The 68,651-nt window shown below is 56.6% G+C and overlaps 1 protein-coding gene, 4 long non-coding RNA genes and 1 pseudogene across 22 annotated transcripts; 4 read left to right on the forward strand and 2 right to left on the reverse strand.

Moving 5' to 3' along the window:
* Window positions 1-14,421: 14,421 nt before the first annotated feature.
* On the reverse strand, window positions 14,422-28,641 carry LOC140601839 (uncharacterized). Its single transcript, XR_012004947.1, has 2 exons — window positions 28,352-28,641; window positions 14,422-16,315 (listed from the first exon to the last, which is right to left on the reverse strand). It is a non-coding gene; the product is annotated as an uncharacterized lncRNA (long non-coding RNA).
* A 253-nt stretch (window positions 28,642-28,894) lies between these two features.
* TMEM18 (transmembrane protein 18) lies at window positions 28,895-34,527 on the forward strand. 2 transcript variants are annotated; one of them, XM_072771299.1, is made up of 5 exons: window positions 28,895-29,060; window positions 30,320-30,440; window positions 31,811-31,865; window positions 34,071-34,164; window positions 34,249-34,527. In XM_072771299.1, exons 1-5 carry the CDS (start codon window positions 29,004-29,006, stop codon window positions 34,336-34,338), a joined length of 417 nt encoding a protein of 138 aa, XP_072627400.1. In that variant the 5' UTR covers window positions 28,895-29,003; the 3' UTR covers window positions 34,339-34,527. The 2 variants fall into 2 exon arrangements, with proteins under 2 accessions (XP_072627400.1, XP_072627399.1); XM_072771298.1 differs by lacking the exon at window positions 28,895-29,060 and adding an exon at window positions 29,369-29,632.
* A 2,367-nt stretch (window positions 34,528-36,894) lies between these two features.
* LOC140601840 (uncharacterized) lies at window positions 36,895-44,460 on the forward strand. 9 transcript variants are annotated; one of them, XR_012004954.1, is made up of 7 exons: window positions 36,895-37,616; window positions 38,928-39,039; window positions 39,233-39,575; window positions 39,875-39,979; window positions 40,153-40,322; window positions 41,971-42,152; window positions 43,134-44,459. It is a non-coding gene; the product is annotated as an uncharacterized lncRNA (long non-coding RNA). The 9 variants fall into 9 exon arrangements; XR_012004955.1 differs by having other exon boundaries at window positions 40,167-40,322; XR_012004951.1 differs by having other exon boundaries at window positions 39,233-39,979; window positions 43,134-44,460.
* Window positions 44,461-47,611: 3,151 nt separating this feature from the next.
* Window positions 47,612-52,575, reverse strand: LOC140601841 (uncharacterized). 5 transcript variants are annotated; one of them, XR_012004961.1, is made up of 6 exons: window positions 52,241-52,575; window positions 51,393-51,934; window positions 50,006-50,912; window positions 48,819-49,659; window positions 48,458-48,677; window positions 47,612-48,154 (listed from the first exon to the last, which is right to left on the reverse strand). It is a non-coding gene; the product is annotated as an uncharacterized lncRNA (long non-coding RNA). The 5 variants fall into 5 exon arrangements; XR_012004960.1 differs by having other exon boundaries at window positions 48,458-49,659; window positions 51,393-51,565; window positions 51,647-51,934; window positions 52,241-52,574; XR_012004959.1 differs by having other exon boundaries at window positions 48,458-49,659; window positions 51,469-51,934; window positions 52,241-52,574.
* LOC140601843 (uncharacterized) lies at window positions 52,546-66,579 on the forward strand. 5 transcript variants are annotated; one of them, XR_012004966.1, is made up of 9 exons: window positions 52,546-52,686; window positions 52,948-53,235; window positions 60,468-60,590; window positions 61,309-61,435; window positions 62,081-62,214; window positions 62,977-63,154; window positions 63,826-63,925; window positions 64,242-64,505; window positions 64,606-66,579. It is a non-coding gene; the product is annotated as an uncharacterized lncRNA (long non-coding RNA). The 5 variants fall into 5 exon arrangements; XR_012004963.1 differs by adding an exon at window positions 53,549-53,733 and having other exon boundaries at window positions 52,560-53,235; XR_012004965.1 differs by adding an exon at window positions 53,549-53,733 and having other exon boundaries at window positions 52,560-53,177.
* On the forward strand, window positions 57,645-58,513 carry LOC140600777 (cyanocobalamin reductase / alkylcobalamin dealkylase pseudogene; annotated as a pseudogene).
* Window positions 66,580-68,651: the final 2,072 nt, after the last annotated feature.

Below are 68,651 nucleotides of genomic sequence, written 5' to 3' on the forward strand. Positions count from 1 at the left end.
TAGGACGCATTTCAAAGCCCGGTTTCGCTCAGGAAGCTGGCGCCGGCTTGCCGAACCAAGTTCCTTCATAAACATCTGCAAATGTCCCTTTTGGATAAATGGTTTAAAACAGCTGCTCAAAAATAGAGCAAAGGGATCAGTAAATAAAATCTTTTCAAAGAGATGCATCAATGTGATCTCGTGGGATAAGTGAAGAAATCCTTAATTCTCCGTTTGCAAATTAAAATCTCATATTCCAGGGTCCAGGTGTTAAAACAATTCTAAAACTTCGTTTAAAAAAGGAAAAACTAGGGGATCCCTGGGTGGCTCAGCGGTTTAGCACCTGCCTTCAGCCCAGGGTCTGATCCTGGAGACCCAGGATTGGGTCCCGCGTCTGGCTCCTGCATGGACCCTGCTTCTCCCTCTGCCTGTGTCTCTGCGTCTCTCTCTCTTTCTCTTTACATCTTTCATGAATAAATAAATAAAATCTTAAAATAAAAAAAAAAAAGGAAAAACTAGAACAGGTGCCCAGACAAGAAACACCTGACGTGAGGGAGAACTCAGCACAGCAGGTGGGCGGGATCAATGTCGGCACAGCTGCGTATGTGCGTGTGCGCATATGTACCTATGCACGGACACACCTGTGCACAAACGCAGGTGTGGGCCTATGCCCTATACAGGTGTGCACGTACACACCACGTTCACAGGTGCGGGCTTGTGCACCTGTGCACCTGTACACATATGCACATATGCAGGTAAACACGCATGCACCCATGCGCCTATGCACGCACACACCTACGTATGCAGGTATGGAGGTGTGCACCTGGGCACGTACTCACGTATGCACATACTCAGCTGTGCACATATGCACACGTACACCTATGCATGTACGCAGGTGTGGACATATGCACTTTGGAGAGTGGAAGTGTTGGGGTCTGAAAATGTCTCAAATGGTAGATGATGAGCAAGAATTTGACAAAAATTCATCAAGTGGTTGGACAATGTCATCTTGACCTTATCATCTGCTCCATCTCGCCTCGGGGTAAAGCCTCCTGAGAAGGGTCCTTGGTCGCGTCCTGAGGGCCCTAAATGAGTGCGGATCTGGTTTGAGGGGTTTTACCGCTGGGGGAGAGGCCGCGGTGGCTCAGTCGCTGCCCCGCGGGGAGGGCGAGCGCGGGGAGGGCCGACCTCACACACCCTCCCCGCAGCTGCAATCACACGCTTCCTGCCACGGGCTCTAAGTTAGGACCACGGTCATGAAGATGGACACGGGACGCGGCTCCTCTGCCCGCCTGCCTCCCCCTCCCCGCGGCTGCTCTCTCACCGTCCCTCCCTCTGGCGGAAACCCTCCTGCGGTGAGTGTAGGCGCGTGCCGGCAATGCAGACACTCACGCGCGCGCACACGTGCGCACAGACGTGCACGCATGAATACACCCCCCGACGGCTCTCCTCCCCATCCCCGCGCGGCTCTGCCCTGAACCAGGAAACAGCTGCTGGCAGTGGGGGAGCCTGCGTGTCAGACCCTGAGCCCCGGCCGCTCCCATCTGGCCCGGAGTCCGACCACGAGGGGCCGCCAGGGCCAGGCTCCGTCGGAGGCTCTAGGGACGTCGTCCTATGTCCCAGCCTCTGATGGTGGCTGCAGCCCTGGGCTTCTGGCCTCTGCCTGGGTGGCCGGGCCGCCCGCCCACTGTGCAGGACCCCCGCGGGCGCTCGTGAGGGCGCGTGCGCTTGCATGGGCGGTGACAGGACGCGACTCCGGGGGCCCCGCGGTGGCGTAGAGGGAGTGAGGAGGAGGGCCTTTCTCCGGGAGTGGGGGATGCATCCCTGCACTCTGTGCCCCCGGCCGATCCTCACGCTCAACGCTGGGCCCGCGAGCTGCCCTCTGCGGGCAGCAAACCGTCTGGCCCTAAACGTGAGCCTTGCAGAGCCGCTCGGCCACCAGGCCGGGAGGGCTGTACCCCAGGTTTGTGCTCCTCACTTTACCTATTTCCTGTCCAGGGGGATGGTTATTAAGGTTTGATGTGACCTCTGCGTCCGTGTTGGAGGCCCTGCCTCTCAATCCCCTTGCTGGGCGAGATGAGGGTTACGAGCAGGACGCAATGCAGAGCAGCCACCCCGCTGGTTCTGCCTCCTTCCTCAGATAAGCCCTGTGTGCTCTCATCCTTTTGGGTCAACCGTGGAATTAATGAGGAAAGACACGGAAGCAGGAAAAATGGTTACAGTTGGTGATCGCCTGCTGGGCCACCTGTGTTGAGTCTAGATTACTCTGTGGAACAGGGTTCGTCGCTGCAGCCGGGATTCCAGATAGGACGGTGACCCCTTTCTACCTCTTCCGAGAGAGAGATAAGTAATAGGCCGATGGGAAAGCTACGTCTGTTGCATTTTGAGATGCAAATAAAGTCTCCTACATAAAAATCCAGCAACGATTGTTGCCTATTTCGTTATTGAACCGAGAGTGAGATATTACCAAGGCCACGTTGGATCATTGTGATGTGGGGCAAGGCGAATTTCTACATACTACCGGTGAACAATTTAAAAATAAAATTTAAAACTTTCCATTTTCAATGGCATTAAAAATAACAAAATACACGGGGATAGGTTAGAAAGAAGTGTGAGTTTTCGACACTGAAAACCCATAACACTGTTGAAATACTGTAAGGAGGATCTAAATAAATTGGAAGCTATCTCACATTAATGGATCAGAAGCCTTAATATTCTTACGATGGCAATATTCCAAGAATCGATCTGTAGGGTCAAAGCCGTCCCTATCAATCCTATCAATCCAATCAATTCCAAATCTAGCTCCATCGTGCCCTCATGGTGCTAATTATTTTCGTGATTTTTGCCTTTTTGCCTGGCAGTACGTAGCTGCCCGGTGACTCTACTTTCCAGATGCAGGGGGTGGACACGGGGGTGCACTTGCTCTGCACTTCCTGCCCAGCCCCACTCCTGACAGCGCTCCCTAAAATATGCATACATGACTGTTCTCCTGGGTACAAGCTCTTTGCTTTCTGCACATGGATGCAGGTAGCAGTAGAGCAGGATGGTTACGGCGCGGCCTCAGGAGCCCTGCCACTTGCACACACATCACCCCTTCCATGGGTGAGCACACGTACTCCGTAGTCTTTTACCCAGTCCATCATTTTGCAAGGATTTTCTATTCTGTGGATTGTCTCTTAACTTTGCAGACTGGCGTCATTGGCAGCACAGAGCTCTAATTCTGATAAAGTCCAGTTTACTTTCTGAGGATTTGTGCTTCTAATGTCGTATCTAAGAAACCATGACCTAACCCAAGGTCACCAAGATTTCCTCGTATGTGTTTGCCGGCCGTTTCATAGTTTCAGCTAGCTGGGATCTTGGTAAGGATTGACAGGGACTGCATTGACCCTACAGATCGATTCTAGGAATATTGCCATCGTAGCAATATTAAGGCTTCCGATCCATTAATGTGAGATAGCTTCCAATTTATTTAGGTCTTCCTTACAGTATTTCAACAGTGTTATGGGTTTTCAGTGTAGAAAACTCACACTTTTCTAATCTATCCCCATGTATTTTATTATTTTTAATGCCATTGAGAATGGAAAATTTTAAATTTTATTTTTAAATTGTTCACCGGTAGTATAAAAAACACTGGTCTTTGTATTGATTTTGTATCCTGCAGCCCTACTGCGCTCCTATTCCATAGATATTCAGAAGCCCCTTATCCTGCTGGGAAAGTTTTCTTCTCTCCCAAGTTTTCTGAGGTTTTATTTTTTCTTAGTTTTTTTAATCATGAAGAGGTATAAGATTTTGTCAAGTCATTTTTCTGCACCTATTGAGACAATTGTGGGGATTTTCCCTTATGCTTTTCAGGTGGTGTCACGTCCGTTGATTTTCAGATGTCAAATCAAGGTCACATTCCTGATGTAAAAACTACCTGTACTGACGTGTAATTTATTTATGTGTGTCTGTATTTTGTTTGCTAGTATTTTGCTGAGGAGTTGTACCTTTGTAAGAATATTGGTCTGTTCCTTTCTTTTTTCATGATATCTTTGTCCCAGTCTGGTATTAAGGAGATCTCAGGGAGTAAAGTGGGAAGTGTTCACTTTTTTTGGAAAGTTTTATGAACTTTGGTAATAATTTATTTAAATACCTGGTGGAACTTAAGCCATTGGAACATGTGGGGAGGCTTTTACCTACTAATCCAACCTTCTTGTTTGTGACAAGTCCATTCTGATTTCCATTTCTCGGTGAGTCAGTTTGTATGTTTCCAGGAATTTGTCCAGCCACACCTGGCTGACCTGACTTGGCATACGGCTGCCTTCAGTATCCGCTTTCTACCTTCTTATTTATGTTAGGTTGACAGGTACAGGTGTCGGCAAGGATGCGGGGAAGTCCGGGCCCCTGTGCAGCTGCTGTGGACGACTGTGCGGAGGTTCCTCAAGGAATTAAACACAGAATTACCATGTGGTCGATAGTCCCGCTTCCACGTGTATACCCGAAAGAATTGAGAGAGGGTCTCAAAGATATTCGCACCCCCGTGTTTATAGCAGCAATTTTCACAAGGGCTAAAGTGTGGAAGTAGCCCAAGTGTCCATCAACAGATGAATGGGAAAAGTGTGGGCTCTTCATACAACGGGATTTCATGTAGCCCTAAAAAAGGAATAAAATTTGTACGCACGCTACAACCTACATGAACTTTGAGACATTGTGCCAAGTGAAGTTAGCCAGTCACGACAGGACAAATGCTGTCTGATTCCAGGCACACGAGAGACACGGAACAGTCAAGGCCACGGAGACGGAAAGTGGTGCCAGGGGCCGCAGGAGGAGACTGGGAGCTGTTCAATGAGGACAGAGTTTCGATTTGCAAGATGAAAACTTCTGGACACGGATGTGGTGCCGGCTGCACAGCAATGCGGGTGTGCTTAATACCCCCCAACTGTACACTTAAAAAATGGTTAAGATGGTAGATTTTACATTATGTGTATTTTACTACAATAAAAATCTGGATGAATGGGTTAGAGTAATCCTTTACTCTGGGGTATTGAGAGTATCTATCCCAAATCAGGACAGATAACCCCGAAGTTTTCCCGAGCTGGATCCACATTTGCTGTCTTTCCGCCTCTCAGAGTTCTTGTAATTTACTTGACTTATGTTCTCCATATTTGTACAGCCAACTGTTCCGGGCCTGTCGCACGGATCGGGACCCCGCCTTCCACTACCGCCCCTGCTGCCTCGACCTGTGCCTGTGAGCCTCGCGCCCACCGCGGCCCCGAGCAGCCCCAGGAGGCGCGCGCGCGGGCAGGACTCTCAGGATCATGAGACAGTCCGCGCCACAGCAGCCCGCGGTGTGACCACCACCGTTCTGGACGGGGGAGAAGGAGACCAGGACTTGGCCATGATGGGGCGGCCGCGGAGGCACGGTTGTGTTCGCTGATAAGTACAAAGGGGCTGCCGTTTGAGCCTCCCTCAAGAGCACACAGACGCACACACACACGCTCAGTACTTTATTCTAAACCCTCACAGCTTGTGCAGCTTCCCTGGGACACGATCTCCCGTGAACGCAGAGAAATAGATGCACCGAAGTGTGGCAGCCCCGCCAGTGGCCCCTGTTGTCCGGGGACGACTGTCTTCGAAGACCTTCCTGCGCTGCAAGAGTTCCCCGGGTACACGGTGTTTCCTGAACGGGTCACGTGGAGCCCGAGTGGAGGCCAAGATACTTTTCCTATGAGGAAACAGCGACTGGGGGGTTGTTGGCTCAGCTCACACGGCTGCCGTCTGCTCCTGGGCCTCACTCTGCGCTCACCTCACCCAAACCTACGACTCCTCAGCTTCGCCGAACGTCCAGTGAACTCACCCCGTTCATAATGAATCACAAAGGAAAAATAAGACATACTTCTGTGTCAGCTGGAATTTTGTTCCGGCCTTTATTAACGTCTTTATTTTTTATTTATTTTTTTAAAGATTTTATTTATTTATTCATGAAAAACACAGAGACACAGGCAGAGGGAGAAGCAGGCTCCCTGAGCCACACAGGTGTCCTACTAACGTCCTAAAATGAATTAGAAGACGTTGGGGGGGGGGGCGGCGTGTGTTTGCGGCTGTTCTGTGGGCTCCTCGGGCCCTCCTCCCCCCGGGAAGAGCCACGGCAGGGGCTGCGGGAGGGACACTCACCGCGCCGCAATGCACAGATGCACGGTTAGCGGGGCAGGAGAGCAGCGACAAGCCCACCAGCGGCGCTCGGCGGATGCACGGGGACGCTCCCCGCACTGACGGGACCCCGAGGGACCCGTACCCCGCTAACCCCCATCCTGGACTCTGGGAATAACCCTCATCTTTCTGACTTTTAATGTCTTGATCTGTAAGGGGGGGTTACAGAGCCCGACCACTTGGGTCCTTGGGACGTAAGCCGACAGCGGGGGCCGGAAGCAGCCACCTCGGCGTCAGACTCCAAGACGGGGTTTTTCTCCCTCTTCCTTCTCACTTTAGGCAGAAATAGACGAAACACAAGGAAAATGCTGAGTTTTCTCTTTTAGCTGCAAGTAAGTGGCAAGTTTTTCAGAAAATACACTTTTTCATCTTTTTCCTTCGTCTGCCGCGCTTCACTTATGAATGAGGATTAATGCTCCGAGTCTCTGGAAGTCTTCCAACACCCAATTTTTAAGTATCTGTTATTTGCCCAAGTCATCTTGCTGAGGCAGGAATAGCTCCACCGAAATATTTCATGCCCCCGCTGACAACTAAGAACCCCACCCTCCTCCCTCTTTGTTCCCTTCAAACCACTTACTACAGTTTATATATTTTTTAAAATAAATGTACCTAATTATTTATCTTTCCCTCCTAGTATGAGGTCTATGAGGTCTGGAAGCATGACCAGGCAGAGTGTCTGGAACACATATTATTTGATTTTTAAATTTCTCATAGTTCATACAATAAAAGTTAACTGATTTTGAGTCTATTTTCCTTTATTGCAAAAAGGTAACAGATGGAATTAATTTAGTCATCTAATAAAGCACATGATTAGTTTTTCAGGATACTTCTCTTATGTGTTGGTAGCAGGTAGAAATTAATAGCTGCTGCTTAGTACTTTTGATTAAAAATGGTTTTTTTGTTAACAGTTAAAAATGCATGCTTTTAAATTGATTTTTGATTAAAAATGTTATTTTCTGGGGCACCAGAATGGCTCAGTGGTTGAGCATCTGCCTTCGGCTCAGGCCGTGATCCTGGAGCCCCAGGATCGAGTCCCACGTCGGGCTCCCGGCAGGGAGCCTGCTTCTCCCTCTGCCTCTCTCTGTGTCTCTCAAGAATAAATACATAAAATCTTTTTTTAAATGCTATTTTCTAACTCGAAACCAGTTTTAAAATCATGAGTTTCAGTTGATTTTTTACTTTATTGATTTTTTTTAAACTAGTAGATTTTATTTTTGGATCATCGGTAAACCGAACCCGAAGAGCTGAAGCAGGACCCTCAGACACAGCTCAGGCTCTTGAACATGCGTGATGTCGCGGTTTAGACAGGCCGTGAAAACCCGTAAAGATAGGAGAGCGGTTCCTTCCATCGGAGGATTGAGAGGGGCGATGTTTAAAGCGATTCTCTTAGGAGGAGGGAGAGGATGGAGGGACGGCCGTGGGTCCTAAGAGAATGCTTCCTGGAGAGCGCAGGGTGTGTCCTGACTTCACGAGCTCCTGGGGGGACCTGTGGGGACCAAGGGGCTGGAGCCCCTGCCCGCCGACCCGCACTCTGGACCTCGCACCCACCGACGCTGCATCCCCGACCCCACACCCACCGACCTCATACCCCCAACCCTCACTCCCCGACCTGGCACCGGCTGATCCCAGATCCCCAACCCCGCACCTCCTGACCCCGCACCCCCTGACCCTGCACTGCCCCCGCCGCCTCCACGTGCTTCCCGGGAGCCCGCCTGAGGTCGCTGCCCTGGGGCAGGCCCGCCTGCTCCCCAGGGCCAGGCCTCTGGGGTCTGCAGCCGGAGCAGGAGCATCGTTACCACCTCCACGTCCACAGCCCACCCGGCGCTGCGGTCCCTGAGGGGCTCGGGGAAGGGCCGCGGACCCGCAGGTGCCCATGCACAGTGAGGCTCCCGCCCTGCACCCCAGACCCCGCAGCACCGCAGGTGCCAACCGCGCAGCGCCGCTGCCCTTCCTGGTCTGCTTCCCTCGCAGCCTCCAGAGCTCAACTGCGGCTTCAATCCTGGAGGGGCTCTGGGCCCAGACATCACCCGCGTGTGCGGCACCTGCCCTCTGGGCTCTGGAGGGAGGCGCCCTGCGAGTCCAACCGCCCAGCGGCCGGACCGCACAGAGTCGGAGGGGTGGGGTAGGGGTGGGGGTCCCCTGGGGCGGGCCTCCCAGCGCCGCCGCACCCCCTCCCCTCCTCCTCCTCTCCCAGGTGCTGGAGGCAGGAGCACGCCCTTCTGGGACGCCCCCCCCAGGTTAGAAGTCCTCAAGGCCTAGAAACAGACCACCTGATGACGTCGCTCAGGTGCTGCCAAGCACTGCGCACCTGCCGGGAAAGGGCCGCGGGGTCCTCACCTGGCCTCCTGGCCCAGGTGTGCGTCACACCTGCGCACACAGCCGTCCATCTGTCTTCCCATTTCCCGGCTCCAGACAAAGCTGCAGGTCTCCCCGCAAACGTCTTCCTTCGAAAACCCTCCTCTCCACGCCTCGAAGCAGCCACTGCGCCTCCGGGCCAAGGAGCGCACCTGCTCCCCAGGGACCCCCACGCAGCGCACCTGCTCCCCAGAGGGTCGGGGGGGAAACCCACACAGTGCACCTGCTGGGGGAGAACCATGCAGCGCACCTGCTCCCCAGGGGACCCATGCAGGGCTCTCATTCCAGAACCCGTGAAGCACCCCCCCCCGCAGCGCGCCCCCTCCGCTCGGGGGCGCGCACCCAGCTCCCCTGAAGGCCTGTGTTCAGGGCTGGCCCTGGCCCGACTGTCTGTGATGCTGCAGCGCCGCCAGGCTGCGGACTGAGCGGGGTCCCCGGCGGCCGGGCTGCCCTTTGTCCAGACTCCCCAGGGACAATTGTGCCCCGGGAGGGGCTGGCCTGACCTGCAGACCGAGCGTGAGAGCCCGAAGGGAGAGTGCGCCCCTCCCCTACCTGGGAGGCAGTGGCCCCTGTGCTCCGCAGCGGGAGCGGCGCCCCTGACCCCAGACCCCCGACCCTGGACCCCAGGACCCCCAGCCGGGACTCCCCAGCCCAGGAGAGGCGCGAGGTTCCGCTGCCCACTTTGCCAGACACAGCTCGGAGCACTTGTCCGGTCCAGTAGTCCTGTTGATGGTTTCCGAAGCTGTTCGCTCTGCAGAATTTTGGGGTGGGCTGGGATGGCGGGTGCTTCCCGGGACAGGTGGCTGACCTGCTCTCACACCTCCGTGTGCCTCCATCATTTCGGTGCCTCCAGCAAATCCGTGTTTCCCCAGCTTGCTAACCATTTGCCAAATCTCCCAGGAGCTTGAAGAGGAAATGCCACAAAATGCCAGCGTGCCAACCAGCAACCGCTTCTCCTTTGGGAAAAGCCAGCAAACAAACGAGAACCAGAAGGTCCAGTCCCACACGACCTGGGGGTGGGAAGTGTCGCCTGGTCCCCGGGCCCGCGTGACGTCACACAGTCACGTTGCTGTTTCAGTCGGAGAATAGCTGCGCCTCCTCCAGCACTTCGTCCCGCAGATGCGGTGAGCACACTCTGTGAACGAGATATGGGGCATTTCCAACAGAATTTTGGGCACTTCTTGATCTCAGAATTCCCAGAACATGTTGGTTATTCAGAAAAAGATTTGGAACTTGTACAGTTCCGGATACGAAAGGCCGCGTGTGCGGCTCCGTCCCTATTGTCATGGTGCACACACCCGCCCGTATGCTGCGTAAGCGCCAAGGTTCCGTATACGTGTGTGCACGGTGTTATTTCCAGAAATTAGATCCAATAACTGTCCTTTGGAGAGTTTTGAATTCTTAACATGGAGACAACATGTCACTTTTCTTTGCCGTTTTGTCCACTTGGGCGTCCCCGCCGGGTTCACCTGCGGCAGGTGCGCGGGGGTGCGGTGCCCCCAGCCGACTGCAGCCCTGAGCAAGCCCCTCCCAGCGTTGGGCTGTTGGTCGCTTATAGCTTAGTGACGGATCCCCACATGCTGGTGACACCAAACACCAGACCCGCGTTTGCGCCCCTTCCTGGCTCCCGGGCCTCCCCGTCTACAGAGCTAGCGGCATCGGCCAAGGCCTCCCCACGTGCGGGATCTCTGGTTCTGCTCTTCCCCTCCTCTTGCGTGTCCGGGGAGCCCTGCACCTGGCTTGGGCCCCGGGAGGCCCAGCATGACCCTCTGTGCTGTGTGGCCGTGACATGGGCACGGGGTGATGAGGGGGACACCCCTGGAGCCAACACTCTGCATGTCCCTTCATCTTTGAGAGCCTTTTATGCCGTTGGAATAATAAATACTGAATAATATGAATCTTTACATGCGGATTCGACTGCGCCTCCATACTGCCCGCATCACTGGGCAGCAGAGGGGTGTCAGCGGAGGGCTTGGGGCTCATGGGAACGTGGGGTGTGCGTGGCCTCTGTCCGCGGGGAAGCCTGGCAGGCGCTCGCCCCCCCCCCCCCGGGTGCAAAGGCCCAGAAGCCCTGAGCCCACCGCTGTCCCCAAATGTCCGAGATGCATTTGAAGTGGAACACGACCGGGGACGCGGTGGAGCGGTGCACGCACGGAGCAGGTGCTCCTACACGTTTGACAACTTAGTTTAATTTTTAGGAAGAGTGGGCTTCCGCAGCCAGCGGATATTCCACCTGCCGCGGGCAGCAAAGGCCCTTGTTCACGTCCTCCAAACGGCCACGGCCACGCACCACCGACCGGGGCACCCGCACTTTGTCTCTCCTGCACGAGAGGGACGGGGCATCTGCAGAGGCAACAGAGAAAGGTGAGGTCGCCATCGCTCGAGCGCGGTTTCCCGCCGACTGTGTTAGTCCCACGTTGTGGAGTCACAGGTCGGAAGGGGCCGTGGGTCCCCCAAGAAGACGGCGGACTCCCGCGGGTGTGCATGGCCACGACGCCCAGGTCTGCGCCCACTGGCGTGTTCGCAGGACACCCCACGTCTGAAAACCTGATTTCGTCCCCTTCTTGTGGACACAATAAACCTCACACTGACCCTCCTCACTCCCTCACTTAGGACGGTTTTGCCCGTTAGCTCATCCCCTCGCAAGCGCCTGGTGCAAACCTGTCAGGTGTTCATTGACAGAAACCTGTGCTTCATCTCAGATTCGGACCAGAGCAGCTCTGGCCACAGCTGGCCCGCGTCCCCGGCTGCCCTTCCTTTACACCGCAGGCCGCGAGGTCAGCATGTCTGCAAATGTCAGCAGTCTTCAGTTTTCACTGTGATTTTTAGTTCGATTCATGAGTCCTCAGAAATTTTTAAGTAGAAATTTCAAAAAAAAAAAAAAAACCACCCATAATGCATGAAATTGGGAGGATGCTTGCATTTCTGCGCAAGAGAAGAAATGTCTCATTTACCTTGGCTTTTCCCTTTAAACTTCTGCCTCTGGCCTGCGGCTGACGGGGGGACACCCTGCCCGGGCACCAACCCGCCCCGAAGACCCGCGGGCTGAGACACACGGGGAGGGCGAGTGGCTGCGCAGACGGTCACTGGGCGCACCCAGAGGGGCATCCGCAGAGACGGGACCTGGTCCACCTCGGAGCCACCAGGGGTCTGCTACTGCGGCCCGCCACGTGCGAAATGCTAAGACATGGCAGCTTCGGGGGATGTTAACTCCACTTCGTAAAATCATTTTCTCAACATCTGTCATCAAACACGACCACGACCTCCGTGCACACTGCAGGGGAAACTGAGGCAGAGACGCTGAGTCATCAGAGGTCAACAAGGCCACTTGGTTGCTCAGCCAGTGTGGGAACCCAAGCCTGCGTGTGTGTGTGTGTGTGTGTGTGTGTGTGAGAGAGAGAGAGAGAGAGAGAGAGAGAGGGAAACCCAGAGATATTTCAGGGAAGAGTTTGTTTAAAAATACCACTAGCAGGATCATCATCTCTTTTCAGTTTTCAGAGGAACAGGAATGCCTTGAGAGGAGCAAGCCTGCCAAAGCACAACACATCCCGTGCTTAAACAAATTTAGATGTTTTCTTTCACATTTTGAAACAAATGTGGTAAAGACCCAGCAACATCTTCGCCACTAAGATAAGATGGTGACGAGCAGATACAGACTGTCCGGGGGGTTTGCGGCATCGCAGAGCCGGGGTGGAGCGGAACCAGGGTCTGACGTGACCGCTGGGTGGGCCCAGGCGGGCCTGAACCCTGGCTTCCCTGCCCTCCATCTGCAGGCTTCCAGCGAGGACGGGACAATGCCGACCTGTGACCGGCTCTAAAGCACAAAATAAGGACTTTTGTGTTCCTTAAAATCGACGTACAGCATTTTCATTCATAAGAAGGAGAGTCAATGTTTATCTGCAGTTGTACTGTGAGCAAATCACGCTGAGCATTTCTTTTTATATTTTAAAGATTTTATTTATTTATTCATGAGACACACACAGAGAGAGGCAGAGACACAGGCAGAGGGAGAAGCAGGCTCCCTGCAGGGAGCCCGATGCAGGACTCGATCCCAGGACCCTGGGGTCACGCCCTGAGCCCCAGGCAGATGCTGGACTGCTGAGCCACCAGGTGCCCCACGCTGAGCACGTGATGTCATCTACTCTTCCTGGCACCTCAGGAGATACATGCATTTTCATCCCCATTTTCTAAATGGAAAAACTGAGGTTCAGGATGATAAGGTTACTTATCCAAAGGAACATACTTGATAAGGCGGCAAGCCAGGTGAACGCATGAACCCGACACCCATGTCCTTGACACATTCTAAAAATGATAGTTCACAATAAAAAGCATAAAACTGAAGTTGGAAGATGCTGGCCTGACCCCACGGCCTACCACTTGTTCTATCTGGGCCTGATTCTTGAAAACCATACCTGGTCGCGTTTATTTGCATTATGGATTGCACGTGATGGTCACAGCCGTGCCCAGGCCATGGTGTCTATTAGGACCCGTGAGGTCAGCCTTGTGCCCTCACGTCTTTATTCCAGTGAAATTCCACAGTCGGTCTGGGCGTCTGTCCTCCATGTTTGCAGAGGCCGTTTTCCCAACTCCGAGACCTAAGCTGAAGCTCTCAGTGCCCTCCAGGCCGTCATCCCCCCCTTGGGGACAGGGGTAGGGGGGCAGGAGGGGGCCTAGGACAACTTCCATCCTCGTGCTCACTTGATAAAGGCGCACGTCCGTCCGCTCCGGCTTCATGGGCCCCCAGGTGGCTCTGGGAGGACGCAGGACGGGCTCAGGGTGAGGGGCTGTGGACACGCAGACCCAGTCCCTCCGAGGGAAGGTCTCAAACCAAAGCAAGTGAAACAGGAACAGAAAAGCGCGGGCCTAGACCGAGCAGGAGGCGGTGCCGCAGTCCCCAGGCCTGGCCTGGCCACCCTCGCCGCCGCAACCGAGCCTGGCGTCCTGGGGCGGGGAGTGGGTGGCCCACCCCAAGCAGTGCCTCCTGTGGCTGTGGACACGGTCAGGAGCCCGGGGCCTCCGTGGCTCGGGCCCCCACCATGCCCTCCGGGCCTGGACCGCGGCGCCGCTGGCACCCACTCTGACCGCGCACCTGCCACCGGGTCGCTGCCCGAGCGGTCCCCGCCCGGAGGCTCCGCTTGCCGACACCCGGGCGGGAGCGCAACGTAGCCTCCGAGTCCCTGTTTGTGCGACGAGCTTTCCCGGCTGAAGTGTGGAAAGCCACTTGCCAGGGATGTCGTGTCAGAACAGGCCCACCGAGCGACAGAGGAGGCGGCCCGCCTGGCGGGAAATACACGGAAACCGGAGCCACGGGGAGCAGCCCGTGACCCACGCACAGCGCCCAGCCTCAGCGGGGGCGGGGGGGCGGGTAACAGGAACCGAGACCGCGGGGTGGGTGTGCGCGTGCATGTGTGCAAGTTGTGCGTGTGCAGCGATGCCTGCGCGTCCCATAAATAGAAGAATGGCTTTGACTGCCGTTCGTCATCAGGGAATCGCACGGGACAAGCGCAGTGTTGTCGGGTCCGTTGCGGCAGGGGGGCCGGGCGACCTCGGATGGCATGTGTGAGGAGCACGTGGAGCTGGAGCTGCCACGCGCTGCCGGGGGCGTTTAAACTGGTGCAGCCTCTGCGGAAAAGTGGTCGTTATCTACAAAGGACACGAACACACACCCAGGCACAAAACACACGCACACGCGCACACGCATGCACACATACATGCACACACACCCCTCCCTCGTGAGCTGGTCCCACTGGTGGTGACCCCCAGGTGCCTGCCCGTGAAGGAGCGCACGGTGGCTTCTTGGGTGCAGTTTATAAGAAACAATTAAACTCTACACTTGAGATTTGCGGTCATCACTTGACGTGAATCAAGCTTCGATATAAAGTGAATAGTAAAACCAAAAAGGAAACGTACCTTTATTGTGTTGCCATAAAATGGAGATATAAAGTGGAGATATGTAGGGCAAGGGGAGCACAATACTTATGCTTCATTACATTTTTGTATTTCTCTACATCATAATATATAATTCCTTCGGAGCATTTCATCTCATGCATATGCCACAACTTATTTTAATAATTCTTAGATATTTAGGCGACTTCCAATATTTTGTTTCCATATTTTCTCTAGATAAACAGCTGATCGAGTATTAGCCATTGTTAAGAAGTTTTGGAATTTATGCTTATCCTTTTGGTGAAATTCCTGTTTATGTGAAATCTCCGGGTAAATGGTACGAAGCGTAATAAAGTTGTTCTAGTGCCTTTTAAATGTCCTCTCGTGAAACTTTGTGCTAATTTGTGCTCTGGCACAGAAGCCTTGCTCTCTTCTGCTCCTGGAGACACTGTTCATCTCTGCCTCTGCTTCCGTCCTGTGTCCCTAACTCTCAACTTCCTCTCTTTGGGTTTCAGGTGCCACTGTAACGTCACATATTCACTCTACCCAGGTTGATACCGGTGATGTTACCTACTTCTCCCAGTTGGCTATTAGTTGACACCCAACCACCTGAGGAGTTTCTCCAGGTGTCGCCCCACCTGTGGGTGTGACAGGCCACCCTCTCTCCTCCCCTTGCATCTCTGCATTGCCACCAGAAAGTACCAGCTGGTGACCTGCAGCCTTGGGAAGTAACCGGTGTGATTGCTCCCTCCATTCTACTTCACACTGAGAGATTCTTTTTATCTGGAGTCATTTTAATGAATAAACAGGGTGGGAAATATAATCTAATTTATGACCGACCAATCGGTATGCTTATTTTTCAAGCAAACATTTATAACTTTACTCAATGAGAAAAGCGGGTTTTTTTTTTTGGACAAAAATCTGACAACTGAGGGCTCCTGAGTGGCGTAGTCGCTTAAGCATCCAACCCTTGGTTTCAGCTCAGGTGGTGATCCTGGGGTCATGAGATCCAGCCCTGCACTGGGCTTTGTGCTCGGCGTGGAGTCTGCTTGGGATTCTCTCTCCCTCTCCCACTCCCTCCCTTGCTCTATCTCTCAATTGAATAAATAACTCTTTTTTTAAAAAAAGAAAAAAGTCCAGTAACCGTCACATTGTTATATTTTCTGGGGGAAACACTTCTCACCAGTGTACCCTTGAGTCCATCCTCAGTTAGGAATAAGCATCCTGGCAAGTCCACGAACTCCTAAACGATAGAACACGCTAAGATTTAATATGAAAAATAAGGGTTTTATCCTCAAGGGCCATGTCTAGTTAGTGGGTTCCTTGAAGTGACCAAAGCAGTGTTTTCAAAAACTATTTGGGTGCATCCTCAGGCAGAGCACCGCCACCGACCACCAATGCCTGCGGGGTGGAGTGAGGAGCAGCGAGGGGAAGTATTTGTTTGGTGACCTCTTCCCACGCTCCATCGGCCTGGCAGCTCCTCAGGAGACTCCACCCATCACCCTGACCAAACAACGATCTTCTCATGCTCACGTAAAAGAGCCAGTGAGAGGCACTGAGCATGTGCACACCAATGCATCAGGGTAAGCCAGAGCTTCTCCTGCCAGTTCCCCATATCCTGCTATGAGGGAAACGCAGAGCTAGACTTCCTCCTGAGAGGAGAATCTCTTAGTCCGCTGGAGAAATGGGACGCTTGAAAGGGAAATCGGTGGACACAAAGCACAGGTTTGTTATATACTTGGGTTGTTGCATATGCTGGAGATGAAAGCGCTGTACGTAATTAAGCAAAACAGAATATGTTAAAATTCATCCTCACCTTCATTTTGCCTTGGATAGTTTCGGGCACTCATCTTCAAAATAATTGATCTCAAGTATTGATATTAATCCACCTAGAATTCAACAGTGTCTGAGAAGAGTAAAGATAAAATACATTAGATTGAAATTTCTTCTAGACTTCGCAGTCTTCTGTAAACTATTCAGTCTTTACAGCAGATGTGCTTCATTTCTTTATCCTGAAAACAATGGCAATGATTTTTCTTTCCTTAGCATGTTTCACGCAAGGAGAGCCAGTGATGTGAAGCAGGCCCGTTGGTGGTGTTGGCACCTTCCCCTGTATGCAACTCAGATTCCTTTTGGGGCCGGGTCACTGCGGTGCGGGAGTCCCGTCAGACGAGGAGGACAACTTTGGTGGTGACAGCCCTGGTGGTTTGGAGGAGGAGGGTGGGGAGGACGCTGAGAGCCGCCCCTCTGGCCCCAACCACTGACTAACCAGAAGCAGATCCCCACACTGTATGCAACCAGGTACAAGTGAGCCCACGTGTCGGCTGCGTGGACTCCCCAGATGCCAATGAGTGTCCCTGTGATGGTGGGGCTGGCGGGTGAGACGGAAAGATCCACAGCATCGTCCACGGCTACAGCCAGCGGGAGCCCTGGGGACTGTGGGGCAGACAGCTTGTGGGGACGCACTGATCCTGGCTGTGCCTCATCCCGGTTTCTGTTTTCACATTCTTTATGCGTGTAAATAATAAACCATCCAACCTTTTAAAAAAAGATTTTATTATTCATGAGAGACACAGAGAGAGAGACAGAGGCAGAGACACAGGCAGAGGGAGAAGCAGGCTCCATGCAGGGAGCCCGATGCAGGACTCGATCCTGGGACCCCAGGGTGGGGTCGCGCCCTGGGCCGGAGGCAGACGCTCAACTGCTGAGCCCCCCGGGCGCCCCTACACCAGCCGACCTTTAAAGAAAGGGCACAATGAGACTGTCGGCCACTCTTCAGGGGGAAGCATTGCTGAGGAAGAAACAGCACTGATGGAGCCAAGTCAGTTTTGATCCGGATGAAGGTGAAGAACACAGGTTCACAGCTCGTATTCAGAACAATCCAGAGCTCTCCGGCACTGTCTACACTGCAGCACCTGCTGTGGGAACCCCCTGGGTGGGCCGCGCTCCTGGCCTCGGGGGGCCCCGTACAAACACAGGAGGGGAAAGGGAGGAAACTCGAATAATAAGAGGCGGATGGAGACATCAGTGGACTCAGCGAGGGCGCGGAAGGGGTGAGAGCCGCTGGGAAGTCAGACTGGTCACCCACAGGAATGCCAGCCGGCCTTCTGTGGAAAAGGCAGCTAAAAACCACCAGAGGGAGACTTTCCTGACCCTGCCCACGGAGTTAGTGTGTCGCTGCCCTCTGTGGAGCCTGGGGCCGGGTGAGTAGCCAGGACTCCTCACACGCACCTGAGAAAACTCAGCGGGAAGGAGCTTCAGCCAGGACGAGCCTCACAGGCACAGCCTGAGGGCCCCAGGGCTGAGTGGGGTCGGGGGCTCACCTTCACCCTCTGGGAGCCCCGAGGCACGCAGACACCCCGCCCCCCGCAGGTGCAGGAGGAGCACAGACCCCCCCCCCCCCCGTAGGTGCAGAAGGAGCAGACACCGCCCCCCCCGCAGGTGCAGGAGGAGCACAGACACCCACCCCCGCAGGTGCAGGAGGAGCACACAACTCATTCCGATGAAAACAATGCTTTGGAAGAAGACAGGCCAGAGCGATGTGTCCCCAAACCTGCGTGTGTGCAGTTATGTGGCTTAAACATCAGGCCCGGGGACGTGTTTTTCCAATACTTAACTCAGTAAAGACTGAGAATTGTGGCTTTAGGACTGTAATTCCAGATTTCCAACATGGTATTATGTGGCACTTAAATGATAAAGACGTGACTGTAGAACTTCTCTTCCCTTCATAGTCACACGGCGTCTTCACCGGGATCCTGTGAGAGGCATAATCGTGGCTAACAGCTTTGTTAAATTTAAAAGAGAAAAGACGAAGAGGAGGCCCTGGACGGCTGAGCCCCGGGCTGCCCTGTGCTGGGGGGGGGGGGAGGGCGGTGGGGGGAGGAAGCCCGTCCAGGCTGTTCCGGGTGCAGAGGGGCGCGGGCCGCCTTGGTGGCGCACTTGCCGTCGTTAAACGCTTTCTCCAGGTAAGGATGGATCCTGGCCCCGGACGGCGGTGGAGCTGCCTCGGAGAGCAATGTGACCTCGATCGAATGGCTCAGGGCTTAGGGGTGACTGGTCAAGTCCCCCGCCCGGGGTCTGGATCCCCTGGAGAAAGGGCGCAGCCGGCAGTGGACGTGGATGCGCAGATGCCCACGCGGTCACCCCTGCAGCTCCCGTGGGCCACGGCACCCACTGTGCTCGTGGGACGGGCACCTGGCGTGTTCCTGGCAGGCGGGACGCTGGAATAATAACCTGTTTGGGGGGATAATGGAGACACAGGAAGTTTCAAGGATTATTAAAAGGACAACAGAGGAATGTCGTGAATATTCATCGTTTAAGGATCGAGGAGGGAGAGACGCAGAACAGTGAGTCGCAGGGAGGACGGAGGGAAGAGGCCACCCGCCCCCTGGGGGCCGGGCCTGGGGCGGACACGGGCACAGGTGCTGCTTCTCGGGCTCCCGCTGATCTAAGGCACCCGGACAGCGGGTCTGCACACAGATTAAAGGGAAATAGTATGAATCGTGAATAATTACATCGTGCTCCTTTAGTTTGAGACGGTAAAAGGCCGCAGGAAATGCCGTGTGGCGAGAGCCTCACGGGGAGTGGGCGACTGTCGTGCGGCCAGTCCGCTCACAGGTGGCCGCCGAAGCCCGAGCAGGGGAGGGCGCTGGCCTCGGGTCTAGCGCGTGCACAGCCGCTCTTGTCGCCGACCGCAGCAACACGGTGTCTTCAGGACCCGGGACTTCCGAAGACCTCCGCGGTGGGGGCCACGCGGCACGAAGACGACGTGCCGTTGACAAGCCACTGAAACCCACAGATGCAGGAGGAGCTCTTCACCTGCCCCCGACCACCCAGGAGTGTCAGATGGGGGACGTGCTTCGGGAGGGGCGCCGGATGTGGCCTGGGCAGGTGCACAGGGACGAGCCCGGCAAGGCCTGTGGGTCTCCGTCCTCCATGTGTCCCGCGCTCCTGAGGGGCTGTGAGGACACATGCTCTGTTCCGTCGGCCCCCTGCCCCCTGCTTGGTCCCCGGGGACACGCACACCTCATCCCGCCGACGGCCTCGGAATCGCCGGGTCTGTGTCCCCTTCTAGCACGTGCTGCCACAAGGAATTGACTCTCCCATTTCCCAGGTGTGACCAGCTGAGGCCCCGAGTTCACAGAACCCATCCAGGGTCCAACAGAAGTGACAGGCCGAGTCTGCAGGAGCACGTCCGGTCACGTTACGGTGCATCTAGAGCTGAGGTTTGTCCCAAGTATTCCCCGTCCATCCCCCGCCGTTCCCTAGAATGACGTTCCCACGGTTAGGTCACGCCACTCTTGTCTTTACCCAGGTCCCTGTGCCCACGCCCCCTTCGGGCTGGACGGCCGCCACCGGCCTGCCTCCCACCCCACGGCCGCGCTGCTGCACCAGCCTCACTTCCCAGCAAATCTTCATGTTGGGCGGTGTCTCCCCTCAACCTCACTCTTCTTCGAGACGTTCTGCTGCCCCCGGTCCCCTCTGCTTCCGCGTGAACTTTAAGTCAGTGGGTATCCTGTCACCAAGCAACAAGCACCTGCTCTGGTTTAGGGAGAATTTCTCTCCTCCGTGCATCGCTTCCTGCAATCCAGGAAACAGCATGTCGTCCATGCAGCTTGGCCTCCACGATGTGTGAGTGGTGCTGCTGGCAGAGGCCTTATGCGTATCTGCTGTCTGCGCGTGATGACTTCCGATGTGAGGGCTATGGTAAATGGGATCATTTTCTTTTTTCCTTTTTTTTTTTTTTTTTTTTTAAGATTTATTTATTTGAGAGAAAGCAGGCAGGGGGCAGAGAGAGAGGGAGAAAGGATCTCCAGCAGACTCTGCCGAGCACGGAGTCAAGGCAGGCCTTGAACCCACGACCCTGAGGTCATGACCTGAGCCGAAATCAAGAGTTGGCCACTTGACCGACTGAGCCCCCCGGGCGCCCCAAATGCGTCCTCTCTATCACAGCTACGATAGGGAAATGCTTCTGGCTGCGTTGGGAACTCCATCTGGGATGAAGATGGTTGCTTCCTCCTTCCAGGATGGTCAGGATGAAGAACTGTCCCAGCGGAGCCGAGCCCCTTGGACCCCGCGGACACACAGCCCGGCTGTCAGCATGACCTACGTAATCTGTCTGCATTGGACGTCACGAGAACACACAGCTTTCCCCTGAGAATCACGTTGTGTGCAGGACCCCCAGGCTGGCCGGGGGCATCCTGTCCCGCCTGACCCACACCCCGTCCCCCGTCTGCCGTGGACCCGGGAGAGCCTCCCTTCATTCTGGCCTCCACTCAGGAGGCCCCACCAAGTTGAGGGCCCCCTCGCTCTGCATCACAGCCCCCGTGGAGGCGGCCTGCGCTCGCGTCGCAGACCCGCTGTCCTCCAGCAACGGCCGCCTGCCGGCCCGTCACCGAGAACGCAGTCCCCGCAACTTCAAATTGACCGGGGACGTTTCTGTGCAGCGGGGGCTGGAGCACAGGAAGACAGGAGGTCAGCGAGCGTGCAGGCCCGTCAGATGGCGCGGGGCCTCACTTCTGATGGGTGTGCAAAACGGCAAATGAGGAAGAACCTTTATGAAACTGGGATGAATACTTTCTGTGATACGCTTCCAAGTGGGAAGAACAGGAACTCAACTAGGAAACTGGTCCCGGCAGGAGAGAAGGCCTGAGTCTCGGCACCTCCCAGAATTCTAAATTAACTTGTTTTTTATGCCAGAAAGAATTCAAAATAGATATATAACCCCAATCCCATTTATATTCCCAATGAAAAAAAAAAAAAGAAAAAAGAAAAAAGAAAAAAAAAAGGAAAAAAAAAAGAAAAAAAAATATATTCCCAATGAAGAGCAAGTATAATGAGGTGAAATAAGAAATAGCAAATATTACTCTCACGTAAATAATTGGGATTCCATAAGAGCTAAGAGAAGATTATAGAGGGGAGAGATGCTTGGTCCTCCCTGAAAATAAGTAGAGGGAGTGGGTCGTGTCTCCCGAGACACAGAGGCCCGCGGCCGTGGCGGTGCACACGGGGCAGCCTGAGCAGGTGCACACAGGGAGGGGCCGTGGTTTTCGGCTGCTGCGGTCAGCGCATCCATAAAACAGTCCAGGGGCCTCTTCTGTAGTAAAAGCTCTTCCCAGGTGTGTGGGGGACATGTATTTGGATGGGCTGAACCTTAAAATGATGAAATTGAACTTAGTATAAATTTATGAAGGTTAAAGGAAATGAAAGCATGCTCTGGAAAGTGATATGGGACAGAGTAATTACTAAATCAAGAGAAAGACAAGTTCTTGACTTTCTCACGTCCCTGTCATTCAGCGTTAGTCTCTCTGGGTAAAGGTAATTATTAAAACACGCTTACGTTAGACGTCTGTGAGGAAAACGTCACATGCTAACCAATAAAGTAAAAACAGGCTCGGTCTCTCCAGCAGAAATAACACACCAAACCGATGATTATTTAACAAAAACATTGCTTGAAACATCAAACTCTCATTTGCAATGTAGACTAGGTATTTGAACGGTTTCATTTGAGGGAATGGTTTTATATCTATCTATATCTATCTATATATTTTTTTTTAACAAGTGTCATTCTAGCGATGTCCCAGGATGACAACACGTCCTTCAGCCCAGGACAGAGCAAACTTGGCAGAAGTGTCTTCTGCACAAGCAAGGGAACCCGGCCTGTTGCATCCCGTCCCCTCACCTGAGCAGCGTTACTCCTTGGTTGGTTCATTCAAAGACCAAGACAGCGCTGACCGGAGCAGGAAGACCCAGTTTTATGTCTTTTAAGGAGCCGCCCACAGCCAGGGCTCACGGAGGAGCACAGTAATTTCAACCAAATGTCATTCGATTGTAATTAAAGAAAAAGAAAAACCCTAAAAACACCTAAATGTAGATTTTTTTTTTTTTGGAATACTGTCTCTGTTGTTAGAACTATGATGAATTGATCCACATTTCCCTATTTAATGAGGATGTTGTCTCCTGAAATTCCAACTATTTTATGCCGAGGATAGTGCAGGAGTCTGACTGACCAGGTGCACAGTAAAGATCCCACCTGAGCAGGGGCACACGGGGGAGATCCCGCCTGAGCAGGTGCACCCGGGGAGATCCCGCCTGAGCAGGTGCACCCGGGGAGATCCCGCCTGAGCAGGTGCACCCGGGGAGATCCTTCCTGAGCAGGTGCACACGGGGAGATCCTTCCTGAGCAGGTGCACCGGTGGAGATGGACAGGGATCTTCATGTATCTCTCGGAATTAGTTAGACATTCGTTTCCAAATCCATCAGGGAATCAGTGAAGAGGGACTTAAGGAAGATTTCTAGTGATGACGATTGAAGGAGATGCCTGAGCGCAGATTTGAGTCTCATACAAACACGCGCCGGACGGTCCCCTGCACAGAAGGCTTTTAGCAGGGAGCTCCTCCTCGGCGGGGGCTGGTGAGCGTGGGACGGGGGGCCGTGGGTTGGCACAGTGAGCCCGGCTCTCCTCCCCCACTGTCTGCTGCTTGCTGTGTGGACACAGGAGGCCCCCCTACAGGTCGGCTCCTGGCAGGGACCCTGTCCTGGTGGCATCGCCAGAAACTGCAAGCCTGGTCCTCACCGGGTTCCTCTGGGTCACTCACACTGTGATGTCTTGACTCGTCACTGAAATTTCATGTAAAACATCATTCCTGAGGACACCACTTATTTATAGCAAAAAAGTAAAGCCATGTTGGACCCAGTGGTCTGACCATGTACCGTGGTACTGGAGTGATCCTATAATTTATCATCCCAAACGGGGCCGTTTGAACACAAAGGAGGCTGCTATTAGTAGTCATTTCCGCGGCAGGGTGTAACCCAGCATTTTCCAGGGTAGGCCAGGACATGCAGCCGTCCTGGTTCCTCCTAACACCTGGCCTCCGAGCCGTGACACGCGCATTGATGGAAACGCGGGAGTGCAGCTGCCTGCGAAGGGAGGGGATGCCCGGCGGCCTCGGGAGGCTGGGCCGTAGGCGATGCGGAGTTGTTTCTTCCTGACCCGTGGCACGGGGTCTGGGCTCGCGCTGAGGGACACGGACGCGCACCCTTCCCTGCTGCCCCCCATCATCGGCGAGACGGCCGCTTCTGTGCTCACAGCCGGTGTCCTGCTGGCCTGTAGCTTTTGACTTTCACTAAAGAAAGTACCAAATCCTCACTGTAAGATTTTAAGATGACCGAGGGATATTGAATAGGGAGATCTTAATACACAAGTAATGGAAATGAAATTCAAATTACAAATATCCAAATCAAAGGCAAATGAGAAATGTCATAGTCTGGGGCACCCGGGTGGCTCAGCAGTTGAGCGTCTGCCTTCAGCCCAGGGTGTGACTCTGGGGTCCTAGGATCGAGTCCCACATTGGGCTCCCTGCGGGGAGCCTGCTTCTCCCTCTGCCTTCGTCTCTGCCTCTCTCTCTGGGTCTCTCATGAATAAATAAATCTTAAAAAAAATATGGTCTTTTTAAAATCCCAAATTCACATAGTACACTTAAAGAAATGAATCAATGTCGACTGTTCTTCAATCTGCAGCCCTGCTCTCTGACTTCACATCCTATCGTGCTGTTTCTCGGACCGCGGTGTGGACGGCTGTGACCTTTGCTCCAGCTCGGATCACTCCAAGCAAAGGTCAGGCTTTGTGTTACGCTCCCTGCGTGACTGCAGGGCCTCAGCGACACGCAGGGGATGAAGGAGACGGCCTGGGGCGGGCGGGTCCCTGTGCGCAGAGCCGGGAGTCTCAGCTGCATCCTGATGCGAGACACACGCCCCATTGCCCTCAGCTGGAAGGTCCTCCTCTCCTGCCTCGTTTGCACTTTTGTGCACAGCCTCTGCCCACTAGGAAAGCCTGCCAGTCTCTGGGGAGCCAACACATTTCAGTTGTCTCTACAGGTGTGTGGCTGGAGTGTGCCTGGGGACGGCGTGGAGAGAGCATCCTGGAGCGAGAACGGGGCAGAAGAGGGGCAAGACTCCTCCAGCTCTGGGAACAGAGAATGGGCGCCGGCTGCTCAGTGCTAGGCCCTGGCCTTCCAGACGTAAGTGAAGATGCAGACTTCTCCTGCAGGGAAACCACACGTAACCAGACTGAACGAGGAACACGTGGCTCTCCCCCGAGGCCCCGGGGAGCCCGCCTCAGAAGCCTCGACTGTCACACAGAGAAACTTGTCTCCAGGTGGCCCTCGAATCCGTGACCGACCCCATGTCTGAACGCGCCGTTCGTTGCTCTGCTTCGTAGGGAAGCTGCCGTCACAGGAAGCGCGAGTCCCAGCATGTTTGCTTTTGCACCACCGGGGCCGCGAAGGGGCCGCAGACACGCTGCCGCAGGACCACGAGTGGGCAGTGTGCGGAGGGGGCCGTGAGCAAAAGAAGACTGTTTTGGGGGTGTTTCTTGGTGATTGTGTGCTTTTAAGCAATAATTGAAGAGAGCTTCAATGACCACCCCGCGTCCGGGAATCTGCGAGGCTCCCGGGGGGCCTCCAGTCTCACGCTGTGGCCCGCAGTTTCTGCGAGTGGCGGCTGCAGGAGAGGCTGGCACGGGCTCGGGCACGGACCACGGGTGCCAGTGTGCCGGGCGACAGGGCGCGTCCGGGTCCAGCGGGGTTGACCTTGTTTCCAAAGGGAAAGCTTCAAATGGGCCCCGTGCCCGCTGCAGGGGGCGCGGGAGCAAAGATCCACGGGTGGGTGAACTGATGTGGTGTGCAAGCTCCATAAAGCTGTAGGATTGTCTACGTGTATCATCGTATTTTAAACATGTTAAGAAGCCTCAACTTTAAGAATGGCTCTGCCTGGCTAGAAGCAAAAGCAAAAAATGAAATTAAGGTGCTCAGGAGACTCCGAAAACCTTGTTAGGTCTATTTTATTTTCTTTATTTTTCCTATCCCTTCCGAGTGTTTGCAGGAATATTTCTCCTAAAAGAGGTCACTCGTAAGTCATACTTTATTTACCTCACTCACTTGGTGGATCTTTCCGTGCCGTCTTGTATTTTGCTGTGGCCCGGGGGCTCTGGGCACTGCGGCCTGCACGTGCAGGTCCCAGCGGCAGCTGCATCTTTAGGAAAAGTTTATACAACCGCGTGCATAACGTAGGCGAACTGGCTCTGAGCACTCTCTCTGCCGCAGCAGACACCGGAGGTCCGGCCTCGGCTCCCGGGCCAGAGACACACTTGATTTTCTCAGCGCCTTGTGCGTGTGCTCTGCACGATCGCGGTGGAGGGGGAGGGCGAGAGCGAGAGAGCGCGCGAGAGACAGATGGTACAACTGAGCACTTCTGGAGGGAAAGGAGGAGGCTCCCTAAGGAACTGCCGGTGGGGCCGGCGAGGCGAGGCGGACGGCTGGCCCCGCGCGTCCCCCCAGCCATCCCACAGGTGGCATCCCACAGCCGCCCCACTCACGGACGGCGTCAAACGCCAGCGTCAGCCTCGCTGCAGCCCCACGTGTGGCCGGGACCTGGTGTCCCCTGGCCCGAGCGCACGCAGCATCTGCCAGCACAGGCGGGACGGCCTTTCCCAGGAACCCCACCCCCAGGGGGCGGCGGCCGCCTGACTCGCAGGCCTGTTGGTGCCTGGGACGGAGGTGGCCGGGCCGGCGGCCACGGAGCCCACACTCAGCCGTCAGGCCTTCGCGCGGTCACACTCCGCGGCCAAGAAATGAGAGGCGGCGTTCTCCCCAGGGGTGCACGGGCCCCGAGCAGTGTCACCCTAACCCTGGCACCTCCTGGCCTGCGGCCCGGGACAGGTGCACCACCAGCTCCTCCTCACCTCACTGGGCGCAGGAACAGGGTCTGATGACCTCTGTCTCCAGGACGACCAATTAAGTTAACTGAATGCCGAATTTTCCAAAGCATGGACACGACTCCGTCTCTACCCCTCAGGTCACTGTTCCTATTCCCGCGATCCTGGGTGTCCACCGGCCCGTCACGCAGACACACCGGGTCAGCCCCTCCGGCCTGGCGGTGGCCCAGCGTCCGGTGGGAGGCGGGCCATGCTAGGCGGCGGCCAGGGTGCAACAACCGGACGGACGTTTCCCAAGCGCCCAGTTCGTGCCAGAGCCCGGTGTGGACGGGCCTCCACGGCTGTGACACAGGATGGCGGGGGACAGAGCCCGACCTGAGGCCTCAGGCCACGCCGCAGGGACATTCGTCCCAACGTCCGCGGCCCTGCGGGCCCTGTGCCCAGGACATCACTGGGGCGTGCTCTGGGCCCGAGCTCTCCCAGAGCGCGGCGAACACCCGAACGCATGACGCCGTGGCCCAGCTCTCAACCTTGCTTCGGGGTGTGACCCACCTCGGGGCAACGACACAATCAAAACGAGAGGCGCGATAGCTCCAGACGCAAACGCTGCTCTTACGGGGTGACCAGGAGCCAGGAAGCTCCGCGGAACCCTGGGGCCTTGCGGACCACGAGCCCCTCCAACCCTCCCAGCCGCGCTCCCAGGAACTCTGTGGTCTCCAGCACCCGGCTCGGGAACGAAGCGGAGGGGACGCCCTCCACGAACGTGTCGGTAGTGACTCAATTTTCCCAAAAGAAGACATAACTGCTTGTCTACGGATGAAAGGGAGGCCAAGATCTCCAGGGGTGCTCCCCTCGGGCTCCCTCGACAGCTCCTTTCACCGGCAGCTGCTGAGCACTTGCGGGGCTGAGAGTAGGACACGTGGGCACAGGGCTCGCGCCCCGGGAGGCCCAGGCCCAGGCACGGGGGCAAACCCGCTGAAGCCCACACGCGACCTGAGCCGTGAACCATGGTCTGCAGTCCTGCGAGCGCCCAGCTGCACACCCTCCTGGAGGGCGGAAGCTGTCGCGTCGAGGGGCGCCGGGGGCTCCAGGGTGCAGCGCCGGGCTCTTGGTTCGGGTCAGGTCAGGACGTCCGAGTCCCGAGATGGGGCCCCGCGCTCAGGGGGCGCCTGCCCCTCCCTCCGCCCCTCCCCTGCTCCGGGCTGCTCTCTCTCTCTCAAATAGGTAAATTGTCAAAAAAAAAAAAAAAAGAATATGTAAAGTGAAGATAAGATATTAAAGTTCTTGGATTTAACCTATAAACTTTTATTATCCATAATCACAGAGTTTTCACAAGCATGTTTTTAAACGACTGGCATTCCGCAACGGCGATCCACGAAGTCAAAAATAACGGGTCTGAACGATCCCATGACGCTCAGAAAACATTTCTCCATCTAAAATTAAAGGACGCCCGTAAAACCCGCCAGTGCGACAGCCGCGAACACGGAACACTGTTGCCAACAGTCCCGAGGCCGGGCGCGTGCTGCCACCTGCTGCCGCCCGGTGAGACGGCGACTGGACCCGTCCACACGGGCTCCCCGTCCGCCTGGGGACACGGGCCGGACAGGAGAGCGGCCCTGGGCCCAACACGCGTGACACGTCCCACCTCCGGGGGGCCCCGGTGCAGGGGACGCTGGACACATGGGAGCCCGGGCCTCAGTTAGGACGTGGGGGACACGTGCACACTGAAGGGAAGGGACGTGGCATGGGGCGGCGGGGGGGCAGGGGAGGCCCCGGGAAGGAGGCGGGAGGTGTGCAGCAGGCGGACCGGGCCACCATGGGGTTTCTGGAGGTCCCCGCGAGGCGGGGGTGGGGGGCAGCGGAGGGGGCCGGGACCCCACTCCTGGGGCAGCCCCACAGGCTGGTCCACCAGGGCACGGACCTTGGGGTTGACTTGGGGTTTGATCCTGTAGTTCAGGAACCCCACCTGCCGAGACGCCGTCCCTCCACCCTGGGGGCCCCTCCTCCGCCGGGTCCTGCCGAGACTCCGCCTGGGACCCCGGCCGGTGAGTCTACAGGTGGCCACGCTCACCCACCCTCGCCTGCTCCTGGAACCCTGGGCCCTGACTCGACCCGAGGGCCCGGCTCCCACGCCCTGGACCAGGCACCCCGAGCCCACACCTCTAGGCCAGGGTAGCACCCTGGGGGCCTGCCCCCCTGCCCCCCGCCGTCCCCCCAGCCTGCCCTCACCTGAAGCCCCGGAGCAGGGCCTTCCGCACCGCACCTGTGCTCCCCGGGCAGCACTCCGACGGCCCAGGTGTGCAGCGACCACAGCCAGGTGACGTGCACCCACCCACAGGGCATGTGCCACCAAAAGGGGGTCCCTCCCAGGCCCTGTGTGGCCCCAGGAGCCGGGACACCGTCTCCCCCGATCCCTCTGGGTCCAGCGGTGTGCAGAGTCACCTGGTAACCCCCAGGAGCACGGACACAACCACCGTCCCCCGCGGTCCCCCGGGGTGACGTCACTGCCCCCGCGGTCCCCCGGGATGAGGCCACTGCCCCCGCGGTCCCCCGGGCGCGGTCACGGTCCCTGTGCCCTCCGTCCCCCCGGGGTGCAGGCAGGACGCGGAACCGTGGACACCGACGCGCTCCCCTGTCCCGCCGGGAGGGAGCCCATCCGGGACCTACTTCCGGTTCCAGCCCCAGACGCCTTCTAAAGCCGTGGGATACCGCGAGACGTGACTCCGGTCCCCCACAAGCGGATATCGCGAGATGGCTGGATCCGCGCAAGTTTCGCGACAAGTGGAAATGCCGCGAGAGGCGACGCCGGAGGCGTTCCCCGTGCGAGCGGTCTGGGCGGGGACAGGAGGCGGAGGGGGTGAGGGTGGGCCTTTCCGGAACGATGCCGTCCGCCTTCTCCGTCAGCTCCTTCCCCGTCAGCATTCCTGCCGTGCTCACGGTAACTCGCCGCCTTCCTGACGGCGCCTCGGGCGGTGACAGCTGGGGCCGCTCAGGGTTTGCCCGCTTCCGCGTGGGCGCCAACCGCACCGGACGGCGCGTGGGGGCGGGGCTCGGCGGGCGGGGCTCCCGGGGCGGGGTTTGCGCGCGGTGGGCGGGCGCCCAGGGGCGGGGCTTATGTGCCGTGGAGGGGCTTGGTGGGCGGGGCGTCTAGGGGCGGGGCTTGCGCGGTGGGCGGGGCTTGGTGGGGCGGGGTGGGCGGGGCGTCCCTAGGGGGGCCCCGGGGCGGGGTTTGCGCGCGGTGGGCGGGTCCCCGGGATGCTGGCGGCGGTGTGGACAGCCCCGCGGTGGAGTTGCTGGGCGGGGCGGCGTGAGCTCCGGAGCGGCCCTGGCGGGGTCCTGCACGCCCCGTGCTCCGCCTGTCCCGCGGGTGCCCTCCGCACCTGGTGGGGCAGGGAGCCGTGGCCAGTTGGCCCTGCGGAGGCGCGCGGGAGCGGCGGGGGCCCTCCGAGAGTCCCCAGGGCTCTGCGGGACGCGGAGGCAGGGCCGGCCTGGGAAGGGCAGACCTTGGGTGTGAGCCTGCATCAGGACGTCTGAGATTGGGGGGGCTCTGAGCACGTGGGGGGGGAGCTGGGCACCTGTGGGGGGAAATCCGAGTACCTGGGGGGGATCTGGACACCGGGGGGGGGGGATCTGGACACAGGGGGGATTTGGGCATCTAGAGGGTGAATCAGCACGTGGAGGGTAGGTGGGCATCTGGGGGTATGGACATGCCCCACAGAGTTGAGGAGACCCGGCATCTTGGTGCTATTTGGAAGGCTCACAGAAAGTTTGGAGAAAAGAAAATCTGGTAGACTGGGATGCCTCGGATTTCCCAAGGCCTTAAGTACTTGTGTAAAAGATTCAAGGTAGTTCTTGGTAAGCCTTGGAGTCACCAAGTGCATCTCCTGACCGAGTCACTTAATGTCCTCCTCAAGTCACAGGATGATCCTTAGAAACACCATTCTGTTCCCTACGTTGACGGGGCAGGTCCACAGGCACAGGCATCACACCGGCGGTGTTCCTCTTTAGAGCCAGGGCAGAGGGTTCCTGCTGCATCCTGCCCTTCCCTTCTCCGGCCCCCGTGCCTACGAAGCCTGTGGGGAGGGCTCTGGACCCCTTAGCCCAGGGAACGCCCAGTAGCGAGGGACCACTGCCCTCCCTGACCCACAGACCCGGAGCCCCACCTGAGCTGACGATGAGATGACATGTGTCTTGTAGCAGACGGACTGGACGGAACCGTGGCTCCTGGGGCTGGCGGTCTTCCACGTGCTGTGCCTGCTGCTCACATGTCTCTCGTCCCAGAGGTACAAGCTGCAGGTCGGGCATTTCCTGTGCTTAGGTGAGTACGACAAACAGCTGCGCAACGCCGATTGCTGTGTGATATGGCCAGGTGCGGGTGGGACACCTGAGGGCTGTCGGCAGGTGTGCACCTCCCCTGTCAGCGCTGATGAAGTCGTTTCCAGTCTCCCTGCATTGCCATCAACTGCGATGAGTGCAGTGAAGGAAGAGCACCCCAGGTATTGTGAGGCGCCCTGTCCACATTGCTAGAGGTAGCTGAGGTGGGCCGCGAGCATGATCCGTGCACGGCCCAGAGGCAGGCCCCTCGAGCAGCACGATGGCCTGATCGGAGCAGCTGACGGGCTAGAAACAGCCTGTAAACTTCAGAACTCTGTGGGTCTGTTACTGTCTAGGGAGAGGACGGGGTGCTTTGCCCACTCACAGTAATAAATAGACACTGTTCTCCATGTGCACACACACTGGTCATTTCACTGTCAAACCAGCACAAAATTAACTTTAATCGGTGCAGCATCTCTTGCTACACTTTTGCAGATGAAGCAGAGAGGTTCCCTAACCCCCCGGGTCCCTTAGCGCCTGGGTGGCACGGCGGAGACTCGGGGTGGCGTTGGAGGCGCAGCGCCTGGCAGAGATGGTGCCGTCCTCCCCCCCATGCCTTCTGAGTCCTGCCTGCCTCCCCTCACCTGGCTCTTGGGCTTTCCTCATGGGCCCCGTTGGGTCCGTTCATGGAGGCAGGAGTGGAGATTGCAAACCCGGTGTGATCTGTTCTGTGATTTGGGTCAAGGGCAGCAAGGCTCACACGTTGTAACTTACCGAGGAATGAAAGCATCGGTGTTGAAAGCAGGTTGCCCTGTGCTGGTGTGTTAGCAGCAGGCTGTGGGGCCGCCTGCCGGGCTCAGGAAGGCCCTGCCGGGGAGGCTCGGGAGCATCACGGGTTGTGCCGTGGCCGCTGTCCCGCTGGGCAGGGCTCAGGAGCCCAGGAGCATGGCCCTGGGAGGCCGTGCGGGCAGGAACAGGTTGCTTGGAGCTCTGGGCATCCTGCTGCCAGCGTCTCCGACAAGGGAGCCCTGATGGGTCAGGTAGGGGCGCAGGCAGAGTTGCACATGCGTGAGCCCTGGGTGTTCGGGCACAGGACGTGGATGCCGCCCTCTGCACCTGCTCCGCAGCTTTGGACTCAGACCACTGAAGCTTTAACGGGTCTTGACCTTTCTCGGTTTTCTTCTGTTAAATGGTTGGGGTCCATAATTTTAAAATCTTACAATTTTGACCTCATGCTTTCTGTAGAAGTTAGTTTTCTCATCGAATTCTTACTTTTATATTTACGTTAAATGTATCATCGCAGTAAGAACGTGTGCTTCTGTAATGTCAGCTTTGGTCACCCCAATCCTGATGCGTAGTTTCTCTCTTTTCTAGTGATTTTAGTTTATTGTGCTGAATATATCAACGAAATAGCGGCGATGAACTGGAGGTAGGCCCCTCCCCCCCGTTGTGACTGTGGTGAGGGACTGCACTGCGGGGGGGCATGTGCAATGGGCACAGCGTGCAAAGCACCGGGGTCAGAGAAGTGCGGGAAGCCAGGCTGCCTGAGCCCCAGGGACACCGAGGGCCTCTGCACTGATAGGTGTAGGTTCGAGGGCTGGCTTGTCAGCTGTTCCGGGGTTTGCAGATGGGCTCACACAGTTCGTGGCTGTGGGACAGGGTTCCCGGGGCCTCTGTACAGTGGCTCTAGCTGCAGAATAAAGAAGGCAGGACCTTGGAGAGAGCTGGGAGTGCATGTGGGCAGGGCGGCGGGGGTGCCCGTGAGACCCCACGTCCTCTCGAGGCCTCGGAAACCCCTGGCCACCCTCCTGAGGTGGGGGCAGCCCAGGACCTGCAGCAGGTCACCGCGGGCGCCCGCATCCCCGCCCTCTGTCCTTCGCCCCTGTGTTCAGCTCTCGCTGCATCCTGTGGAGAGTCAGGCCTGTGCCTACGGCTGCACCCGCGCAGGACATGCTGTGCCCACCGGGAGGGCTTCACCCGCGACCCTCCCACTGCGTCTACACGCGGTTTTCAAACCGAGGTCCACAGACCCTATCTGGGCCACAACGGCTTTTATGTGGCCTGTGAGCTGGAAAGGGTTTTGGCGTTTCTAAGCCCTGAAATGTTTAACGCTCTTAAACATAAAGAAAAAAGAAAGACTAGTTCTGGACTGAACAGGAAGCAGGTGACGCCTAGACGTCTGGCCGGTCCAGGAGGTTGTGGCACGCTGCGCGCGATGCTGTGCATGTCCCGACCAGCTGGAGCACCTGCTCTGTCCACCCCCCGCCCACCTCCTGCCCCCGCGGGTACTGGGGACCCGTAGAAGCCAGATGGACGAACACTTCCTCCCCTGCCACCCACCACCCTGCCCTGCACTTTCGGGGCTGCCTGTGGCCCAGCACCTCCCACCCCACAGCCCGACAGTCCCCCCTGAACCCCTGTCCTCAGCCCACGAGTCGGCAAGGTACCACCTCGTGGTGGTACCGACCCCCATCTCTTTCCATCCTGAAACCACCGGCTCGTGGGTTCCCAGGACCCCACCTGCCAGTCTCCGCCCTTCTCAGGGCCACCCCACCCCCCAGCCCTCCGCAGTATCCTCCGTGAGCGGGGGCACCAGCCTTCCCTGTGCGCCACCGCCGGGCCAGCCGCTAGGATGGTGATGCACATCCGGAGTCACCCCGGGCGGGGCTGTCCCCATGGCGCTGTGCCCCGTGTCTGTGCTTGCGGCAGCTTTGACCACTTGGACCGTGGGCCTCACTCGCCACCCTGAGGTTCCTCGGGAGGTTGTGGCCTTTGACACAGCACGAGCGAGGCTTTCTCCATCCCGCCGGGGTTTGCCCTCGCACCCGCGACAGCAGCCACCTCCCGAGCGGTGCCCTCCTCGTGCTCTGCCAGTGGCGAGTGGCTCAGCGTGGCCACAGCAGTCTCTCCACGTGCGGGCCACCGTGAGCCATGTCCTGAGCCCGGGCAGCCCCTTTCACGCACTCACGGAGTGCAGGGGCCTTTGTGCAGTCCATGCCCGAGTCCATGCCCGAGTCCATGCCCTCCCTGCTTCCTGTCTCTCCGGTCGATCCCGACACGTGTGCCCTGACCGTCATGATCCGGCCCTTCCTTGATGCCTGGCCCCTCTGCCGCCGTCCCTTCCTGAGTGACGGTTCTGCGTGTTACCGTGTGGCCGCAGGGGGACCCTGGGTGCAGCTGGGCCTGCCTGTGGCGGGTTGAATTCCCCGGTGCCCTGAGCCTCCTGGGTGTGAAAACGCCGTGTGGGCGAGTGTTCCGCAGGCGGGGTGCCCGCCCTGTGCCCGGCTCGGCCTGGTCCTGCCTGGTGGCCCGCAGGAGCCTGCAGAGCTGTGACGGGAGTAGAGCATTCCGGGGGTCAGTTCGCCGTTACCCATGGCGCGCAAGTGTGTCCCTTGCCCAGCATGCCCTTGGGTTGGTTGCGGTGCTCCCGGTCCCCCCGGCATCCTGCCCTGTTCCCCGCAGGGCTGCCGGCCCATGTCCCGAGGGGGTCGTGGGGCAGCAGCGCAGAGCCAGGGGGAGCCGTGGGCGGGTCGTTTGGAGGCAGGCAGGAGTGCTCCAGGAGCCACATGTCGCAGGGTGTCCTACCGACACCGGTTCTCATGCCAAGTAATTTTTCATTTTTTTCCTGGAACAGGTTATTTTCAAAATACCAGTATTTTGATTCGCGGGGAATGTTCATCTCTATCGTGTTTTCAGCACCGCTGCTGCTCAACGCCATGATCATCGTGGTACGTGTTTTATAGCCTTCCAGCCTCTAGCTCCATTCTGTGTGTTTGCTGCTTCTAAAGACGTCTCAAAATGATTGTTTTCAGATTCTGTGGGTCCGCAAGACTTTGAACGTGATGACTGACCTGAAAACCCTGCAGGAGAAGAGAAGAGAAAGGAAAAGGAAAGAAGAGTGACGCTGGGACGCGGGTGTGGGTGTTCCTAGGGGCCTCTCTCCTTGGCATTGTCCTTGGAGGGCTCGCGTGTGCGTCCTGGGGCCACCTCGTCAGGCCCACCCCCGCCCCTCATCGTGGCGCCGTCTCACCCAGCACACGCGGAAATCATCCTGAAAATAAATGCTGACGTCCATGTGGGTGTCTCTCGAACCTGGGTCTGTTGGGACTTTCCAAATGTATGAACCCGTGGTGTCTGCGGAGCGCTTCCGGAGTCCCTCGTTGTTCGTGCCCTTTGTGTGAGCGGAGTAACTATGAAGCGTCTGCAGTGTAAAACCTTCAACAGGTGACGAGCCGCACTGTCGTGCATAGGCACCGTCACCCGCGTGGCCTGCACACGGTACATGGCAAAGTCGGTGACGTTCTGGGCCGTCCTGGGGGCTGGAGCCCGGGGCGTGCCGGGCAGCCCCCGCGCTGGGGTGACGTGGCCCAGAACCTGCGCCGAGCCGCAACAGGGAAGCCCGGGCTAGAGGACCCTACTCGAGATGCCGGGAGTCGGGTCCTGAGGACGCGCGCGCTTCTGAGCGCAGGGAACCCAGGCCCAGGAGGCGAGGCTTCCGTGAGCGTCCTGCCGCCCGCCCTGGGACGGGAAGGTCATGGCTCCCTCGGGCCCTCGCAGCAGTTGCAGGCGCTATGGTAGGAAGGCCTCGAGGTCAGGGTTCCCTGGAGAGCGGGTGGTGGCCTGTGGAGCGAGTGAGGATGCGCAGCGACGCGTGCAAGTGCCAGCGACAGCTCGGCTGTTGCAACAGGTAGATCCTTCTACCCAGTAGCCAGGTTACGTCCCTTCCACGCGGATCTGCTGCGACTCCGAGGCGTCCACTTCCAGGCTCCCGCCCAGTGTGGGACCCGCTGGGGTCCCGGGAGTAGATCCCAGGGGCTGGAAGCGCACTGTCCCGAACAGCAGCTGCCGTGCTCGGGGGGTTTGACGACAGCCATTTGTGAACAACCGTCTAAATGTCAAAGATTTTTCTCCTCTAAGTGAAACCTATTCTTCAGATTTCAAATAAACCAACGATATGAAGCACCTGCAGGCAGCGCTCTGGAAGACGTTGCAGTTCGGTCTCGAGATGCAGGTGATGTTTCCATGGACCGTCGGGTATAAGCCGAGGAACTGCCTCCGGAGTTCTGACCGCGCTCCCCTGAGCCCAGGGGACCTTCCAGGTGGATCCTGCACGCGCTTTACCCTGACCCGTGCCGGTTCCTGCCTGACGTCTTATTTTTGTGTCGAATGTAAAAATGACACGGAAGCAGCGTCCTGCATTGGGCCGGGTTTCCAGTCTGTGGGGCGTGGATGGTGCCCATGGGCCCTGGGCTCCCGCGGCCTGGCAGGCGGGCAGAGGGAGGGCCAGGACATGCTCCGTGGCCCGCGTCCGGGTGTGAGCTCCCCCGTGTGGCAGCTCCGTGAGCGCGGCCTCTGCGGCCTCCGCGTGTGCGTGGGATGTTGAGGGGACACTTGTACTTTGTCTTCACACGGAAAAATTCTTTTTTTGACTGTCTAGTACGTGCCTACTTGGTGGCTTGAATTGTGGCGTTAGCACAGGTCTTCCGTGCCCAGGAAGGTCCCGCGTGTCAGCTGGCCGGGCGCCGCGGGGTTGAGGCCTGTGTGCCATGACGGGTCCCCCTCGCTCTCGCTTGAAGCAGGCGTTCAAGGACACGTTCACGAACAAAGACGAGAAGAGATTTGTGATAAGAATATGTTTTGCGTATTCCAAATCTGACACCTTTGGTTTCTTGATTGTTGGAAATAAAATATATATTTAATAATATATGGCTTTTTCTCCTGAAATGTTTGCTTTGACCTTTCTGTGCAGGAAGCAGGGGCTCCCAGGACATGGCTCCGCATCCAGCCCCTGGCACCGAGCGCCACAAACCCAGAAAGTCAGACGGTCCGCGTGGAGCATGAGCAGCACGGCAACCACGTGGGCTGACGGTGACCGCGGCAAGGACGTGCTACACGGGCTCACCCGTCCCAAAAAGTCACAGTCAAAAAGTTTTAACTTGGAATATTTATTGAGTAGGAATTCAGAATAAGGAATTTCAGTGCAGGTGACACTTAAACAGGGAGCTGTGGTGACCCAGGTGACCCGTTGGGGGAAGGACCTCCTGTTCCAAACACCCTTCTTTTACCCCGTTTTAGAGAACACGTTTTCACTGCATCCTGCACCACTCTGTGTCGAGAGGATGAGAAGCCTTACTAATCGTCAAAACAGGAAGGACAAATGGCCTTTTTAAAGATTTATTTATTAGAATCCCAAGCAGGTTCCCCACCTGACGTGGGGCTTGATCTCACGATCCTGAGACCATGACCTGAGCTGGATGCTCAACGGGCTGCTCACCCAGGCTGCAGGGAGGGCTGCGGGGGGCGGGGGGAGGGTGGTGGGCCACAGGGAGGGCCAAGGGGACGGCCGCAGGGAGGGCCGAGGGGAGGGCTGGGGGGTGGGCTGCACGGTGGGCCTCAGGGTGATGGGCTGCAGGGATGTGGGCGCAGGGTGGGCTGCAGGGGAGAGGGCTGGGGGGTGAGCCGTGGGGTGCTCGGGTGGGATGCAGGAGCCCTTCCCTGCGTCCTCCGGTGGCACGGCTGGGGCCTGATGGCCGTGAGGCCCAGAGGCCCCGATGCTCGGATTCCCTTGTGATGCGTCGGGCTGCCTCCCGCTGGCTCTTGGGTGGGCCACGTTCCACCCTGGAGACATGCCTGCTCTGCTCTCTGCGGCGTCCTTGGGAAGCTCAGTGCTCCACTGCCAGGTCCGGGCTGGTGGCCTGGGTGCACGCTGCGGGGACCGGGTGCCGGGGAGCAGCTCCCAACTGCCGCGGGCCGGCCAAGCTGCGAGCCAGCGGGCCCCAAGGACCTGCGCCCTCCCTGCACTGCCTCTGCCCACCCTGTGCTTCAGCATTGCCACGGAGACCTGGGCGCAGCCCCCTGCATCCGGCCTCCTCGTCGTCTCCCTGCCTGGTGCATCCTCGGGGCTCGAGCTAGCGCGATCCCACGCACACGAGGACCTGTGAGCCCCGAGGACCCGTGAGCCCTGACTGTTGACACTGCCCGGGGTGGTGCCTTCTTGTCTAGGGTCGTGGCTCCCGTTTGTGCTGATCTTCCTTCCCGTGTCCTCAGCCTCCAGACCTGGTTCAGAAGGGCCTGGTGATGGCATTCGGGGCTCCGGTTCCATGGTGAGCCTGTGGGCGGGTCATTTGCAGACACAGCGGGGGACTTGCTGTGTCCACCTGCGGGCAGCAGGCTGACCCCGGTACGTCTGTTTTACTGTTTCCTCTCCCTGTCCCCATGTTTGGGTCTGGCTGTGGTCTGCGTGGACTTTGTCCGCCCCTGGGGCCCGAGTGCGTTCTCCTGGGCCGGGGTCTGCTCGCCACCGCCAGTGGTTTGCACATGGTCCTGAATGTGGGCTGTGGGGGCTCCCGCCGGCCGTGTCCGCTTGGCTTGTACATAATTGCCGGTGTTTTCGCCGTGGAAGGAAATTGTCCAATGTCCATTTGCTGCCCCCACATCTTTCCTGAAAGTCCATTTCTTTTTTTTTTTTTTAAGATTTTATTTATTTATGAGAGACAGAGAGAGGCAGAGACACAGGCAGAGGGAGGAGCAAGCTCCATGCAGGGAGCCCGACGCGGGACTCGATCCCAGGACCCCGGGATCATGTCCTGGGCTGAAGGCGGCACCAAGCTGCTGAGCCCCCCGGCTGCCCGGTCCATTCCTTATAAAGCATTTCTTGAGCCCTTTGAGCACAGTCACGTTTCAATATGTGGCACCATTTTCAGTGGCGACGTAGTAGCCAAACCACGTAAACTCCATTTGCTCAAGGACCTCCTGGTCCTGGAGATTCAGAGTTTCTCTACGTGTTTTCCTGACATGAGCGACACACTGATGTGTGGCTTCAGAGGCAGATGTTTGCACGTTAGTTATTGACGTGGAACGAATCCTGCAAGGGAGACGAAGCGAAATACGGGCGGACGCTTTAGGACCGTTGATACAAACCGCGAATCCGGCTCAGGATGCCGAAAGCAGCATCTTGGCCCCCGTTTCCCCGGCCCCGTGCACTCTCGGCGGCGGCGTTACAAACCTACCCCGCTGGTGAACAAGCACAGATGTTAGCTCCTTGTTTTAATTTCCATTCCGTTGATGACCAGTGAGGCTGATGGTCTTCAAGCGACTATTGACAGTTTGTGTGTTTTGGGAGTAACTTACCCATGCACTTGATTCTTCCGCAATATTGCCCCTTAAAATACGTGGTGCTGGTTTTATGTATTAACGTCAATAACACATGTAAGGCAAAGCTGTCTTTCTAGTTTGGGGTTGGATTTCGGCCGTTGTCAAAAGAGTTTAGAACTCTGGGAAATCCCTGTGTTTTCTGTATTTCTGCCCCCGCCTCGGAGGGCGCAGGGTCTGCGACGCCGCAGCCCACCAAGCGAGTCTGCCGCCATCGCGTGCGTCCCGGCAGGAGGGTGACACCCAGTGACGACGAGGTCACTTCATGGCCGGTGCTTATTTTACGTAGGTTTTGGCCGACGTTAAATGCCTCCGTGGTTTGTTTCGTTTTCTTACCCAGACTTGCACGACCACGAAGGTTCCTGGGAGCAGCTCCTTACTCTTCATGTTCTGTCCTGTGAGGAGTTAGTGGAACCAGAGTGACAGGAGCCAAGCTGTCACTGCAGGTGAAGGTACGTGCATTTTATGGTGAAACTGGTGATGGTTAACAAAAAAAAAAAAAAAAGTAAATTCAAACCATTTCCTTTTCATGTAAAAGTCTACCCCCAGGATCTCTGAGGACCCTCTTGCTGTATGATATTATCCTATTATGTTTACATTTTTGAAATCCATTTGAGGGCACCTATGGGGTTTGTCTTTTTTCAGCCTGACCTTCGGCCTGAGTCACTCGCCTCGCAGCTGCCGTCGGCTCTGGTGCCGTGGGAGGAAGGGGGTGCGTGTTCGTCCGGCCGTTGGGGTGCCAAGCAGCATTGGACCCTCCACCGAGCAGAGTAGCTGTGGCGCTCAGGGCAGCAGAGGTTCGCGTTGGTGCCTCACATCCGCCCCCCGGGAGAGGCGCCGAGGCCCTGGGCCTTCCACGGCCCATCCCACCCACATGGCAGCTTCGTGCCGGCAGCAGGTCACGCACGGTCCCTGGCCTGAGGTCCCCGGTGCGGGCACTGTGGGACACTCGCTCCTGGCGACTCTAAAAAGGTGCTGCGAAAACAAGGTGTGTTTTGAGAGCGGTTAGCACGTAGGACAGAGGCCCCGGTGAAGACGGCCGCGTTGGCCCTAGCCCTGACCCGCGCCGCGGGCGCGTTCACTCCTGGCTCCGGCACAGCGGACAGGGTGTAAATGCGGGTCCCGGGGGCTCGCTCACAAGCCGGCACGGACGGAAATAGTGTCTTACGGGAAATGAGGCCTGGAGGAGGGCGTCTTGGGAGGGGGTGGGTTGGTTTGCACTTCCAGCTCTTGGAACTTGTTAGAGACGCCGCATCAGCCAAATCGCTGTTTTTTCCTGAATCTCAGTTTCCCCTTGAGAAAGAAGTGCGTGTGAATGGCTGCACAGCCCTCTAACGAGGCCTCGGTGAGGAGCGAAGGATGCGAGGAGTGCCAAGTTTCCGTGGAGCGCAGGTGGGGCTTCTGGGGGGCTGGCTGCAGACAGGCTGGGCCGAGCCCTGAGAGCCGTAGCCGGCGCCCGGAGGGCGCACGGGGGGCACGGAGGGCACAGGCCACGAGGCCGCTCACCTGGGCGCTTGCTTACTGCGGGCTCTCCGGGCTGCTGAACCCTCGTTCTCGGCGAGGAGGCATGTCTTCACAGACACCCGCACAGGGCGCTGCAGGCTGAGGGAGGCACCGTTGGAAGCCTGGCGCGAGGACCCGGCCGCCGTCTGATGGAAGGCAGCAGCCCCGGGCACCGTGCTTTGCTCTCCTGCCGTCGGGACGCAAGCTCACCGGGTCCTGGTTATGCTGTCAGGTTAGTTTCCAGTTTGCCAGAAGCTGACCAAGGACATGCGCCGCCAGAGGAAGACGAACAGCGGGGTCCCGTGCATGCGCCTGGGAACCCCCGGGAGGCACGCGTGCCCAGACCCTGGACGCCACTGGAATTAGTGCACACATTTAATTATAATGTATTTGCTAGTTTCTGGAACACTTTTTAAAGATGAAGCTTAAGTAAAGGCGATTGAACGTGGAGGGGATAACGAGGCTGTACCGTCTGCTGCTGCGGTGCACGGGGAGCTCATTACCGGCCCGGTGTGTGGGGCCCCGAGGCGTGCGGATCAAAGGCCTGGCCCTGGCCCTGCAGTTTCCTCTCAGGAGGGCCTTTTAATGATTAATTTAAGTTGGAAGCTGCGGGGAGCATCTTGGTCCCTCGCGCCACGTCTGAGCTCAGAGGGCCTCGCGGCTCCGGAGACAGACGAGCAGCCTGTGGGGACCCCTGGGCACACGGACTCCCTGCCCCCCGCACCCGCGTTCCTGCTCTGTCGGGGGCGCGTCACCACAGACCCACACACAGCAGCGCACACACAAGCAGTGCTTCCCGCTGCGCCCCAGGCCCCGGGAGTCTGGTGTAGACGTGCTCCCCGAGCCAGCAGCTGCGGAAGGTCAGCAGCAGCATCCGGGCTCCCGGTCCGCTTCCCCCCGGGCCCCCGACACGGCCACCACCTCATTCCGCGCCGCAGTTAGACGCGTATTGCGTTTATATCTTCTCCCTGCCCGAAATATTATCCGAGCTCCAGACGTCCTCACCCCACCCCACTCCCAGCAACTACTGATGTTTTCACTGTTTTTAGGAGTTTTGCTTTTTCCAGATTACTGTATAGTAGGAACCATCAGGGGTGTGACCTTTTCACGTTGGCGTCGTTCACTCGGTCATGAGCACCTAGGTCCTCCATGGCTTTCATGGCTTGTAGTTCATTTATTTTTAGGGCAGAATGACATTCCATCGTCTGCCTGGAGCACAGAGTATCTATCCATCCCCGGGTGTGTGCGTGGAGCACAGAGTATTTATACGTCACCCGGGGTGGGCGTGCACCATGGGGTATTTCCCCGTCACCTCCTGAAGGTCGTCCTGCAGCTCCCAGTCTGGCCAGTTAGGGGTACAGCTGCCGCCAGCCTCCGTGTGCGGGTCTCGAGTGCCCATAGGCTTGGGCCCCCCGTGGACCCCGAGGGCTGCGAGGCTGGGGCACGAGAGCGTGTCCCGTGCTGCAGGAAGCCACCAGCCGTCCTCCACCGCGGCCACACCAGCTGCCTCCCCTCCTGCGCCCAGCCTGCCCCCCCCGACGCGGCCTGGGTCCCACAGGTGTCCTGTTGCCCAGGTGTGCAGCGGCATTGCATTGTTGCTTTAGCTCGAAGCCGTGTGACGTGCAGCATCGCGTCATGTGCTTCTTGCTGCCCTTCCTCCTTCTCCGGTTACCTGTGTGCTCAGATCTTTTGCCCTGTTTTAAGCTGGGTCATGCGTGTTCTGCTTGCCGAAGACTCTTGTGTTTTGGATGACCGCCCTGCCTCAGGTGCGCTTTGCAGCTGGCCCCTCGCAGCCTGTGCTGCCTTCTCACCTCTCGACAGCGTCTCAGCGAGAAGGCTTCAGTTCTGAGGACTCCAGCCTGTCTCTGTCGCTTCCACAGATGGTCCTATCGCGACTGCATCTGAGAAGCCGACCCCTGGGTTGCCCGCCTCTTCTCCCCTCTGACCACAGCCTGGGGCCCAGAGCGAAAAGGTGACGACGAGGCACCGAGAATCTGAAAATGTAGACTTGACTTGAGAAGAGGCCCCACTCGGGCTGCTGGGTGGCGTCAAGCAAACAAGGGTAGGGGAGGGGAGGGGAGGGGGGGGCCAGGCGTGGGCAGGGTCAGGAGGGGTGTTGGCGGGCGGGTGAGCAGGCGGGTGCTCTCAGGATGGCCCTGTCTCGCCCGCCCGAGCCCACGCGTTTCTTCTACACACGTTAGAGCAGGGGGAGCTTTCCCCTCTAAGGTCCGTGTGCAGGTTTGCATCAGGTATAGCCGGTGTTCTGGGGATGCCGCTATTTCCTTCTGGTCCCTCAGAAGATTTTCTGATGTAGAATAAACCAGGAGAAGGGAATAAATAGAGTCTCTGCTGGTGGGTTGGAAGCAGGACAGTCACGCAGGGGAGACGGTGCAGGACAGGGCGCGTGATCCGTAGGGTCCATTTGTCACACGTGGCTGAATCGTGGCCACGTGGGCCCGACACGGAGGCCCTGGACAACAGGCTCCCACTCCCGTCCCACCAAATGAAGGAAACGGAAGGTGGTGTATGAGGCCGGCTCTCCGGGGCCGCGCGTGCCCAGCCCTGAGCCTTGCAGACGCCGGAGCTTCATGGTTCCCCGAGGTGACGGTGACGTGATTCACAACCAGAGATCTTAGAGAAACGTATCCTGGAGTTTGCCCAAGATTCAACCTGAAAAAACAAAATTTGGTTTGGTTGTCGTCACAATAAGGTCACTAAGATACGGTGAAGGCTGGCGGCGAGGACTTGCACGCAGAGGAAGCTGTAGGTGGCGACTCAGGCTGCGCTTTCAACAGAAAATAATGCTTTTCAGGGGATCCCCGGGGAGCTCAGCGGTGGAGTGTCTGCCTTGGGCCCAGGGCGTGACCCCGGGGTCCTGGGATCGAGTCCCGCGTCGGGCTCCCCGCATGGAACCTGCTCCTCCCTCTGCCTGGGTCTCTGCCTCTCGCTCTGTGTCTCTCATGAATAAATAAATAAAATCTTAAAAAAAAAAAAAAGAAATGCTTTTTCCGTTAGCACATTATTTTTCCTTTTCTTGTTTCAGACTCTTTGTTGAGAACACCTCTGCTTTTAAGAAGACTTCTGTGGTCCTTGTTTATTATGTAGGAGGCTCGCCCGTTCCCAGGCCTCAAAGGACAGTCTGTAAGTTCTGGAAGCTTCTGGCGGCATTGGGTTGTGGTGCCTGCGCGCTCGCTGTCCGCCCCCCTGCTGCCGTCTGCCCTTTGGGCCATCGGATGGTCAGGCCGGGGCAGCCTCGGGAGCGCTCCAGCAGGAGGCTAACAGCAATCCATTGTGGTCGACACGACCGTGCGGACGCCGTGCTACAAGCCGAGGACAGAATTAGGGGCAGGCCCTTGCCAGGTGCTCAGCGTGCGCAGCAGGACGGGCTCCACAGGCACACCAACGATTCCGCGATGTGTTCAGCGTCCACCCGCCCCCTCGTGCCAACGCAGGCCCCTGCGTGAGCCCCGTCGTGTCTCCTGAGGCCCGGTCTGCACGAACAGTCCGCGCAGATCCTGGGTGAGGACTCCACGCAGAAATCCGCCCGCAGCCGGCTATCACCCCATGGGTCTACCCCCTCTCCAGCACGCCAAGAACACTCGACGATCTAGGGAAAATACCACAGAACAGTGTTCTGATCTCGGTGGAGAAAGAAACTTTATCCTTAGACAAGATTCTTAAAAAATCTATTTTTTTCCTTAAAAAACCTATTAACAGCGAAGGGAAAATGTAAAACAGTGACTACGTTCATGTTATGAATTTTTCTTTCTCAAAGATGCCTCGAAGACCGTGAATGGGCAGCGTTGGGAGAAGCGGGCTATGCACGAGGAGCATGGGGAGCGCGGGGAGCACGCGGTCCCGGTGGGAGCACACGCAGGGCTCGCACATCCACCGGTACAGAATCAGGCCAAGCGTGGACAGGTGCTTCCTGGGGTGGCTCGCTGGGGACGACGGCACACGATGTCCACGGCCAATTAGGCTGTGAAATCAGAGAGACCCAGAGGAGCACCGTCAGCCCGTCCTGCCCACTACGCCTGAGTCCCCCAGTGAGACACGGGGACGCTCCTTCGCCCAGGACACCACCACTCGCTCTGAGCCTGAACATCCTTAACGTCTCAGAACCAAAGTGTGAGCGAAGAAAAGTCACAGAGAAACTTGATGCACGTGTGTTGATTCACAGAAAGTTGAACTCACGTGAGCTGGGGCAGTACGTGACATGGTGCACGCACGCCTGTACAATTACGGAAACCAAGGACACGGGAAGGGCAGGTTGAGGATGTCACTTGTTTCTGGATGCAGGCAGGGCTGGAGGCCACGGGTCCAGGGCGTGCAGGGAAGGGGTGAAGCCAGGGGGTCGGGGGGTGCAGGCAGGGATGAGGCCAGGGGCTGGGGGGTGCAGGGAAGGGGTAAAGCCAGGTAGCCGAGGGGTGCAGGGAAGGGGTGAGGCCAGGGGCTGGGGTGCAGGCATCTTGACGGCGTCCTCTGTCCTCGGGGCACAAGCTACAAGGGTCCCGGTTTATCACCACAGCTCCAAGTGTGCTCTGCTTTTTATTCATTAATAAGATGTATTCTAACCGGAAGTAAAATAGTCGTAAAATAATAATAATTTTATTAATATATAATAATAATTTTAGAAATTACAAAGTTTAAATGCATCTAATGTTTATGTTTATACTGTTGATGAACATTTGCTCCTATATCCAGTGGGTCACCTATTGGTGGGAGAGAGGAGGGGAAACAGGGAAACAGGCCAGCGAGCTGCCTGGTGGGCCTGCCCAGGGGCTCCGTGCATGGCAGGGACACACAGGTGGGGGTTACTATCTACCAAATTCTGAGCTGAGTGCCAGCGGGATGGGGGGGGAACCTCACCTGGGGGAGCCTCACCTGGGGGCACCTCACCTGGGGGAGCCTCACCTGGGGGGAACCTCACCTGGGGGACCTCACCTGGAGGAGCCTCACCTGGGGGAGCCTCACCTGGAGGAGCCTCACCTGGGGGAGCCTCACCTGGAGGAGCCTCACCTGGGGGACCTCACCTGGAAGAGCCTCACCTTGGGGAGTCTCACCTGGGGGAAACCTCACGTGCGAGAGCCTCACCTGGGGGAGCCTCACCTGGGGAGGACCTCACCTGGGGGAGCCTCACCTGGGGAGGACCTCACCTGGGGGAGCCTCACCTGGGGGGGACCTCACCTGGGAGAGCCTCACCTGGGGAAGCCTGGCTCTGTCCTCATCACCGACCCCACAGCCATGGCCACCCGCACGCACGTCCTGGCTCCGCTTCCCCTTGTCCACTGAGGAGCACCTCTGCTGGATGCACATGTCCCACCTGCGGCCCCAGCCCCTCCTCACCGGGGGCCCCCGGGACCCTCAGTCTCCTCCTCGTCCTGCTCCCCTGCAGCTGCCCTCGCGGAGCGGTTCCGGGTTGGATCCCTTGGTTAGGTTTTCTGATAATCACTTTGTCTACTCACCTGTTCGCTCCTTAAAAGAAAAATAATTACAAAACTTCACAGAAAAAAATATGTTTAGTGATGGGCTTCATCGCAGGTGAGATTGCCCCAGCGACTGTAAATTCCTCGTGAGGGAGGCCCCGGGTCACAGGGTCACAGGCAGCGCAGGTGGCCCCCCTCCATCTGCCTGCGGGTCTGCCCCAAGGGCTGAGGAACCGAGGGGCTCCCACCCCAGCCCCCGCCTCCCGGCGGTGCCTTCCTCGCTGGGGACGATCCATAATCCAAGCCGGGAGCTCACCCTGGACCCCAACACCGCGAGTGTTTGCGATGCCGAGAACACGGGCTGAGCTGGGTCCGGGTCCCGCCGCACCTGCTGCGCTTCCCCACGGCCGTCACCTGCGGCCTGGCCTCGGCCACACGCGGCAACACGCCGGCTCCTATGGCCTCGCCAGGCCCCCGGCTGCTGCAACCGAGTCACTAACGTGCCTGGATCTCTAAGCCGCAGCCGGGAAATGCACCGACGGGGCGCACGCGGCCTGAGATCCAAGGGGGCCCTCCCGACAGGTGCCACTCCTGACGCGGCGCAGCCGCCCACCAGCGACTCGGGAGCAGCAACAGCTGTCGGGCACTTTGCGGGTAATCACGGGGAATACCTGGTGCGAACACCTGTATCCGTTACCTATTCTGCGAAACACGGCGCACGAGCTCTGGGTCTGCGGTCCGGCCGGAGGGAGCGACAGGCTACGCTGGCACCTGCGGGCCTCGGCCGTGGAGCGAGGACGGAGCCCTCAGCTGCGGGGACCCCAGTCTCCCCGCCCTCACCTGATGAGGCCTGGACCACCGGTGGCTCAGAGCCTCCCGACCGGGAGCCTTCGTGAAGCCCGCGGAGCCCCTTCCCTACCGGAGGGGACCCCACCCTGCAGGGGGACGGCCGCACCCAGGCAGGGGCCACCGGGCTGTGGCCGTGTCCCCAGGAGACTCGGTGGTGCCCCGAGCAGCATCTCCTCACTGCCCGCCCTGTCCTGGTGCTGCGGGGCATCCCTCCACGGGGCCCAGGCGTCCCCTGGAGACGGGGGCGGGAGTCGGCTCGGTGCCCACAGTGGGTCTGCGCTGGGTCAGCGCCTGGCGCACACTCGAGGCCTCCTTGAATCGGGAAAGCCGTTTGTTCAAGTCTCCAGCTTTCGGTAGACGCCAGACAGCGGGTTGGTGGTGGAGAGTGGGCTGGAGGGCCCAGGGAGGGGCGGGGAGAGGGGTCGCAGCGGGGGAGCCCGGCAGGGGGTGGGGTGATGGGGACCCTGGGAAGTCCCCTCCCGCCCGGTTCCCAGGGCTGCTGGGGGCCGTGTCAGGGCCGGGGCCCCGGAGAGGGAAGCGGACCGGGGGCTCGGTGTGTCAGGCTCCTTTCCAGCGGCAGCGTCCTGGTGTGGGGCTCACCAGATAGCGGCAGCCCCCTACACCCACCCCCCGACTCGCAAACATTTTAGGATCCGTTCCGGAAAAATCACTTCCTGGCTTTCCGGGTACAACCGGTATTGATTTTGTTGCCTCTCCCCAATAAACGGAGTACTGTAAATACTGCAGCTTCCCAGGACTTGGGGCTACGTGACCCCGACAGTGGACGCTTGGGGCACAAGGGACTCGGTGCAGGGAACGTGCTCAGCGCCGGCCCCACGGACGGGCCACCCGATGACGCAGATTTCCCGGAGCTCGTGGCGGGGATGGTGCCCTCTGCACAGCTGCTCCGCACGGCGCGGGAGCCCCAGGAGGTCAGCCGGGCCGCGACCCGGGGCCCCTGCACTCGGTGGGAGGCCTCCAGGCTCCCTCGTCCTGTGCGACGTGCGGGATCATGGTCCCTGGGATCCGTGCGCAGCTGCCTGACCCCGCTCGGTCTTCAGGCCCTGCCCTGGCGCCACGTGTGATCCGCACAGGGGCTGGGGTCATGCCGGGGCACCGGGCTCCAGGCCCTCCCTGGACGCGTCCTCACCCCCACCAGGCGGCCGTCAGGGCAAAGCCGGTCTGAGCCAACACCTCTCTCCCAAACTTCCTGTCGTCCCAGAGCTTTACATCTTTTTTTTTTTTTTTTAAGATTTTATTTATTCATGAGAGACCCAGAGAGAGAGGCAGAGACACAGGCGGAGGGAGAAGCAGGCTCCATGCAGGGAGCCCGACGAGGGACTCGATCCCAGGACCCCGGGGTCACGTCCTGGGCCGAAGGCAGGTGCTCAACCACTAAGCCGCCCAGGGAACCCCAACCCTGAGTTTCTGTTGGAAAAAGCCCTGGCCAATTCCTCCCACAGCATTCTGGAAAAACCAGAGAGAATCGTAGGGCACCCCCGTTCTACTTGAAGTCTGGCCTACGGACCTTGCTGAAAACCACACGTGTCGTGGTTTCGGGCGTCTCTAAACGCCGCCTTATCATCCATCTACCCGGATAATAATTTCCACGAAGCGTAGGAACCAGGTCTCACGCAAGATAAAGCGCTGCCCAGAATACCGCCAGTTATTTTGAGGTCGGAGGCTTGCCGTGGCTTCCACATCGTCCCCGGGGCACGCAGGGCACGCGGGGCACCCGGGGCACTGACCAGGGAATTCAGGCGACCTTCTGCGCATGCTCGGTATGATTCTACAGGGAAAAAAAAAAAAAGAAGCAATGAGGAGGTTTGGGACTCGGTACTGAACTGTCCACCGGGCGGGAGACTGGAGCGGCAGGCGCGGCGGCAAGGAGCGCCCCTTCCATCAAGACAGACGTGCTTGGCGCAAGGCCCGAGTTTCGGGAAACGCAGCGACCGGCCTCGGTTGCCCTAAGGGCCTGCGGCTTCTGAGAGCTCGCGAGCCCACCTGAGGGGACAAGTAGCTTCGCTCGCCTGCAGGTGCGCTGTACTTACTTCATTAAAGATGCATTTCAGAGTCATTTTGAAAATATTACCTCACCGATGCGGGCGAGGGGCTGCCAGGAAGTGTGCACCGCGCGGACCCGCAGCTGCTTGACAGCAGGATCCCGACCGCCTGTGGTTTCCGGGGGCATCCCCGGGGACGCGGGTGGATTGGGATTTCGGGTAAGAGCTTCCGCAGCCACCTCCTTGCTGGCGTGCCCCGGCCCCCCGCTCGGCCCCCATCGCCTTTGCTCGAGGTCCTTTTCACCAAATCTGTATTTGCAAAGAAAACCCGGATTCTGGCTACCGAGTCCCATCTGTCAGCGCACGGGGCGAGGGGACACCCCATGGGCTTGAGTCTCGTTATGCTTTGCATTTTACTTGGTGTCTGGTGGGCAACCCGGGCGGCCTCACCGTTCTCAGACTCAACTGCTTTCACACGACCCGTGAGGCCCGGGAGATCGCCCGGGACAAAAGTTGTGTCTCCTGCACTTAAGAGGCTGCAGCTCGAACCTGACCCGTGAGCATAACTGTCTTCATGTCTTTGAGGTTTATGGATAAAATGCACGTCCCATTGGGACGCACCGCGCCTCGGAGTGTTGCCCTCCCTCGCACCCTGGGCAGGCGCATCCCGGCCGCCTTCCCTCCGCAGCCCGTTGCTCTCGATCGCGACGTGGGTTGCGACCTGGGGCCAGTCCCCCCCTTCCCTCCGCCCCCAGCGGCCGGTCTGCTGGACGCAGGGAGGAGGCGGCATTTCCGGGGAGGAAAGAACCAGTTTATGAGGAATTTACGGGAAAGATGTTGGGCGGGGAGAGGAGTGGGGAGAGGAGCCCGACCTGAAACCTGCTCAACCCGCTGAACCAGTCACGCCTCGTGCGGGGTATCCATGCGCATCCCCTCCTCCTGCTCCAAGAGCAGGTTGGGAGGTGACAGGTTGAGACGCACGTTCGTCCAACAGTCCCAAGAAAATAAAGCCCCTCCGGGCGGATGAGGGGAGGCGACAGGAGGAGCTGGGACCTGACAGGGCGGCCCTGCCCCGGGGGCACAGCGCCGTCCACCCCCGCCCCCAGTGACCACCCCGGGAGCTCGCCCTGCTTCCCGGTGTCCAGCACCAGCTGACGGGGGCCGCGGGTGTGGACTCACTTTAATCCAGAAAAAGGCAAAAGGGCAGCTTCCGGGGCTCAGGCCCGGTGACACGGCCACGCAATGGTGGGTTCCGCACGGAGCTCTTCCCACACCGCAGGGGAAGTGGCACCTGGGGGGGGGCAGGTTTACCGGGCGGGGGTCACCCTGGGGCTCGTGGTGACATCCTGGGGCTCGCAGTGACCCCCACTAGTGTGCGGCTGGGCTAACAACCCTGGGAAGTCAGCTGGCCACCCAGGACTGGAGTGAGGGCCGCAGGCCACCGAGGGGGTCTGTGGGGGGCGGGGGCCAGGGGCACCCCCAGACAACGCCCACAGCCAGGTCCTGGACGGTGCGGACGCCCAGCAGTCGGAGGGTCCTGACCGGCCTGCGGTTGGCTCGTGTGCAACCCCAGCAGCCGGCCGGGCCCGGGTCAACCTCTGGCCCTGCGCACACCGCCCTACGCATACCGCCCTCACCTCGGGGTTTCCTGCCCGTCAGCAGAGGCCGAGCCGAGGGGTGGCGAGGGGCTGGCGCGTGGTGGTGGGGCGGGGTCCCCCACCTGGCAGCGGGGGCTCTCCCCGGAGCAGACGCCACCACGGCTTCACGTGAGCCCCGCGGGGCCCCGGGTGCATCTGGGCCACAACCTCCGATCGCGGGGTGACCCCAGGCCCGGGCCGGCCTCTGCCAAGGGGTCCCCACGACACGTGTCTTCAGATGTGATTGCAACCGCGTGGTGACCTCTGACCTCACTGCCCGGATCCGACACCTGAACCAGGTGCTCGTCCTCTCAGTGGTTCGCAGGTCGGGTTCGGTGGACGTGGGTCCGTCTATTTGGGTAAAACAGATGACTTTCCCGCGTGGGAGTCTGCGTCTGCTCGCGGGTTTGAGGCAGCCGCCCCGCTGTTGGTTGCTCTGAGCTGGGTCTGGGTCCCCGGGGTGCCCCCCCACCCCCGCCGGCTGCAGAAATAAAGGCATAATGTGAAAATGCCACGTGGCTTTGTGCGCCCGGGGGATGGGGGCAGGGGGGTGCTCAGCCTCCTGCAGAGGCTCCCCCTGTGCCTGGGGAAGCAGCTCCTGGTTCCCGGCCAACCCTGGGGGGGGCGGTGAGGGGCAGGGTGGCCCGTCGAGTCCAGGACACGGGCTCCTGCAGCAGTGACCTCGGCGGTTCAGGCGGGCTCAGACAGTGCAGCCGCGGGGCAGGGGGGTAGCTGGCCTTGCTTCTGGAACCTTCTTCAGGATGCCCCACCCTCCGGGCCAGGCAGATGTGGGGTGATGCGAGGAGGCCCCGGGAGCTCTGCGGGGAGCACTGATACCCCATCCTGAAGTCACTCCTTTTGTGATGAATTAAGGGTGAGTCCCGGGGAACGATGGGGCCGGTTCCACCTGTAACAAGACATGATGTTTACAGCAGCTCAGGGGTCCCTCTGGGGATCCACCGGGCCGCCCCACTCAGGACGCCTGGCTGCAGGCAGGCATTTCCTCAGAGCCGGGTTCCTGCCCGCCCGTCGGGCTTGTCCACCGTCCACACCTGCTTCCTCCCATTTACACCCTTTACTCCTCGTGCTCGGGTCCCCACCCCCCTAGCTCGGCACCCCCCCACCCCTCTGACCTCGGCCCCCCTCCCCGCAGGTCAGCCCCTCCCCCCAGTTCACCCCCCCAGCTCGGCCTCCCTGCCCCCAGCTCCACCCCCAACTCCGCCCCCCCCAGGTCAGCCCCCCCGCAGCTCGGCCCCCTGCCCCCAGCTCGGCCCCCTGCCCCCAGCTCGGCCCTCTCCCCCCAGCTCAGCACCCCCCAGGTCAGCTCCTCTCCCCCCATCTCGGCCCCCTACCCCCAGGTCACCCCCCGCAGGTCCGCCCCCCCCACCTGCCGCCAGAACACTTTGAGTAGCGTCTGTCCCTGTTGGAGTCGGGGCTGGATTCGCCATTTGGCGCTGCGATACCTCTGTGCTCGTCCCCTGGGCTCCAGGGGGGCCGTCTCGTGGGGGCCTGAGCTTCCTCCCTCTGGTCTCTGGGTGGAGCCTGGCTTCCAGGCTGTCCCTGTAGGGGCCCGCGAGGAGCCAGCTGCAGGCTGAAAGCAGCAGGTGGCACCAGAGCTTCTCCTTTTAACAAATTCCTCACAGGAGTCTGAGGCCCTGGGGATGCGTCCGGGCGGCAGTCAGCGGGGCTCCCGGGGCCTGAGGGGCCTGACGAGCCCGCTCGCCGTCTACACCAGCCCTGGTCTCAGCAGCTGTTCCAGGCCAGAGTCTGGCCCGGGGGAGCACAGGCCCCTCGGGAGAGCAGGTCCCATTTCGAATGGCTCCTACGGGCGCCTTCTGCAGACTTGCCGTCCGCCGTGTGGAACAGCCTTTCCTTCTACTCATCTCAAACGTACCTCTTCTCTAGGAGTCCAAGGTTCCCCTAAAATTCCTGTATTTGATATTGGGGATGTGGTTCGTCCAGCATATCGTCCCCGTCTGGTGACCTCCGAGGCCTCCCTGGACTGTGTCTGCGCCCTGAGCTGGGGGGGCCCAGGGTGGGCGGGATGCTCCAGCTGGGGGGTCGGGGGGGCACGAGCACCCACCACCCTCGGGGAAGAGGGGCCCGAGCAGTGGGGCTCCAGCCTGGGCAGGGCCCCGGGGAAGCAGGTAGCCTGGCAGGGCCTGGCCGTGACCCCTCCGTGGAAGGCGGGGAGCCGGGGGCTGTCCTGCCACGGTCTGGTCGCACAGGGCAAACCTCGTGCCGTGTCCTGGTGGCGCACGCCGGAGCCATGCCGGACTCCTCCCTGAGTGTCCTCTGGATACTAGGCCTGACCTGAGCGTCTGTTTGTTGGGGGAACCCTCTCCTCACCCCATCCTAGGCCCTGGCCACGCCCTTCCATGACTCTGTGACCCCGCTGGCTCTGTGACCTCATGACTGTGACCCCCGTGACTCTGTGACCCTGCTGGCTCCATGACCCCTGTGACTCCGTGACCCCATGACTCCGCTGGCTCCGTGACCCCGCTGGCTCTGTGACCCCCGTGACTGTGACCCTGTGACCCCGTGACACGTGAGTGGCCGTGGTTCCCGAGGGGCCACGGTTGCCATCGGCCAGCGTGAGGGTGGGGACCTGGGTCTGGAGGCCTCATCCTTGGGGTCCCAGCGGCTGCACCTGCGTCACCCGGGAGCCTGGGAAAGCACAGGTTCAGACCCGGCTGGGCCTCCCGGGTCACTGGAGCCACTGACCCGCATCCGTGTTGGGGCTCCAGCCTCTCTGCTGTGTCGCCGCCCTCGCTTCCCCAAGTCCCCCAGTGTCTCCTGTCCTCACTCAGTGGGAATGGCCATTCCCTGGGGTGGGTGACACCCCAAGCCCCGTGGTCCAGGGGCAGCTCCGTCTCGCAGCGCTCCCCGGGAACGCCAGCGCTGGGATGACCTTGCCTTTGACCTGCTTCTGGGTCCCTCAGACTCTCCGTCCTGGGAAGACAGTCTGTGAACCAGTGAGACCCTGGCTGTGACGGTGACTGAAACATGACCCACGAGGTTGGAAGGTTTGAAAAGTGGTGCCGGCTGCTAAAGAAAGTGCGATGTTTCTTCGGTTCTGCTGCTGGATCCACGTGCGCGTACGACACCGTGCACACCGTGCTGGACAGACGGCGCGGAGGAGTGACCCAGGCCACACAGGTGCTGGGACCAGGTGTGCTCTCCAAGCTCCTCAAGCTACTCCCCTACAGCTGGAATTCTCGCTTTAAATAGTAAGAGAAACACACCATCTAAGAATGGGATCTTAAAGCTCCTTTTGTTCATAAAATAAAGTCGTAGTATAAAAGGAATTGTAGTCATTGGAAAATAATATATGAATGCAAAGTGATGTTTTAAAAGACAGCGGATTTAAAGTCTTAGCGAAACAGACATAATCACCTGAATTTTAGCGTTTTGCTGTACTTTACATTTAAACAGGCAATCTCAGTCCCCGGCAATTGTTATAAAGAATGGGGCGTATAATGTGTGCTTCGCTCTCGTTGTAATGAAACCTTATTTATCGTCCCACCTCCTGTATTCCACCAGGGTAGGACCTTCCCGGGAGGTGGCGGAAAGTGAAAACACGAGGAGGAGCGCGGCTCGCAGCCCGAACACGGGCCCTCGGCCACAGGCTGTCGTCACCGTTAATTAAGCCGGGACGGAGCCCTCGCCTCGCTCTTCCTTCCCGCAAGCCTGAGCGAGACAGAGGCAAGAGCTTGGCATCTAATCCAGTAGGTTCTAAAGATGCTGCTGGAAACAAACGGAAAGGCTCCAAACTGGGAAGTGGGGGGAAATACGATCTTGAGCTGAACCACACTCAGCAGAAAAGAATCAAAATAAGTGAACAGAATTAAGATATTTTGAGGCTGTCAGTGTGAACTATGATGCGGGAGACAATGCGAGCAGGAACACTGAGGTCCTACAGCTGGCCCCAGGGTCAGCACGGAGGGAGCGGACGGAAGGACGGCCGACGGGCCAAGGCCTGGGCTCTGCTCCCTGCCCGGACTCCCTCCCGTCCTGTCCTCCGTCCTCCCGTCGCCCGCCCTCAGCTCGCTCCCTCCTCTCTCCCCGAGGAGTTTTACCCACTGACACGGTCAGCCATGGTCAGCCACGCGAGGACCTGGTGGTAAGGGAGGCTGGTGGGACCTCTCGGCCAGGAAACCTTCACGTTCATACTTTTTGGCCTTTAAAGCAGATAATGAAGAAATACAGAAATACACACATGAGTGACTGCGTAGATACGGCTCCGTGTACCCACCCAAGTGGTCCCTGGAGACGCAGCCTTACGTCCCACCCGAGGCCCCAGGCCCTGCAGGCCTTTCCCACATCTGACGTCCCCACAACACTGCGTGTGGCTTCCTGGGGGCACACGAGTCTGGAAGCTCCTGAGGCTCAGAGACAGGCCCCCCAAATCCCTGAAGACCCGGGAGCCCAGTGAGCACACCTCCAGTCCTGGTGACGGCCCCGGGTGGTGTTCTTCTCTGTCTGGAGTGATTGGCAAACACCCTTTTAAAGGTCACATTGGCAGGTGGGAAACGTGAGCTGTGAAGGGCGTGGGGGCTGCACCAGGATGTGGGCCGAGGACCCTCAGCTCCCGCCCCTCACAAATGGCTCAGGGACCTTGTCTGCACCCACACTGTGCTCACCTTTGCATTCATGCGTTTAGTCAGTCAGCAAACACCGGCTGGACACCTCTCAAGCAGCAAGCACTTGACAGAGAGATGGGTGAGAAAATAGGTTTCCTGCCCCCTGAGCAGACCTGCTCAATGAAGGACCTAAAGGAAGAAACAGACAACAAAGCCGGACACTTCCGATGCTGACAACAGCGTGGAAAACAGCCTGGCCTCGATGCAGAGGCTCCCGAGACAGGGTGGGAGCAGGGACGATGAGGAAGCCCGGAGTGGGAGGGCCAAGAGGAAGGTGTGCCCCGCAGGCGACCCGGTGCAGAACCGTAGTCACCAGGCTGCGCGGCTTTCGATGAAGTTGGAGAGGAGGGCGAAGGGTGGTCCGGGGCCCCCAGAAAGTGGATTGGGGTGCATTGGAGGGGGCCCACGGGGAGCAGGGACCTCACAAGGCAGCCTCTGTTGCCAAGGGTCACTGCATCCAGAACAGACTGTGGGGCAGCGCCAGACCCGGAGCCGCCGGCGCACAGCGCTCGTAGCACCACCTGCCAAACGTGGGAGCCACGTAGGAGCACATGGGGGTCAGCTGCAGAGTCACAGGATATATTAGAAAAGGAGGGAAAAAAAAGAAAAGGAGGAAGGCTGAACATTAAGTCATCCTCTTAAGAAGTTAGAAAAATATCAACCAGATAAGAGGGGTAATTAGTGAAATAGAAACCTCATGCAATGGAAAGCCTAAAGCCAAAGAATAGATCTATAAAAATACTATTAATATTGACAAGTCTCTACAGAGCCTACAGAGGCCAATTCAGAGTTGCCAATATCAAGAATAAAAAGGACATCTAATTATATAAACTGCAGATTAAACAAAATATAATAAAATAATACTATTAAAGTGTTGCAATAAATTAATATTTCTTAGACAAGTATGACTTACTAAAATGGACCTACCAATTTCCCATCAAAACAGCACTTTGGGACTTATTACCTTTGGATAATGTTTGGATACATGTCAACATTTCAAAAATGGTCACTAAAAAGAGAATAGGAAATCAATAAATAGCTTTGTAATTACAAAGAGCGAAAAATATGAAATGAATCAATCAATTCAAAAGCAGTTAGGAGAGTAGGAAATAGAAAACTATCAATACCTGGGTCATATAACCATGAGACAAGGTGGTTGTACGTGCAAATACATCTCTCATCAAAATACGTGCACACAGGTGAAACGTGCAAGGTCAGATTCAAATGGTTGTTCAGCTGAATACAAAAAAGATAGAGATAAAAAATATACAAAAAACAAAATAAAACAACCCCCCCCCAAAAAAACAAAAAGGATACAGATAGTCAAATTCACCTATAAGAGACTCATCAAAAAAAAATTTTTTTTAATTAATTTATTTATTTATTTATGATAGTCACAGAGAGAGAGAGAGAGAGAGAGGCAGAGACATAGGCAGAGGGAGAAGCAGGCTCCATGCACCGGGAGCCCGACGTGGGATTCGATCCCGGGTCTCCAGGATCACGCCCTGGGCCAAAGGCAGGCGCTAAACCGCTGCGCCACCCAGGGATCCCCCAAAAAAATTTTTTTAAGGCATTTAAAAAATATTCCCTCATATTTATTCTCTAAATGGTTTGTAAAAGTTTAGGATTATCCCTACTTCGATGCATTGATGTGATTCATATAAAACCTTTGAGCCTGTTAGTATTTTTGTAAGGAGGTTTTAAACCAGTTCTTTAATTAGTTTAACGGCATACGCATTTAGTTATATTCTTAAACCATTATTTTTCAGCCTTTAAAAAAAGTATCTGTGCTGTGAGCACCAGTGGCCATAAATTGTCCTCTGTACACTGGTTTCCCTGTCTCCAAAAGTTTAATATATAGTATTTTTGTTAATCATCTGCACATATTTCCTAACTTTCTTTGGTATTTCTTTCATCTGTGAGTGATATATGTATTTAATTTACTTTATAAATGTATGCCATTGTATGTTAAAATGACATTCAACTTTTTATTTCTAACAACGGTGCCATGGTCAGGAAAGTTCTATTTCTTACACTGAATTATTGTAATGACCTCAGCTTGTTTACAGCTGGTACGTGGTCAGTTCTTAAATGTTCCTCATGTGCTTGAGGAAAATATACTCAAGTTGGATGTGGATTTTTATATCTGTTGAGTTAAGATTGTTAATTTTGTTGCTCAAGTCATCTGTAGCAAACCATAGACACTTCGTACACAACAAAGCAAAAACAACGTATCAAGACAAATTTAGGATGATCCCAGAAAGGACTAGATGGTTTTAATATTACAAATATATTAATGTGATGAGAAACTGCTCTCAAGCTAATCAGAAAAACCACATGGGCTTCCTACTAGATATAGAAAAAAAACAGCATTTGAGCAAATTAAACACCCATTTATGATTTTTTAAAAAAATAACTCTTAGGAAACCAAAAGAACTAAACATTTTATAAAAGTCGTGAAGGCTATTTACCAGAAAATGGAGTAAGCATCATACTTGGTTTGAAGACAGCCAGAGATGGCCACTAGTAGCACTTCTACTCAACATCACACTTTGAGTGATAATCCATTCTGTAAACTAAAAGATAACAAAAAGCCATAAAGACTAAACAAAAAAAAAAAAAAAGGCCCTATTTTGATTTGAAGATAATTGCTTATTTAGCAAAACCAAGAGAATATAATGAGGAAAACTATCACTTTTTATTAAACAAAATTAAAGAATAATCAATGAACCTACATACCATATTCATGGACAGGCACACTCATTATCAGAAAGATGTCACCCACTCCCTGATGACTCTAAATTCTCTGTAGTTCTAGTGAAAATCTCAACAGGTTCTTGTTGGATGGATTTTGAAAATGTTATTTCAAAATTTATGTAAACAGGCAATTTTGGAAAAAAAATGGCATGATGACTTTTCCAAAAAATGTGTATATATACATATATATTAGAAAGTTGTAAGGAGCTCATGTGGTCTAAAAAGAATTAGCAAGCGTGTGCTATGGAGCCACAAGTTGCAGAACTGAAGCAGAAGATCGAGGACACGTTGTGCCCTTTTGGCTTCGAGGTTTACCCCTTTCGGGTGGCATGGTATAATGCACTCTTGCCTCCAGCCTTCCACCTACCCCTGCCAGGACCTACCCTGGCCTTTCTGGTACTGGGCACACCTGCCACGTTTGACCGAGCCTTCACACCCTTCCTTCAGAGCTGCTACCTCTGACAACTGACTGACCCGTGGACCAGTGCGTGGCCTACCACCTGGGCCACGCTAGAGAGAACCTCCCGGAGTTGAAATAGAAGTCACCGCTGACTACGGGGTACACCCTAATCGGCGCCCCAAGATTCTGGCCCAGACTGCAGCCCATGTGGCAGGAGCTGCTTACTACTACCAACGAGAGGATGTGGATGCTGACCCCTGGGGGACCCAGGAGTGTGCATACACCCCAGATATGGGGGCTGGTGTGCCACCAGAGGAGTGGTGCTGGTGCCGGGAATAGAGGTGCCAGATCTGCCACCCACGAAGCCCCTGGACTGTGTACCTAAGAGCTGATTGAATCACCCTGCTTGAAGGCTTTACTTTCCATTGACGTGATTGGACATACCGGGAAGCCGTGACACCACAGGAGCGCTACTCGGAAGAGCAGAAGGCCTACTTTTCTACTCCTCCTGCCCAACGCTTAGCCTTCTTGGGCTTGGCCAAGCCTTCAAAGAATACCAGCTCTCCATTTCCTGAGCTACCTTTTACCACATTCAGACCCAAAAAGCCCCAGAATGCCAGCAGAGCCCGGGGCTGCGTCAGCCCCAGTGTCTCCCCACCTGCATCCCCTGGCCCTTGATATCCTTCCTCCCCTGGGATCCCTATTTATAAGTGGTACTTGCTGGGACTCATTTTGCCTTTTGGCAAAGCAAGAGATTTTATTTTGATACAGTATTTATTCTTGATAGAAGAATTATAGTAGAGATCTTGATAGAATTATAGTAGAGATCTTCAATGAAGATAAGGCTCAGAGAACTTAATCAAAACAAAGGCAAGACAGATTCAGAATTCCCACCTGGTTTGAAATATGTTTGAAATATGGGATTCCTTTTTTTTTTTTTTTTTGAAATATGGGATTCCTGTTACTATTTCTCTGCTCTGCTCCAATAGGCTACTTGTTACAGAACCTTTATAAAGGGTAATCATCCCCTAATGACCCCTGCCTCAGAGGCTTGTTGTGGGGACTGAATAAACGCCTGTAACACACTTCTGAAAAAAAGAAAAAAAAAAAGAATTAGCTTCTACAGAATGGGTAATGTTGATAAAATTATACAAAAATGCTGCAAACCCAATATAATGGGCAAAACACACAAGAAGTCTGTTCACAGAAGAGAAATCCTCAATGATCATCATAAGTATATTGAAAAATACAGGAAACCATGCCAGTAATCCGGGTGGTACAAATGAAAGTCCAGTGAGATGCCATCAGACACTCATCAGGTGGTTAACAATATGCAGGGCCCAAAATACCACATCTGAGGTCACATGAGACCCCAAGCCTGGATGTGCGACGTGCCAGTGGCTCATCTGCCTGCAGTGGCCCCTTAAAAACTGAGTTCAGGGGGAGATTTGTACGTGTAGTGATTCTCCTCCTGCCTCTGCACCCTGGGGATCCATCACCGTGTCCCAAGGAGACCTACAACCATCTTTATGGCCACATTATTTGTAAGAGAGAAACACTGGAAATGTCAGTGACCGTTACAGGAGAGTGGAAAACTACATCGCATTAGATCATTGCAGAAAGTCATAATATCTGATTTCCAGTTAGGTAGTGTTCTTTCTTAAAGAAACGAAATTATCTTAATTGGATTCCTCATGATTTCAAGATATCAAATTATCATAATTTCGAATTCTGTTCCTAATAAAACTATTTGTTTCAAGCTTTTTCCTCTTAAACAAAGGGACTTTCTGTTCTCTCCCCTCCTCCCCACCCCCGTCTCTCTCTCTCTCTCTCTCTCTCTCTCTCTCTCACACACACACACACACACACACATATTCTATCCTTATAAAATGAAGAAGTGAGAAAATGTTAGCCCCTTAAAATGTAGGCTGCCTACTTGGAGAAAATATCAGGGGATTTGCAAATCGGTGTTCGTGATCCTGGACCTCCTGGTTCAACAGGTTTTTTGGCATAAATTCTTCATGGAAGGAGACTGGATATCCAAGCGACGTCCACTCGACATTAAACTGTGTGATTCCCATCTTCATGGGTTACGTCTTCTTCCACAATAAAGGGCTTTCTCCACTCCCTAGATGGGAAAACAAAAGATGTAAAAACCCTTTAGGCAAATACCCTGTGCCTTGCCCTGAGTCCCCTCGCCAGCTTCCACACCCAGGTGGTTCCCCTCCTGCACTTTTCTCCTAAGCAACGCATATCTTCCTCTTTTGTCAGGTTTTACTGATTTGTACTGATATGATTTGTGTTCATTCTCTAGCTAGCATTTCTCCACATCTTAGTTTCAATGTAGTGCTATTCCAATTATATGGCATCTTTAAAAAAAAGAAAACAAAACAAAAAAAACCTTTTTTTTTTTTTTTTTTTGCCACCTCTGAGTCTGGGAGCTGCTACTTCTTCCCATGGGAGGCGATGTTACTGCATCTTATTTGAAAATTGAGATACCGTAGGAATTACATTCCTTGCAAGTAGACTACGTACCTGCATTTAGTGGCAGCATCCTGAATGGGCTGATGATAAATATGGTTTTAATTATCAGTATAAATATTATTTTGTATAGTGGGACCTGGACATGTTGTGTTTGATCATTGACGGTCTGTCGTCCTAGGAGACTGCAAGTTCAGGGGTGCAAGCACTCTGCCCGCCGCTGACTGTGCGGGCACACATGACGGAACGAACCCCCTACAACCACGTTAGCATGGGAGCATCGCACGAGGAGCACTGAACCAAGGTATGAGACTCCCAGAGGCGGCGTGATCAGTCCCGGTGCTACGGGGGTCTGAGCCCGCTGAGGGCCGACAGTGGGGCTCACGGTCGTCTCTCCTGAGCTATCGGATCCCTGTGGTGGGTACAAAGCTGGAGCGTGCAGGGCCACGGGGCGGTCTGTCCAGAGTTTAAAAACTATAGTAAGGGGTAGCTGGCCGGCTCAGCGGGTGGAACATGTGGCTCTCGATCTCCAGGCTGTGAGTTCCAGACCCACGATGGTGTAGACATTACTTAAAAAGAAAGTCTTAAAAAAAGCAAAACAATGATACGAGTCACCATAAGCGACTGCTTTTCTATGGCCTGCAATTCGACACGACTCAGGTGCTAATAAGCTGTGCCTGGTACTAATGTTTCATGGATCTCGGCACCCGGGGCTCCGGGGACTCCTGCCACCATGTCTCCGGAGTTACGAGGTGACTGCATTTTAGGGGCGCATCTGTGACAGGACGTGACGGCGGACGGCGGGCAGAGGGAAAGGCTGAGTCCAGCTCTGAGCAAGGGGACAGGCGGCGAGAGCCCAGGGGAAGATGCCGGGGTCAGGGCCCCCGCAGACCCCCGGGGTGGGTGCCCCTCCAAGCACTGGCTCAGGCAGCGTCACCCAGACATGGTCTCGATTTAGGAGGAGGCGAGAAACAGGCAGCTTTACTGGACGTGTCAGGAAATTCCAACGTTCTCTGTTGAAGGTGTCCTCGCAGGAGCATATGGAAGCGGGGGACGCTGGAGAGCATCTTGACTTGACCGTGAAGAATCGCAGACACGGACGGCATTGCTGTTTCTGGGATTTGCTGTGGAACGGGATGCTTATAAATTGTGACCAAAACTATCCTTTTTAAAAAGATTTTACTTATTTATCCATGAGAAACACACAGAGAGAGGCAGAGACACAGGCAGAGGGAGAAGCAGGCTCCATGCAGGGAGTCCGATGCGGGACTCGATCCCGGGACCCCGGGGTCCTGCCCTGAGCCCACGGCAGACGCTCAAATGCTGAGCCCCCAGGCGTCCCAGTGACCAAAATTATCTTAAGGCCTGAGAGGTTTCCTATGGGAACATGTATCTGTTGCTTCACACAAAAAATTCCAGATGAAAATGTCTGAAATGTACTTTTCCATCTCCGTGGAAAGACTGGCAGCTGTCGGCTACACGGCCACACGCTGTGACCACGGGCAGCCGTGACCGAGTGTCCGCGGCGTCCGCCTTCCAAAGCAGAACCTGCAGGCCAGCGGCTCACCCCGGCGGCGGCCAGCGTGACCTCAGAGCGAAACAGTTCCCGTATTACCTCCTCCCTGAGATGCCCCATATTATTTCTTAATTAAAAATGATTGTAGTGTCTTAGTTAAACATACGACATTCAGAGAAAGGAACTTTTCACTGCTTTCATTTCTTTTCTGGTTATTATTATTATTATTATTATTATTATTTATTTCCTGACTATAATGGAGATTTTTTTTTTAATAGAGGTATGTTGAAAACCATCTGCTTTTTGTCAAGCGAACACGGTGCCACTGGTGGAGAGGAACTGGGTGTTACTTCATGCCAACTCTGCAAGTCGTAAATTGTTCATAAGAGTGTTTTAAAAGCATAAGTGGGAGGTAAGCACTTTTTAGGGAAGTTCATTGCTAAGGGGAATGGAGAGGTTGGATTGTGGCTGCGTCAAAATATGATGGAGATATGACCATATGTAGGAAAAGCACACACAGGGAACATGCATGATAGATGAAGATACACAGTGTGGCATAGTTCACGGAATTTTCAAGTTAGCTACAAACTGAAGCATTAATAATTATTACAGTCTTAATATCTTTTACTTTATTTAAGGCATAAAATAATTGGTAAATATTTCACTAAAAGACACCCTTCATATATAACTTCATGTTTCACATCACCCTGAAGGTCTTGCCGGGAACGCCACGCTATGAAGTATTAGACGCTCTCCCCGTCCTCTGTTTTGCAGTAATTAAGATGTGGACCACAGGATATATATTTTCTGATACATGAAATTGTTCACAACATGCAAATTCCAACAGCTTTGAAATTACACGGTTTTTGTCACCTTGGGAGATTTGAATTTTTTGAAAATTTGCATGTAAATTACATTTTAATGTAATTTTTTAAAGTTTCTTTTTAATTTATTTGTTCATGAGAAACAGAGAGAGAGAGAGAGAGAGAGAGAGAGGCAGAGACACAGGCAGAGGGAGAAGCAGGCTCCCTGCAGGAAGCCCGATGTGGGACGGGACTCAATCCCGGGACCCCAGGATCACGCCCTGGGCTGAAGGCAGTGCTAAACCGCTGAGCCACCCGGGCTGCCCCATTTTAATGTAATTTAAGAGTGTATTTGCGTCTTTCCATCTCAGGGTTGGTTCACTTGAACGTCGCCCCCATCATTGCCCTGCGGCTTCAAGAGCCCTTCAAGCATCTATTCTGACTCCTGCTGCCTCGGTGCAGCGACGCACCTCTCGGGGAAGCACGGTGGTGCTGTGGGCGCCACGCTGCCCAACAGAGGAACGTGACCTGCTCTGAAGCGTGGCCATGGTGAGGCCCCTTCCCGTTCCCTCGTCCCCGTCCCCGCTGCAGCCTCCGGGTCGGGCCCTCGCGGTCCCGGAGGTGAGTGGGGTGGTCACGAGCTGCTGTGCCCGGTCGCAGCTCTGTGGTTGCGGCCTGGCGGGATCTGGTCCCCAGGCCCCCGGGGTTCTCCAACTGCGGGGACTCCGGGTGCCTCACTGGGGGCGGGGGCAGACGAGGGTCCCAGCAGGGCCACCGTCTCAAGAGGGGCCACCACTGTGTGGCCCACCGCGGCTGCCCGGGTTCCCAAGCTCCGGGCACAAAGTGCGGCTGGATCACCTGCTGGACGCAGAGCAATCTCATTTAAAACGACGCATGCTTTCATCTATTCAATTGCTCACTTACTTCGCGTATTTATTGAATGTCTATTGCATATAGTTTTGAAAGAGTTGTATTTTTTTAAAAAGTCTATTTTCATCTTAATTAGATTGATGAGAACTCCCAGAATCATGTTTTAAAGGTAACTGAGGTTGTTGGAATTATTGTCCTGCTTATATTTATTAACGGGATTACCCATTAATATGATTTCTACGGTTGGTTTAGATACCTTTTTATCCGGAATGGGTGCAAGACTTTATTTTTATTTCTTTTTTGGACTCAATCAAATACATCTCCCCACTCGCCTGAACGACATAATAAAGCACGATACTCAGCCTCCGAATATCAAGCCTCCTCATCTGAGCAAGTGCGTCTTAGACATGGGAGACGTCTCGCTGCTCGGGGTTCCCGCGGGTGCTGCAGGTGGGACGGGCCCGCGCTGTCCTTCTGTGCAGGGCGCTCGACAAGCTTTGGTCAGTTCTTAGGATGAACTGGGTAGTTCTCCAGCCCAGAACAGACTCTGGGACAGACTCAACGCCAATTCACACAAGCTGCCAGAGAGAACTCGTGGGCCTAACCTTCCGATTCCAGAACCACGACGGGGAATGTTCATTATTTTAAACGTTTCCGTATTGACTAGAGAGTCACATTTCTTTTTAACTTAAATGAGTTTTGGCCAACTGTATTTTTTCATAAAGTAATCCGTTTTATTGACATTTCCAAACTTGCCCGTGTCCAGCTACATGAGGTGACGGTCGCCAGTCCCAGTCCTGCCCATACGTCAGAATGGCCCACAGAGGTCATCACGGATGCAAGTCCCGGGCTCGCATAGCCAGAGCTCACAGTCAGCACCCGTCCCCCTTGGCGGCCGTGGACCGTTCTTCCTCTGACCCAGCCGTTAATGAGCATCCGAGGCTCGCGACCCACCGCCACTTGCTGACCATTATCTTCGAGACTCAACTCTCCCCCTGAGAATCACCGCATCGTACTCTGCATCTTTCCAGTATGTTGTTTCCTTAATAATTTGCAGAGTATCTTTATACGTAATAGATACTAGCTTCTGTTAGTTCATTAACTTTTTAGTAAATCCTTGTATTTAATAGGATTGTCGGGAGTAATCCATGATCAATACTAACAGGATCAATAATGGAATTCCTGCAACCGGCATTCAAAACAAAACATATGGTTAAATCACCCGGTGTGAGGGTCCTTTTGGACATTTGCTCTGCACCATCGTTGGCTGTTCTGCGTATCACGTTCTGCTAGACGACTTTCCAGGAAAGACGCATGCGACTAGGCCCGGCCGTCCTCACCAGACCCATGCCTGGCCCATGGCGGCGAATCTGCTGAGACGGGGGGAAGTAAGCGAGATAAACTCGCAAACACCAATGCCGGGAACTGTGTCCATCACACCGGTGTTTCGGAATCAGAGCTCAAGGCAGGATCGTCCGGGGCCGTGTGTGGTCTCTGGCAGCTTGTGTGACCTGGTGCTGGCGGCGGTCACCTCCTCCATGCTCCCGGCCTCCACAGGACTCTGAGATGTCACAGGGTTCCTCAACCGGGAATTTGCGACTTGGAATACGACGTCCGTTATCTCAGCAGACAATCCAGTTGGAATCATAACATCTCCACACCCCAGGCATGCCTAGAAAATACAAAAACATTTGCTTCATTTAACAATCTTTACTGTTCTATTTCCGAGCTCAATACCGACACTCTGCCAGAGTCAGTAAAGCAGAATTAACATAAGTGGGCAAAATTGGAAATGTGAGCCACGTAGCAGAGGGAGAAACCGGGCCGCTGGGAATGTGCACCTCACAGGGCCGCTTCTCCTGCCCCCAGCACCCAGCGGCTGATATTGCCTTCCTGGCTCGGGTCCTGGCTCGGGGGGTTGGTCCCTGCGCTGACAACGCGGGGACAGGCATCAGGGACAGGACAGCCGCCTGCTGGGACTGGTCTTTTCCTTTATGTCAGGCTGAAAGCCAAAAAAATGATGTTCTTTATCACAGCAAGATCGGAAAAAGAGTGGCTCCCAGGAGTACAACGCCTGCCGCCCCTGCCAGAGTGGGAAGAGCGGGATAACAAAGCGCCTCGTCTGCGAGGAGCAGTCGAGAAGTCAAGAAATGCTTTCACGTATGTGATTTCACATCCTCACAGTTATGAGATTTTTAGAGGCTGCTTCGATGGCGTTTGGGAGGCTGAATGTCTTGCTTCGGATCAAGGTGTTCTATACGACTCTTTCCCTGAGAGGTCACTTTTCCTTGTGAGCCTGTTTCCTTACCTGCAAGAGTAGAATTTTGGTTGAACAATGTTGGAATTCTGTTTCTTCTGTGATATTTTATCAAAGTCCTCTGGTCCAGGTCATACACACGAAAACTGGGTCAAGGAAGCAAAAAGTCTGCGTGGGTCTCACCTGTAAAAAGGCGCTCCCACTTTCCTGCTCCCACACCAAACCGCGTCGCCTAAACCGTGATCGATAATCGCCCCGGATGCCGTGCCAGGGGCGCTGCTTGACGTCCACGTAAAACCAGGATAGAAGAGGCGCCGCGCGAACACACCGAGGTCCAGGGACCCCTGAGGAAATGCGCACAACCAGCGACCCCTCCTCACTCAGCACCTGATCGGGGTCAGTTAACCCTACATTGAAGAATCCCGGAGTTAGGTTGACCCTGACTCTACCTGGGACACGACTATTTTCATGTGGAATAAGCAAATTCAAACGGATCGGTCTTCAGAGTAGCTCATGTGAACACAGACTCAGAAACAGGTGGTCACAGGTGCCCACAGCGGCCGTGACAGGTGCCGTGACCTGGCGGCGAGGAAGCAGAGGCCGCTGCGTGTTCCCCCGGATGGGACTCGTGACGGACGCAGGTGTCACTGGACCCCCGGCAGCCGGAGCTTCTTGAGAAACCACTGATGTGAAGGAAGCTGGCCGTCCCCGGTTACCCTTCCTGAGGGGCGGCCTGCCCACTGGCAACAGCAGTGATGGCAGAGGGGACACGGGCCTGCCCCCAGCCTTGGTGGGGACCGCCCCGAAGCTCAAGACACCAGAGACCGCGCCCTGTAAACCTGCAGCTTTCCTGGGCAAGCTGACTGTCCCGGGGGGGGGGGGGGGGGCAGCCCTTCTCTCCATGTTACAGGAGGGCACGCAGCTTCCGGAGTTTTCCCTTACACTTTATGGGGACACCCAGGCGCTGACCACTAGGCAATTCATGTCCTTTTACACACAGACACACGCGGGCTAGTGTCTCGGCTCTGCACGTATAGTAGGGAATATAAGGCATGTACGGAAATCACATAACATACAATATATGCGGTATATAAGATTACGTATGTGTTATATTTAACACGTATCATTAAATTAAAATATGCGATGAGAAAATATATGCTGTATTTCTTTTTTTATTTTTATTTTTATTTTTTTTAATTTTTTACTTATTTATGATAGGCACACAGTGAGAGAGAGAGAGAGGCAGAGACACAGGCAGAGGGAGAAGCAGGCTCCATGCACCGGAAGCCCGATGTGGGATTCGATCCCGGGTCTCCAGGATCGCGCCCTGGGCCAAAGGCAGGCGCCAAACCGCTGCGCCACCCAGGGATCCCTATTTCTTTTTTTAAAGATTTTATTTATTTATTTATTCATGAGGACACAGAGAGCGGCAGGGACACAGGCAGGGGGGGCGGCGGCAGGGACCCCGTGGGGAGCCCGATGCAGTTGCTGAGTCCCGGTGACGCAGACCGGGTGCACCGCGCCGACCTCAGTGCCGGTGGGGACCCATGACACGGTGACCGAGGGGGCAGAGGTGATGCCCGCCAACAGAAGCAGAGGGGCCGCCCGGGCTCTGGCCCTGTCCTGCCCTCGGCACCTGCCGCCCTGCGCGCGATTCCGCAGGAAACCCACCCACACCATGGGGGTACACGGGAAAATCGGAGGCAATGAGAGAATCGCCAGCATTTCTCCCAAACGAAGCCGCATCGCCCCACAGACGCTGGTACGTAAATGGGTGCGTGTGTAAACGCGGTCGCTGGCGGGGACGGGGCGGCCTGGGATGGTCGGCAGGCCCCTCAGCAGCTGGGCCGGTCCCCACGGTCCCTCCTGATGCGCCGACATGTGCCCGAGGACGCGGGAGGGCCGGCACCTCCATGGGCAGAGGCCGCAGTGCCCGGGGCCAGGGTGGGCCGAGGGGATGGCAGGGAGCAGTCGGGGCGCCTCCTGGGCTGTGGGGGTCTGTGCCCACCAGCGCGGAGAGCAAAGGAGGATGCCCTGGAAGGAGCATCTGGGCCGCTGGGAGGGAGAGCAGCGGTGGGCACAGGGCACCCATGCCCCCGGGCCTGGAGGCTGGCCGTCGGGGTCGGGGGCACCTGGGCGGAAGCAGCTCAACCTCTGCCGCCCCAGAGGCACCTGTGGACTCCAGGCTGTCACTGCTGCGGGTCCGCTGACACCCTCGCTGGCGGTGAACCCACTGCCCTCCCCGCCCCCCACCCACTGCCAAGAGTGAGACCAGCCTGTGCAGGGGCCCGAGGTGCTGCAGGTTCCCCTGGGGGAGCCCTGCTTGTGGGAACGTTACCCAGGCCTGTCGGAGGCCCAGACGGGTGGGGCACCCCACAGCGGCAGCAGCCCCCGCCCCCGCCGCATCCAGGTAACTGCACCCCGAGTGGCGCCCCTGGTTAGAGGTTTGCAGTGGGAGCCACTTATTTGGGGCCAGAGCCTCCTGGTTAGCTGACAGCGACCCCTGCCCTCCCCGCCCCCAACGCTGCCCCAGCCGCGAGCCCCGGGAGCCCCACTCGCAGGCGGTCACGTCGCAGGGCACCTCCCATGACTGCAGCGGCCGCGTGGTGGGACCTCCGAGCCCCGGGTTAGGGTCTTCCTTGTGCTGGGCCCGCACCGCTGGTGGACGCCGCTCTCTGGGAGCACAAGTGCGCCCTCCTGTCACCACCGGGCCTTCTCTCCCAGACCTCCGGCGGCCCGGCCTGGCCACTCCTGTGGAGCCGTGCGTGCGGTCCAGAAGCACCCGGGGTGCCGTGGTCCCGCCTTCTCTGGTGGATCTGCAGGGCCAGGTGGTGCCCTGGGACCAGGAGGAAGGTGGGCAGACGTGGATCAGGAGCGGGAGCGTCTCTGCACGCAGCTCGTGGCATGCGGGTCGGACCA

The sequence above is a fragment of the Canis lupus genome, chromosome 12, assembly GCF_048164855.1.
Source record: "Canis lupus baileyi chromosome 12, mCanLup2.hap1, whole genome shotgun sequence".
NCBI classification, from domain to species: domain Eukaryota; kingdom Metazoa; phylum Chordata; class Mammalia; order Carnivora; family Canidae; genus Canis; species Canis lupus.

What these genes read in the sequence shown, in the direction of transcription:
- TMEM18 (XM_072771298.1), top strand. Translation starts at nt 29,378, where the DNA reads ATGCTGGCGGCGGTGTGGACAGCCCCGCGGTGGAGTTGCTGGGCGGGG. An exon ending in ATAGCGGCGATGAACTGGAG is followed by an intron (nt 31,866 to 34,070) that starts GTAGGCCCCTCC and finishes TTCCTGGAACAG; the next exon opens with GTTATTTTCAAAATACCAGT. An exon ending in TCAACGCCATGATCATCGTG is followed by an intron (nt 34,165 to 34,248) that starts GTACGTGTTTTA and finishes GATTGTTTTCAG; the next exon opens with ATTCTGTGGGTCCGCAAGAC.